The 71,730-nt window shown below is 40.8% G+C and overlaps 5 protein-coding genes and 1 non-coding gene across 9 annotated transcripts in view; 4 read left to right on the top strand and 2 right to left on the bottom strand.

Annotated features, from left to right (window-relative positions):
• The window catches only part of LOC144713565 (uncharacterized), a 3,199-nt gene extending 339 nt beyond the window's left edge, over positions 1 to 2,860 (bottom strand). Inside the window, exons 1-5 of one of the 4 annotated variants that reach the window (XR_013584096.1) lie at positions 2,013 to 2,860; positions 1,925 to 1,946; positions 1,781 to 1,864; positions 1,660 to 1,706; positions 249 to 472 (exon numbers count right to left, since the gene is read on the bottom strand). Coding sequence is in view for 2 of the 4 variants with exons in the window: in XM_078588171.1 (XP_078444297.1) it covers positions 689 to 878; positions 1,660 to 1,706; positions 1,781 to 1,864; positions 1,925 to 1,946; positions 2,013 to 2,161 (492 nt within the window). In the remaining 2 variants the exon portion in view is untranslated. Of the gene's footprint in view, positions 1 to 58; positions 473 to 637; positions 879 to 1,659; positions 1,707 to 1,780; positions 1,865 to 1,924; positions 1,947 to 2,012 lie in introns of those variants that run through there. The other 3 variants (XR_013584097.1, XM_078588172.1, XM_078588171.1) reach the window with 3 other exon arrangements.
• Positions 2,861 to 28,945: 26,085 nt separating this feature from the next.
• On the top strand, positions 28,946 to 32,854 carry LOC144713837 (CAAX amino terminal protease family protein). Its single transcript, XM_078588551.1, has 10 exons — positions 28,946 to 29,222; positions 29,289 to 29,380; positions 29,468 to 29,575; positions 30,959 to 31,041; positions 31,113 to 31,246; positions 31,320 to 31,369; positions 31,796 to 31,888; positions 31,980 to 32,071; positions 32,443 to 32,549; positions 32,628 to 32,854. Exons 1-10 carry the CDS (start codon positions 28,974 to 28,976, stop codon positions 32,667 to 32,669), a joined length of 1,050 nt encoding a protein of 349 aa, XP_078444677.1. The 5' UTR covers positions 28,946 to 28,973; the 3' UTR covers positions 32,670 to 32,854.
• A 12,765-nt stretch (positions 32,855 to 45,619) lies between these two features.
• Positions 45,620 to 47,410, top strand: ZR3 (Zim17-type zinc finger protein). Its single transcript, XM_078588695.1, has 2 exons — positions 45,620 to 45,740; positions 46,734 to 47,410. The coding sequence occupies exons 1-2, from the start codon at positions 45,635 to 45,637 to the stop codon at positions 47,216 to 47,218; spliced, it is 591 nt and encodes a 196-aa protein (XP_078444821.1). The 5' UTR covers positions 45,620 to 45,634; the 3' UTR covers positions 47,219 to 47,410.
• A 1,685-nt stretch (positions 47,411 to 49,095) lies between these two features.
• TRNAL-CAG (transfer RNA leucine (anticodon CAG)) lies at positions 49,096 to 49,176 on the top strand. Its single transcript has one exon. It is a non-coding gene; the product is annotated as a tRNA-Leu (tRNA).
• A 3,649-nt stretch (positions 49,177 to 52,825) lies between these two features.
• Positions 52,826 to 55,475, bottom strand: OTP87 (pentatricopeptide (PPR) repeat-containing protein). The gene has a single exon (XM_078588115.1). The coding sequence runs from the start codon at positions 55,355 to 55,357 to the stop codon at positions 52,826 to 52,828; it is 2,532 nt and encodes an 843-aa protein (XP_078444241.1). The 5' UTR covers positions 55,358 to 55,475.
• Positions 55,476 to 69,048: 13,573 nt separating this feature from the next.
• The window catches only part of LOC144713494 (alpha/beta-Hydrolases superfamily protein), a 3,706-nt gene continuing 1,024 nt past the window's right edge, over positions 69,049 to 71,730 (top strand). The window contains exons 1-3 of the mRNA XM_078588090.1: positions 69,049 to 69,387; positions 70,573 to 70,891; positions 71,453 to 71,612. Coding sequence (XP_078444216.1) covers positions 69,166 to 69,387; positions 70,573 to 70,891; positions 71,453 to 71,612 — 701 coding nt within the window. The 5' untranslated portion in view covers positions 69,049 to 69,165. The remainder of the gene's footprint in view (positions 69,388 to 70,572; positions 70,892 to 71,452; positions 71,613 to 71,730) is intronic.

The following is a 71,730-nucleotide window of genomic DNA, read 5'->3' as shown; positions in this document are numbered from 1 at the left end:
ACATTTTTTAAACCAAGAGTTTGATAGAAGCCTCTGATCCAAGAGTTCACTGATCCAGTTTCTATTCGAAAATGTCCTTATTAATATCTGTATTGATTTCACCAAAATTCGCCACTACAACGTCCAGATATTATACCGAAAGAGTTCTCAAAAGCTCTTTCTGTCTTAATGAGGTTGTTCACGATACCTTCTCCATTTTAATGGGGTCTTGAAATCAATGGATACCGCTATAGAGTTTTGAACTTTACGGCAATGAGTGACGTGTGACAGTCCAGCACCAGCGCGTACCCGTTGCCAAACTGCCTTGGGTGGTTCATGATGATAACCTGCAAGGTGAAGCTCGCCACCTCCTTCGCCAGGTTGTCCTTCGAGTTTGATACCACGAGCCCACGCTTCAGGTCATTCACCACGATGTTGTCGCCGGGGAGTGAGCATTTGTAAACATATGCACCCCCTCCCCTCCCACCACGACCTTCACCTCCGCAAACGACCACTCAATATACATTAGTTTCGTGAATTAAACTATTTTATCCTCCATGTTCCTTATGATTCATGTTAGCCTGATACTTATTTGAGCAGAAATGATCTAAGTTCAAAGTTCGAGGGTAAAATGACAAAGAAGGTTGCGAGAAATATGCAAAAAAATTATATGTGATTTCTTTTATTAAGGGTGGAGAAATCTTCTTCCCTACAAAACCCAATAATCAAAAGCAAGCTGTTCCATTTTGGCTAACAATAGCACCTTCAGGTCCATTCCTTCCATAAAAATACATAATTTTTCAATCCGCGCAACTGCGGATAATTCCAATAAGAATCTCATGACATGAACTTCATGCCTAACTTTGGTCTCTTCCGTTGGAAAATGAACTGGTAAGCAGCTGTCAAAGGCACCAAAAACCGGTCAATATCAACCCTAACCTGCTGGTAAATTATTTGGGGACAGTAGATAACGCTCGGCGAAATTGGAGCAAAGTAGATAAATCAGCTAATTTGGATCAAAGCAGATAAATTGCAGGAAATTTTGATCAAAGTAGATAAATATCAGCGAACATTGATCAAAATACGTAAATCTCAGTGAATTTTGACCAAAGAGGAGAAATCAAAGCAAATTTTTGGGGAGAGTCGATAAATCTCAGTGATTTTGTATCCAAGTATACAAATCAGCCAATTTGGATCAAAGTAGATAAATGGCAGCAAATTTTGGTCAAAGTAGATAAATATTAGCAAATTTCGGTCAAAGAAGATAAATCTCAACGAATTTAGACCAAAGTAAATAAATCTCAACTAATTTTGATCAAAGTGGATAAATCCCAGTGAATTTTTTGGGGATAGTAGATAAGTCTCAGCGAATTTAGATGAAAGTAGATAACTCAACTAATTTGGATCAAAGCAAATAAATCGCAGCGAATTTGGATCAAAGTAGATAAATATCAGCAAATTTTGATCAAAATAGATAAATCTCAGGTAATTTAGACCAAGGTAGATAAATCTCAGCAAATTTGGATCAAAGTAGATGAATCCCAGCGAGTTAAGATCAAAGTAGATACGTCTCAGGGAATTTAGATCAAAGTAGATAAATTTAGGCGAATTTAGATCAAAGTAGAAAAATGTCAGCGAAATTTTATCAAAGCAGATAAATATCAGCAAATTTGATCATACCTGTAAGAGCCATCGAGAGCCAGGGCCCTCTTCGCGGCTGCTTTCATCTGCGTTCAAACCATGAGAAAATCTCAGTCTACATAGATGAATTCATAAACTATGAGATGGAGAGAAGGCAGACCTCGAAGGAAACGATGGCGATTCCTCTGAATTTGCCGCTCTCAGGGAAGATCATGCAGTCGAGCTCGGTCACAATCCCGCAGCCCTGGAAGAAGCTCCGTCAATTGTCTTCCGTCGAGTAGTACGGAATTCCCCAGACGTATACCTTCTTGCCCGGGTCTTCTTCTCTGCAGATTTCAATCGAATCAAACGACGGAAGAGAAGATTCATCCCTCTTCTTGCTCGATTCTCACCTCTCCTCGATCGTAGAAATCTCTTCCTCTGCTTTGCTCTTCGCGTTCTTCTTCTTCATGTTCTTCCTGTTCGTCATGTTCTTCTTCTTCGCGTCAGTCGCATTTCTTCCTCTTCTTGGAGATGTCGAGAGAGGCGGAAGCTTCTCCATTGTCGTTCTTCATCTTCTTCTTCTTTGCGGCTCTTCTAGAAAGCCGATTTTCTCGGCGATCATTCAAGATTAGAAGCTCTTCAGCTTCTGCAACTGCTGATCAACACCAATCAGCGTCCAGAAACGTCCAGAAGAGCTCGACCTCCGCCGGGCTTGGGCGGCGGTGGGGCGGGGCCGAGAAGGAAGAGGGGGCGCGGGCTGCGCGGCGGGGAGGGGGCGAGAAAGAAGAGGGGACGCGGGCGGCGGGGGAGGGGGGGGCGGCAGGGAGGAAGCGGGCGGCGGGGCGGCGGCGGGGAGGGGGCAAGGGAGCGGCGGCGGGTAGGCCGGGGGAGGAGGGCCGGCGGGCGGCGGGGGGGGGGCAAGGGAGGTCGAGGGAGGAGGCTCTCTCACTGTCTCTTCTCTCTCACTCTCTCCCTCTCTCTCTTCTCTCTCCTCTCTCCTCTCTCCCTCTCTCTCTTCTCTCATACTAATTTGTATGAGAGCCGGCGGAGGAAGGCGGAGGGCGGGGAGGCGGCGGAGAGGAGGGCGGGGTGGCGGCGGGAAGAGAGGCGTACGGGGCTCTCTCTCTCTCTCTCTCACTCTCTTCTCTCTCTCTCTCTCTCTCGCCTCTCACCCTCTTTCTCTCTCTTCTCTCTCAGCCAATCAGAGGCCAGAAGCGCACATGTATTTCTATTATAGTAGTATAGATAAAAGTATTTAACAGGGTAAACCAGGTGTATGCCAATTATGAAACTGCGTTTATTGCAAGGAGAGTCATTTGTCAAAAATCTGGAGCCAACCCCGATATTTTTATCAACATAATATTAAACAGGTTTGTGCGCCTTGTCTTCAACTTTTAGAATACCATAGTGTATATAATGTTCCTTTGACCTGGATGCTTTAGTTTCTATATTCAACATGAGCATTTTATGTCATGATGCTCACCACGCTTATCTGTCCGTGGATGATCCCATTAACTAAGAATCATTAAATAATAATATTTAAAAGTCATTTTGTCTTTTGTTTTAATGAAGTTACTGTGCCACTCTCAGAAGTTGTTGTTCGCTGAAGTCGAGGAGATTCTGCCAATAGAAGACAATGAATATTTTGAGACTTTCAGGTGCCAACAGAAACTGAGAAAGTGTTTGCGTTGATGACAAGGAGAGAAAAAATAGATTCCCAGATTGCTCCAACATCAAATATTGATATATGATGATCCAAAAGGCTGAGTGAAGTAATATTTTTAAGGGAGTTTCGTCTTCACCCTTCTTTTAACCTATATCATCTATTCTATAAATAGCGGTGGGGATTGTTGTCAAATTCATCAGTAAACTTGCTTCATACAATTATGGAATGATTGAAAGCTAGTGAGTTTCTGTGATCTATCAAGGTTGTTCTCGGTGTTTGAGGTGTGCAAGAAGGGGCATCAGGGAAGAAGGGGAGCTTACATGCTCTCGCAAATCATTATAATACTAGAGGAACATAAGGATATACTGTAAGTATCCTCACCTTACAGTGTTTCTTCTTGACATCATTATTAGCTTAGACCAATTTCACCATCAAGTCCCACCTTCACATCATATATGTATACTCTCTTATCATCTATTACCATTCTCACGTCACCGTCTTTTCATTATCTTACTCATCACTCACCTTGTATGACTCGCTCTTTACATTGCTCCTGTGCATTCTTCTCGTTATCATCATTTCATCCTCTCTCTCTCTCACTCTATCTTCTAAAATCATCTTTATCACTATCTACTGTAATCATTTTAATTATAGAATTAAATATCAATGTCTCACCTCGCATTTTTTCATTGCTCGACTTTGTATTATATATGCATTTCATCTTACTAATCACTATTTACAGAATAATATATCCTTAATTATTGTTCCATGTGGATATGATATGTACTCATCACTAGCTAAATTTATTAAAGCAAGTACAAGTTTATATGTTTATTAATTAGACTCAAAAACAACAATGATATATTTAAACCCTAATTTTTTAGCATATCAATGACTATGACCATTGTTGAACACAGTTCCCATGTGTTGTCTTCCTGAAGATGTTGCAAACGAGGTCGGTTAGGACATTAACAATCAAGAGAGAAAACGAGCCAGAGAAGGCGGAGAGGAAAAGTAGCATAGGTGCACAAGGTCGTTCACCCAAACAAATGTCTCATTATTCCATAGGGAGAGATCCCTTTATATAGATTACATATCAGGTTTGGATCTTAAAAACAGAACTTGTTTACAACAGTTGAGAATAATAGATGTTACAAGGGCATATAACTAAATATCTAATACAAGAGGGTTAAATTACAAAAGCCCTTAAGAAAAAATGTGGATTCTGAATTCTAACACTATCCCTCAAGTTGTGAATGTATGTTAGTCATTCCTAGCTTGAAAACACATTTCTTCATAAGAGGGCTATGTATCCCTTTTGTAAGGAGATCCGCACATTTTTCTACAGATTTGACATGAGAAGTACTCATGATTTTGCTTTCAAACTTCTCTTGGCTGAACAGTCGGTCTATGATGATGTGATTGGTGTGTGCATGATGAAGTGGATTATGAGCCCTAGTTATTGCAGACTAATGATCACACATGAGCATGATGTGCTTTCTCCAATCAATATGGATGCCTTCTAGTACTTTTTTGATCCATAATGCTTCGCAAATGCTGAGGGCCAAGGCTCAAACTTCTGTTTTTTCACTCTACCTCTAAACAACACCTTGCTTTTTGCTTTCCCATGAGATGAGATTCCACCAAGAAAGGCACAATAACTTGTCGTGGAATGTCAATCAATGATATTATCTGCATAATCAGCATCTTATAAACTTCAAGTTCAAACATAAGTATTAGATTTTAAAAATATGTAAAGGTTTTTTTGAACCCTTCAAATATCTCAGTATGTGATGAACAGCTCCATACTAGACATCCCTCGGATCCTGCATGAACTAACTAATTCGATTACATAGGAGATATCAGGTCGAGTGTGGGTTAGGTAGATAAGTTTACTAACCAGTCTTGTATATTGTTCTTGATCTATGAGTAGACTTTCCTATGCCAGTTCGAGTTTATGATTGGGGTCAACTTGTGTAAGGGCCAGTCTACACCCCAACAAGCCAGTTTCTTTTAATGGATATAATGTATATTTTAACTAAGAGAGCACAATGCCCTCTAGTGAGTAAGAAACCTCAATTACTACGAAGTATTTTGTCTGCCAAGTCTTTTATCTCAAATTCTTTGGAGATCCATTCATCAAGTTTCTGAATTTTTGTGGTGTATTACCTTGTCAAAATCATGTCATCTACATGTAAAATGAATATAGCAATGCCCTTGGGTGCATGTTCTGTAAACACTGTGTGGTTCCCATTATTTTTTAGATAATTCATCTATTTACAGTTCTGGTTAATTCACCAAACCAGGGTCTTAAAGACAATCTTACCTTTTAATTCCACACTCCACTTTATCTTCCCTTATTATGAGGATCTTGAATTTCAAATGAAGAAGTTCCAAAATTCAAATTCACCCATCAGGAAAAAAGAAAGTAATGACAATGAGAGAAAATAGGAAAAAATAGCACAGTATTTTACATCATGCCTAATGTATATATATTCTCTTTCTCTCTTTCTATACCTCATTCGGGATGTGCTCTAGCAGTGGCTAGCCAAAAGGAAAAGGCTCTCTAGGATCCTCGTTGTTCCACCTGGTTGAAGTATTTTGAAGTGTTCATCCTTGCATACAAAAAATGCCTGATCTTGGATAAAGATCCAAGTTTAGGAAGAGGCATTGGGTCTCAAGACATGATCATCAACACTTTACAAACCTAGATCTTAAACTTATTATCATCCGCACCATTTATCCTACCTTTCCTTCCTTTTACACCACTTTATCTCTATAGATACCCATTTTCTATAATGTTCTTTCTCTGGAACCCAAAAGTTTCACTCAAAATTTCATCAAAAACTATGCCCTTATATCTTTCTAAAAATTGCAATTTTATTTCAATCTTATTCAAATCTTGTTCTATTTTTAGTATATTTTTGGGGGTTCCCATCCTGTTTTCGTTATCTGAACTTAGCCAAATTTTGGCCAAGTCTGGGTCTCTAAGGAATCCCTTTAACCCTGAGCCTACTTTGGCAGGTCCGCCATAAATTAAATAAGAGAAAATCTATAAAATCATATTTTTTATTTTGATGTAATTTAGAATTAAAAATTATATAAATATAGTGTAAACTATTATTTATCCTTTTAAGTCATTCTTAAAATTAATATAATTTATAAAATTTATAAATTCCAACATATAATATTTCTCATTTCTAGAACTTAATAAATTTGTAATAGATCATATTTAACTATTGTTATCATCATTTATTTCCTTTCTGCTTATAAATAAATTCTACAACATACAAAGAATCTAAAAAATGTTTTTTTAACAGGCGAACTTATTTATTTCATTTCCAAGCCTAGAAAGAAATCTGAAATTGGATTATTTCTTCACAGGGGATCACAACCTTACTTAAATTTCATTGTTTATAGAGTATTAAGTGGAAATTCTTGATAAATATTTTTACTTAAGTCTTAATTATAACAACAACATAAATCCCTAAATTTGGACTTATGAAGGTCCATCCCTTTCCCTACAGGTTAGAGGATTCATACAGTAGTCATCTTGAGGAGAGGTGAAAAGTTTCTTCATAGTCAATCCCATATTGTAGCATATATCCTTTAGCTACAAGGTAATAACACGTCAATGAAGATTAACCTTGAAGTGCATTTTAATCAAATGCCTTAATATGTGTTTTGATGAATGTTTAAAGTAATGCATGCATCAATATGGGTTGTGATCAATAAAAATATGTTTTCAATCAACTAGTAGACTAATTTTAAGTGAAGATCAAATAGCCATCCATAGTTATATTAAAAGGCTTCTTAGTTTGACCATAGGGTGAACAAGTCAAATCATTAATTTAAGACTTGGACTATCTATGACATGAAGATAAACATATTTGGTATCACTAGAAATTAGAAAAAAAAGGAAATATTGTGATGTGGGATGCGGTGATGGGCCGCAACATCACAAGATTCCAATAAATATATTTAAAACATTTTGTTGTCCTCTTCTTCCATAGGTACATGTGTCATCTAGGGAATCAATGCTCACAGCAGATGAGGAGGTTCTGCCAATGAAAAATGAGGAATATTTCGAGACATTAACTGCCAACAGAAAACAAAGAAGTGTCAATATCAATGATGTGGAGAGAGAAAAAAGAAAGGCCAGGATTGATCCAACTTCAAAAGTTTGATACCTGACAATCCTTAAGTCTGATTGAGCTGAAATTTGGAGGGATGTGTTATCTTCACCCTGCCCTTCCATCCACATCCTCTGATCTGTAAATAGAATTCTGGATCCTTTTTCAAATTTATACTTAAAGTTTCTTCCTACTCATGTCGGCTGATTGAAAGATAGTGAGTTTCAAGATTTGTGGGAAGACACAACAGAGAAGTGGGGGAGCTTTCTTGCACTCACAAATCATCGTGATCCTATCAGACCGTATGGATCTACTGTTAGTATCCTCATCTTATGTTGTTCTTTCTCAACCTCAATGTTAGCTTAGATTGATTTCGTTATCATGTCTCGTCATCACATTGCTTTTGTACACTCCCTAGTCACATCTTAACACTTTCATGTTACTGTCTTGTCATTAACTTGCTTATCATATGACTCATGCTTACCTTGTTCCCATCACTCATTGCCTTATCGTCGCCTCATTCTCACACTCACTTGATCTCCTTAAATCATAATTTTTACCATCTAGTAACTATTATTATCATCTTAATTATAGTACTCGTTATAACTATTATTATTATCATCTCATTATGAATTTTCTCCCCAATCGATTCCATATTTTATGTGTATCTGATCTCACCACAATAATCATTATTTTAAGAACATTGAATCTTCGATCACCATTCCCTGTGGACAGGATCCATACTCATTACAAGTTATAATTAATATGTGAGTGCATATCCATGTTTTTATTGAGTAATCTCAAAAATACCAAGTACGAATTAAAATTCTAAAATTTGAGATTATCATGAGGTGAAATTTATATCATTTAATCTCTCCATTCTGTTGATATTTTATGGTGAAAATCCAATGGTAATCTACAAGTTTATTTCTTGAGGGTAATGGGACAAGGGTCCACGATTCATCCTTAGTTATGCCTTGCATTTTGGGTTTATTTCCAATTTCCAACTCGGGTCCTTAACCGCCCTTGAAACATTTGTTGGAATCTTAATGGACCCCACTTTAGAGATGTAAGCTTGATACTAAAATGAAAGGTTCTGTGGAGAATCAACGTGATGGAAGAGGATAAAGAGATTCTCCTTCCTCACCCATGAATTGATTTAGTAGAGCATTAGATTGGTTAGGTGACACTGGTGAAGAAGGGTCAACTAGAGGCACATTAAAGATACCAAGTTGATGTCTTTTCCTCATATAAAATTGTAGATATCTTGCCTTAGATCTCAGCTGTAGGTCGGGTGATTCCAAAGAAGATTGGGTTGGTCTTGGTTAATTAGGGGCACTTTGTAGTGAAGAAAGATTCCTATCCAAGCTACGCTCCCCCTAAATTGATGAGTCACCCTGATTTGGCCGCATGGAGATACTAATGATTAACCTATTGGATTGATCAATATTAGGCTTATATTCTAGAGTCTCACTGGTTAGCTTTGGTGAAATCTCTACAATTAGGTCTAGGCGATCTATAGAAGTATTGATCTTCATGGAATGTGACATCTTTTGTAACATAACATTTATTCTCGGGGGGATCATTTTACCATTAAACATTTTGTGTAAGTGAATAACCTAGAAATATACACGTCAATGCCCATGAATCAAGTTTCTTGTGCTTAAATAAGTGCACATATGCCATGCATTCAAGGACCCTGTGTGGTAATTATGAGTGTAATTGGGTAGTGGTAACATGTTGTCCAAGATCCTGAATGGGACCTACCCCATTCAGGACCTTACTAGGCCACGGGTTAATGAATTGAGTACCATTTAAAAAGGCTTCATCTTGTAAGAATTGTGGAACATTACTTTGAAACATTAGAGTCCTAGTATATTCAAGACGATGGTGATTTTTTCCTCTCGGCCACCCCATTCTGTTCAGATATGTTGACACATGGCATCTCTTGGATTATTCTCTAGGTGGAAAAAAAATATTTAAGGTTGTTATTTACATAATCCTTTGCATTGTCAGATCTAAAATGGCATCTTACTTTGTTAAAATGTAGTTTAAACATATGGAAACTATTGATCGCCCGTCCCGATACCGGTATTTGATGACGGTATCAGGATGGATGCTATATCGGATACTGGAAAGGGAATTTCCGATATCCTTTTTTTTCGATATCCGGATATCGGATATCGGTTGCTACAGTGACGATTTCCGATACGATATCGATTGCGATGTCGTCATCCACCTCCAACTCAGGTATAAGATAACCACATCGGTTTTTGATGTTGGATATCGAATTTCAATATCCAACATCTATAACATAATTTCATGTTTTTTTTATTTGAAATGGTTTGGTGCCTTTGCGAATGGCGGACGGTGTGGCGATCGGTGGACAGCGGATGCTGGCATCGGTGGAAGGCAAAAGGTGGTAAGTTATTCTTCCTGTTCTTCCCCTCTCCCACTCCCCATATTCCCTGTTATTCACAGTTCGAACACTTTTCTTTCTTCCCCTTCTTCACCCTGGAATTCACTACTTCTTGTTTTTCCGCTATTTCTCATCTTCTTATTCTTCTGCCAATTCTCGTCTTCTTCTTGTTCATTAAACTGTCAAATTTTCCAGTCTGATTGCATGCATTTGAAGAATTTGATTTCAAATTAAAGTATTTGTAGCTATAATTTTTTTTATCTTCCTCAATGCATTTAGCCTTTGCGAGTTTGCGTTCTAGTATTTCAATTAGTATTTTAATTTGTGTTCTAGTATTTTAGTTTTCCAACTAATTTTCTCTGTTGCTGCTGTATCTCTTTTTACTTCTACCTTCCTCTCCTCCTTTTTTAAAATTCTCTTCTTCTACCTTCTTCTTCTCCTCCTTTTTTTCAATTCTCCTCTTCGTTCCTCTTGCTCCATGCTCTTCTACTCTGTTTTAAATGAATATTCTTCCCCTCTCTACTCTTCTGCCCTCTTCTCCAAGCCTCTCTCTTGTCTCCAATCTCTTCCCTTCTTCTACTTCTTTCTTCTCATGATATGTTAAATTTTCTCCTTGTGAGCTTTCCAACTAATTTTTTCTGCTGCTGATGTATCTTTTTTTACTTCTACTTCCTCTCCTCCTTATTTTTTCAAATTCTGTTCTTCTACCTTCTTCTTCTCCTCCTTTTTTTCAATTCTCCTCTTCTTTCCTCTTGCTCTATGCTCTTCTACTCTCTTTAAGTGAATATTCTTCCCCTCTTCTACTCTTCTGCCCTCTTCTCCAAGCCTCTCTCTTGTTTCCAATCTCTTCCCTTCTTCTACTTCTTTCTTCTCATGATGTGTTTAAATTTTCTCCTTGTGAGTTTTCTAACTTCTTTTCTCTGTTGCTGCTGTATATTTTTTATAGTGTTCAATTTATTTATAGTGCTCAATTTCTTTATTGTGTTCAGTTTATTTATTGTGTTTTCTTCATTATATCTTATATTATATGTGTATATAGTTGCAAATTGCTATGTCTTCTTTAGAGTTTTACGCATAGTGCATCAACATGCGTTGACATATGAACCAATCTTTGATAACCGAATTAGGCTTCTCAGAACCATGAAACCACCTAGAGGCAGTGCCCCGCTCCAAGATAGCTCTGGGGCAGGAGCCAACTGTCCTAAAGCTACGAATGTGAGACCATCTCGTACCGTACAAAGTCACCCTCGTTTGAACTGTTAAGTCATTATCGACTATTTCAAACACAATGGTGATGGGTACTACGCATGCTTACTATGATGTGAGAAGAACCCATACAGTAAGAGAAAAGTGATCAAGAGGCAAGCCGACAAGAGCACCAATGTATTTTGGAGACATTTCTAAGCTTGTCAGCCTGCTCGTCATGCAGAGCTAAAGGGCTTGATGGTGGTCGACCATGATTAGCTGGGTATAACGGAGGCAATGCATGACCAACAACAGGGAGAGCCAAACCGACGTGGAATGTCATTGCACAATTTATCTGTTTGACAGATTCACCGTGGAGTATTGTTCATTATGTCCCATTCAAGGAGATGTGATGCTACGTAACACAATTGGACTTGGATACCCCAGTGCCAAGGTCGTGAAACAATGGACGATCTAAATGTATGGACACATGAAGGACGAGGTGAAGAAGTTGTGGGAGAACGTGGACAAAGTGTCGCTCAATGTAGACGTGCGGACTGCAGAGAATGGTACTAGACTTCTAGGCATAACCGTTCATCAAGTGGATGAGAAATGGGTGTACAGAGAGCAAGTACTTGTCGTTCGAGGGATCGTCAGCAAGCACGATGGGGACACCATGGCATCCATCATTCTCTAGGTCCTACAAGAATTTTGCCTGCAACCAAAGGCCATCATTCAACATCGAACTTATCTTTGTAATTAAACATGTGATTTTATACGTGACTTGTGTTAATGCAGGTTTACGCTGTGAATACTGGCAACGCCTCTGCAAATAAGAGGATGTTGTTAGTGATTGCAAAGAAGATAAAGAGCATCAACCGGACGTTTCACACCAGAAGGCACGTCCCATGTGTTCCAGACATTCTGAACATTATCGTCCAAGTGGCAATTAAAAGCTTCGACATTCCTTCGGCCCACGTAGAAGAGCTTGATGAAGGCAATGTGAGAAGGACAACAGACCAGTACGACAGCGACGAGGACAACGTGTATGGAGATAAATACTCACAATTTGAAGACAATGAAAGAATTTTGTCCCATCCTTTGGTGGTTTGTTGTATCCACTGATCATGTTTGCAAGATAGTGACGCCCAGCATTTGTGATGTATTATTTCTCATAAACAACATCATGCGCCACATTGATGAGTTGGTCCATAAAATCGAAGAGGTCACTTTCTTCACCTGCATACGGTGGTTGCATGAAGGAGATCATTCTAACATGGCACAAGCATGTAAGGCGATGCAACGCAAGCTAACGTAGTATGCAGAAATCTTATGGGCGGATGATGCAATCACTGGCGCAGCATTGTTGGACCCATTCCACAGAGAGTCAATGCTCCGTGAGGGCATTAGAGAGGCAACCATTGCATATGTACGATCTGTGTTACCATGTGGATCGCCGTGGCATGCAGCGGGTGGGCACTTTGAAACGGAGCACCAAAAAGGTAGAGAGTTGGACTCTTGGCTACACAGCACTAGGCGAAAAGTCCAACCGGCACATGTGTCAATGAGGTCGACATTGGACGAGTTCAACCAATACCTAATAGAGGTCGTGCCTAATGAGGGAGTGTTCACACAACTATCTTAGTGGGCCAGGAGGGGCGAAACGTTTACCCTTACTTACCTCCATTACAAGGGAGCTATTGTCCTTCTGTGTAGCAAGCGCTCCTACTGAGCGCATGTTCTCGACAGGCAATGCTATTGTCACGTAAAAGAGAGCATGTTTGTCACCAATAAGCATCAAAACACTCATTACTGTGAAGTGTTGGCTGCGTGCGGATTCGGATGGCGAGGATGGCCAGGATGGTGTAGTCGCATCTGCTCGAGGTACACATCACTTACATTGACTACCTTAAAATGCATGATTTACATAATCATCATGTTTTATTTGTTCTCTTTCGCTATGCAGGTGATGACCAAGTAAGAACAAACCGTTGACAGAGCCGTGGGAAAATTCAAAGGGACGGGCGTATTTTGACGGTCAAGCATTACAGAAGTAGTCAAGTTTGTTGCACAATTCTTTTGTTAAACATTTTCACATTTTCCTATAAAATTGTAGATTTTTCCAACATTAAAAATTTACAACTACCCAATGTAGATACTGCAAAAATAAATAATACATAAATTTAAAATTTTCACTTAATTCACTTATATAAATATTGGGTATTTAAAGCATGTTTAAGACCAAGATAGTATGGGCATCTTTTTTAAAAACATTGTCATCACTTTCCTATAAAATTCTAGATTTTTTTAACATTAAAAATTAACAATTACCCAATGTAGATCCTACAAAATTAATAATATAACTTTTTTAAAATTTGCACTTAATTTTCTAATATAAATATTGGGTATTTAAACCATGTTTAAGATCAAGATAGTATGGGCATCTTTTGTTAAACATTTTCAACACTTTCTTAAAAAAAATTACATTTTTCCAACAATAAAAATTTACAATTACTAAATGTAGATACTGAAAAAAAAATAATATAACTTTTTAAAATTTTCTCTTAATTCACTAAAATAATTATGGACCCAGCTACACGGGCAACCGGTTGCCCCAAGGGAATCTTGGGCAACCGGGACACGTGGAAAAAAAACCACGCGTCTTGCAAGGATTGGGCATGGAAGCCTGGGAACCCCCAAATACGCTCTCTCTGGAAGTTTTTGGGGGTTCCCGGGCAACCCGTAATCCCCTCTCTCTCTCTCTAACTTTACACTCTCTCTATCTCTCTCTTCCCGGCGATCCTCCGGCGATACTCTGGCGAGGCGGTCGCCCAAGATTAAGAAGCAGCAGCACTTGGACGAGCTGGTGAAGGAGGCCGGCTCGCTCGAGGAGGAGAACCGGTGAGTCACGGCGCGAGCCGATGGGTGCGCTTGCCGAGCCGCCGGGCTCGAGCGGGAGAACGCCGAGCTGTGCCAACGGCTCGAGGAGTTGGCTCTGAGGCTGCGCCAGTTGAACTGGGTTCTGCGCGCGGTTCAGGAACTCTACGGCGAAGTCATGGACATCGTAGAAATGCCCGACCCTCTGCTTAAGCCGTGGCAGCTGCCTTGCACTTCTCAGCCTATCGCCGCGTCTTCTCGTCTATTGCCGCGGTTGCCCGCTCGTGTATTATCTCGTTCCTCGTCTGTTTGATCTTGTTTATGCGCTGGATGATAATGGGTTTCGATGATGGACGAGGAATTCTGGATTTTTTTTATTCTGCTTGGGGGTTCCCGGGCTTCCACGCCCAATCCTTGCAATCCTTCCCGGTTGCTCCTCCTTCTTCTTAAACTGTTAGAGATGCTCATAGAAGTTGACAGTCTTCAATCCTTCCTAGTTGCTCCTCTTCTCCTTCTTCTTAAACTGTTAGAGATGCTCATAGAAGTTGAAAGCTTCAAGAATTCTTGAAGGGAAACTTGAAAATATTACACGGGTAGCCTAGTAGCCATGTCTCGGCGTTGATGGTCGGGGCGGCGATTATATGCGCTAACGGGGCTTTCCCTTCAAGATATAGAGAGAATCGCCGGAGAATCGCCGGAGGATCGCCAGTGGATCACCGGGAAGAGAGAGATAGAGAGAGAGAGAGAGAGAGAGAGAGTAAAGTTAGAGAGAGAGAGGGGGGATTACGAGTTGCCCCGGAACCCCCAAAAACTTCCAGAGAGAGCGTATTTGGGGGTTCCCGGGCTTCCACGCCCAATCCTTGCAAGACACGTGGTTTTTTTTCCACGTGTCCCAGTTGCCCAAGATTCCTTTGGGGCAACCGGTTGCCCATGTAGCAGGGTCCAATAAATATTGGGTATTTAAACCATGTTTAGGATCAAGATAGTATGGGCATCTTTTGATAAACATTTTCACCACTTTCCTATAAAATTCTAGATTTTTCCAACAATAAAAATTTACAATTACCCAATGCAGATACTGCAAAATTATTAATATGACTTTTAAAAATTTTCACTTAATTCACTAAAATAAATATTGGGTATTTAAACCATGTTTAAGATCAAGATAGTATGGGCATTTTTTGATAAACATTTTCACCACTTTCCTATAAACTTCTAGATTTTTCCAACAATAAAAAATTTACAATTACCCAATGTAGATAGTGCAAAATTAATAATATAACTCTTTTAAAATTTACACTTAATTTGCTAATAAAGATATTGGGTATTTAAACCATGTATAAGATCAAGATAGTATGGGCATCTTTTGTTAAACATTTTCACAACTTTCTTATAAAATTCTAGATTTTTCCAACAATAAAAATTTTACAATTACCCAATGTAGATACTGAAAATTAATAATATAACTCTTTTAAAATTTGCACTTAATTTGCTAATAAAAATATTGGGTATTTAAACCATGTTTAAGATCGAGATAGTATGGGCATCTTTTGTTAAACATTTTCACCACATTCTTATAAAATTCTATGTTTTTCCAACATAAAAATTTTTGATGGCGCACGCCATCAAGGATCATCGTCCGCGCCGCCTGCCACCATCATCAACCACTGGGTGAAAATATGCTCGTTATCGCATTTTCATACGCATCGTTTTAGTCATGTTTTGTGTTTTCCCGTTCTCATCGTCCTGTTTTCGTTGCACTGCTGATAACTTGAAAATTAACATGATTAATTAATGAATTTTACATTGTATTTATGTGTTTCAATGACTACATTTGAACATTATCATATTAAAATAAAGATAACTCATTTACCCTTTCATTTTATTATTATTGCTGATTTTTTATCATTTATCACATGGAATTTAACCTCATTTTAGTGAAGAAATATTTTTGCAGGGCCTTAAATATTTGGATAAAGGTTGGTAAGGGCTTTTTGAATTTTTCTGGAATTTTTACAAATTTTTATATAATTGTTTTACCATTATATAGCCAAGAAATCATTTTTATATATTTAAATAATACATATTAGGCATTTTATAATGTATTTATATATATATATATATATTAAAGGGCATCCACGTCATTCGGCCGAAATTAGGGCGAATGAGTGGATGATTATTATCAAATAATAAGGAGAGAGAAAAAATGATTGAATATATATATAAGGCCACCGACATGCACGTGCATTAAGCAGCGTGCATGCAGCGTCGAGTTGCCGCGTGCATTTAATGCACGCAGCAACCGACATGCACGTGCATGCCTATATTATTATTTTTAAAATAAGTCATTAGCACGTGCATTTAATGCAGCGCTAACCGATTTATTTTTTTAAATGAAATCAAGGCTTTGCGGTGTCGATTCGCCGCGTGCAGTAAATGCATGCGGAAATCGACGCCGCATTTTTTTTTTAAAAAAAAAGAGAGCGGTAAGCTTACCTCGATTCTTTATTATTATTTTTAGATTAACGCAGTCAAACATTGCGGCTTGAGTTGTCGTTTTTTATTATTATTATTTTATTTTATTTTTAAAAAAGAAAACAGTGCTGACGGGTGACGTGGCATGTCTCTAGCCATTTAAATATAGGAATGACTTTTTCAATGATTGGGCCTGCGGGCGCGGACAACTATGTGTCAGAGCGCGATCCGAGAAAGCGGAAAACGATAAGGAATGCGTCAGCCAATCATAAAAATTGATTTTTTTGGCTTAATAAAATGATCCAACGGCCTACATTAAGCTGCAGTAAAACGGCGATATCTTGAGATATAGAGGTCGGATTGGGCTGAAATTTTGAGGGCATGTTTGTCTTTTTCCCCTCTACAATCCAGTTGGTTGGATCTTTAAATAGAGGTCTGGAAAAGGGTGAAAGTTACTTTTGGAGGCTCTCCCCAAGCATTTGGCCAGGAAGGACACTGGAGGGGCTCTTGAAGTCGACAGATCTTGCTTCTGCACTCAAATTTGTAAGTCTCTGATTTGTATTTCAATCATCTTCTTGAACGATTCTAAAACGCCAAGGCATGGGCGAAATGTACATGCCCTAGAAGTTTGTTTTGAATGAAATTAGCACTTCATTTGGATTCTGATTCAAGATCTGATTTTTTATCCTTAATTCTAAATCAATTTAGAACATTTCTGCATCATTATATTTTTAATTTAGGGTCGGAGTTCAACTTTTGCCCAAATTCTTCACTTTCTCTCTCTAGGTTAATTTGTCTACTTTCTCTCTCTAGATTTCGATTTTATTGTTCAGGAATTTAATTTAATATATTAAAAACCTAAAAATAAAAGTTGATTTGAAAATTCATCCATCTTGAAGTCCAATTTAAAAATCCCTTTCTTGATTATTTAATTCCAAATTTTAATTCATAAAAATTGTCTTAAAATTTTATAATAATTGGGAAATTAATAATCTGAATTAATCTGATTTTAAAATTGAAATATTCCTATCTTGAGCTTTCTGACCGAAATATTTAAAATCAAAATTAAGCCTTACTTGATTTTGATTAATTAAAAACATTATTAAGCATAATTAAGATTTATTCGTTGCAAAATTAATTCATCTTTGAATTAATTAATTGAAATTGGATAAAATTCTGACTAGCTGCTTCCTTGTGGTTTGACCCCTTACTTGCTCTATATTCCATATTTAGTGGTTAAGGGAAATTAAAAATTTTATGTGCATTTTTAGGCTTATCAACTGCGACGCATCTCGTCTACGCCACGTGTCTATGCCGTCATGTTGGAGGTGGGTCCTTAGCAATTCGGACCCCTCCTCCCTCATTTCCCCTTTGTTTCATCTTATGTTTTCATTTTCTTTATTTTGTAATGGGGGAGCCCGTTATATAAGGCCCCCCCCTTTTGTTGACCCACTTAAGGGCCCATTTCCTCCCCCTTTATATGGGAAGAGGGGGGCGCCCTAAGAGGTAGACTTGGAAGAATCGTGAATTGTATTGTTTGTTCTTTATGGTCCCACCCCTCTCATTCAGAGAAAGAAGAGAGGGGGAGAAGGAGAAGAGGAGATCGAGAGGAGGTCGAGGGGAGGGCATGCTCATTCGCCTGACCCTTTCCTCCCCCTCCAAGTCGCAGGGTTTGCTGATCCTCCCACTCGGGAGACACGGGTACCCAACACCCGTCAATTGTGGCCATGAGTGCAAGTGGGCTGCGTTTCCATCGACCGTCAACTGTTCCTTCGTCACATGCACGGTATGGGGCATGGGACATGAAGGCGGGTCCCTTAGTTTGATTCTGAGGTATTCCCCCAGACGGAGTTCCTCCTGGGAGGGTTGTCTACTAGCCGCAACGCTCCTCGGATGCACGACCGCCGATCTGTGTGGCAGATCAAATACCGACCGACGGATCAACGGACCGCCCGTTGACAGGTGTGCATCCAAGCCTCATGATAACACCCTAATTTCGGTCTTTATTTCATGTTATTACCATGATTTATGCATTTAAAAGGCTTAAATTTGGGTTGTTATCAAATATTTACACAAAAATAATGCTTCCAAGTAATTTCTGATTTTTCCCTAATTTTCTGTTAATTATATGAATTTTTAAGGATTTATTGAAGCTCGAAATAATTATTTTTGGATGAAAATGGCACATTCAAAAGTTTATTTTGACATTTATCAACATGGGAATTAATCAGGGAATTTTCTAGAATTTTCTAGAATTTTCTAGAATTTTTTACGAATTTTTAGGAATTTTCTGGGATTTATTTCAAGAAGAAATGCATTTATTCTATGAAAAAAGGGCATATTTATAAGAGAAAAAAATGTATTTATGCAATTTCTAGACTTTTTGGGGCCTTTTTGCAACGTTTCGTTGCAAAAAGACCCTGAAAACAGCTCTCGGTCGCCACGGCAGGCGTAAAGATCCTATTTAAAATCATTCAGGGTTTTATTGCAATTTTTAATATATATTTTTAATGTTTTAGGAGAAATCGGAGGAGAGAGAGTGCGCCAGGGGCATATACGCAATTACTTTTGGGCGGCGTCCAAAAGCAATTCCAGGCTTTTTAAGGACTTTTCTGCAAAAAGGAGGATTCAAAATGCGCCAGCCAATGAGAGAGCGACACGTCATTGCGTGTTTAAAAACGAAACTAATAAATAAATCAATTTTAAATCCAATGGATTAAATTGGTTTAAAATTGATTTATTAATAACTTTTGATCCTGAAGTCCGATTGAGATGATTTTTTTATGGATTTGTTCGTCTTGATCCTCTTTCTATTTGTATGGTTAGATCATTCAGATCTAGCCTACATTGATAGATAAATATTAAGTACTAAACGGGGTAAAATGGTGATTTTACCTATAACCTAAGTATAAAAGCTAAATTTTGAGAGGGGGAGCTCATTCTGGAGGGTGCTTCATCACAGCTGCAAGACAGAGAGGAGTCCCAGCCGGGATCAACAGTTTTGGTATTTTTTCTTTCATTGTATTCAAACTTTTGTGCATTTTGAATGAAATAGGTTAAGTTGTTTGTTTCTTCATCTCCATTCTAATCTGAACTTCTAAATCGCTTGGCTTGAGCGGCATGTACAAGCCCTGATTAGGATTGAGAGGAGAAATTGAGGAATTTTACCTGGGCATTCAATTGCATTACAAAAGAAAATTATAAAAAAATTTAGTTTTAATTTTTAGAAGTCTCAATTTACCCCATTTTAGTTCTGAATTATCAATCTGAAAAATCAACCCAACTCATTTTAAGAACCCTCTTTCAACCTCTCTAAATGATTTCTTGGATCCTTTAATTAGGATCAAAGAAGGAAATTTAGAGCTCTTAATTCTTCTAATATTCCCATCTCTCCTACCCCCCTCTCTAAATTCTCACCTAATTAGGGTGACTTGATCCTCATTGAAGATCAAATTCACTCTAATTAGGATCTAAAACACCAAAAATTAAATCAAATTGAAATTCCTACTTGCCTCCCTTGGACGACACTCATACTTATCACTATACATATTAAGTAGAGTTTTATAAATTTTATTGCATAAGCCAAAAATTCACAACGACAAGGGCTAAAAATTTGCGTAATTTTCACCCCTATTTTCGGCTTATCACCTCACATTCGCCGGTTGCTTGTGTCCCTCCAACCTCTAGTGGAACGACGGAGGATACACAGACCCCTCTCGGTGCTGAGGAAAATTTTCGCGCGGGGCCCGAGGTCCTTCTAATGGGATCTGAACATGGCCAGTGCGGAGTCGTGGACCAATTGAGGAGTCGTTGACACCACCCCACCCCCACCACAGCTTTAGGGAGTCTCCTGCGGGGGAGGCCTTCCCTCTAGACTTCTTGTTGAGGAAGCACCCCCGAGCGACTACGGCCTCCACTAGCTTCCACCAGGTGAGGCGACACTCACATGTCAGGCACAGGCATTGGCCGCTTGGGTCACTTGATCCACTGCCCTTGGTCCCCCCCCCCCACCAACTACTCGACTCAAGTCTCCTCTGGTTCGACCAGGCATTGGCACCACAGACAGGTGGTAATCTACCTACCGAGCGTTCTACTGCATGGGGATCCCCCTTGCTGTCGTTCGGCTCACCTCTGTTGCCGGTCTTGCTCGCGGTGCTACCTTAAGAGTTGCGCCGGCCCAGCCTCAGCTGTTGGCTTGGGTCGCTACCGTCGCCGTCTTAATCTCCTTGGCTCCGCTCCCCCTCAACTACTCCGTCACCCGTCGCCAGTCGAGCTGCCATTAGCTCTTTGGCGCTTCTCCGCCACACCCGCTCTGACCACCGTCAACTATCAACGGATTCTGCACCACGAGCCACGCACTGACGAGGTACGCCGTCCTCTCCCGTCGCTCATTTAATTATTCCTTGTAGTACATTTTCGTCTTGATTCCAATGCGTTTGGGCTAGGTAGGTGAGAGAGGAAATTGAGAGAACTACGACATACTTGAGCATCCTACCAGTATGGATGAGTCAGTCCATTACGTGCGAGCCCTACGGATTGATTCTGTTTGGCCGTAGACGCCTTCGTCACTCCGACGAGGTTCGAGAGGCCACCGTCTCTATCACCCACTGACCCCGTCCAAGCTCAGAGCTCGGCGCCTCCCTTGAGTCAGAGCCTGCACGTACGACACGTGGGACGCATCTTCATCACGTCATAGTTACATTTACCCATTAGGGTTTCTCCGGGCGACACCGTCAATGTTTGATACCACTATCTCTTATCGGTATCGAGCCATCATACTCGGTGTCCTAGACGACGTTCGACATCAAATTTACATTTGCCCAATGTATATACTACAAAATTAATAATAATAAAATTTTGCACTTAATTTTTTAATATAAAATACTGGTTATTAAATCCATATTTAAGATAGAGATAGTAGGGGCATCTTTGGTAAAACATTTTTACCACTTTCCAAAAAATTCTAGATTTTTCGAACAATAAAAATTCACATTTACCCAATGTAGATACATTCAAAATTAGTAATATTACTTTTTAAATTTTGCGCTTAATAGACTAATATAAACATTGGGTATTTAAACCACGTTTAAGATCTAGATAGTATGGGCATCATTTGTTAAACATTTTCACCACTTTCCTATAAAATTCTAGATTTTTCCAATATAAAAAATTTACATTTACCCAATAAAGATACTACAAAAATAAATAATACAAAAATTTTTAAATTTCACTTAATTCATTGATATAAATAATGGGTATTTAAACCATGTTTAAGATCAAGATAGTATGGGCATCTTTTGTTAAACATTTTCAACACTTTTCTAACAAAATCTTGATTTTTCCAATATGAAAAATTTTCAATTACCCAATGTGCATACTAAAAAATTAATAGTACAAACATTTAAAATTTGCACTTAAATTTTTAATATAAAATATTGGTTATTTAATTTATTTTTAAGATAGAGATAGTATGGGCATCTTTGGTAAAACATTTTTACCACTTTCCTAAAAAATTCTAGATTTTTCCATAATTAAAAATTTACAATTACCAAATGTAGGTACAAAAAAATTAGTAATATAAATTTTTAAAATTTTCAGTTAATTTTCTACTAAAAATAATGGGTATTTAAACCATGTTTAAGATTAAGAAAGTATGGGAATCTTTTGTTAAACATTTTCACCACTTTCCTGTAAAATTCTAGAGTTTCCAACATTAAAAATTTACAATTACCCAATGCAGATACTGCAAAATTAATAATACGAAATTTGAAAATTTTCACTTAATAGACTAATAAAAATATTGGGTATTTAAACCCTGTTTAAGATCAAGATAGTATGTGCATCTTTTGTTTAAAAGTTTTGCCACTTACCTATAAAATTCTAGATTTTTCCAACATTAATAATATTGCAACTTTTAAAAATTATTAAAATAACTTTTTCAAATTTTCACTTAATTCACTTATATAAATGTTGGCTATATTGTATGAATGTATTTGAATCATGTTTAAGGTCAACTTAGTGTGGGCATTAATTTCAGAATTTTCAAGATTTTCCTAAAAATTTGTAGATTTATCAACAATAGGAAAATATTTTAATATTCCTTAGTCCCCATAAAAAAATTAGATTACACGTTGCACGATTATGCATCCAAATAAATTATTTTTTTAGGGGCTTAATGAATAAATTGTGATTTTCATAGAATTTTCCTACTTGAATATTTAATGGTACAATTTTCAACATAGTTTTCAACATTCACAAAAAGTGTCTTCATTTTATCAGGGATTTATTGGTGGATAAGTAGATATCTTCCACATACATGATATAACTTTACTAAAAATAAGCTTTTAGTTTAATTTCTAATTTCAAGGAAAATATTTTAAATATTCTTTAGTCCCCATAAAAAATTAGGTTACCCGTTGCACGATTATGAATCTAAATAAATTATTTATAGGGGCTGAATGAATCAATTTTGATTTTCATATAGTTTTCGTATCAATTTTGGAGAATATTAGTCTGAGGGGCATTTCTCTAATAAAATCACAAGCAGCATTCGTTTGTGAGCACAACTTAATACAGGAGTTTATATAAAATGGCTGGACCGGATTTAAACCTTAAAAAAATCTTAGAAATCTTCCATGTGGGATTGCAACGGTTTTGGAAAAATATTCGGATATTGGTTATCGATATCCAGATATCGAAACCAATATCCGATATCCGAGATATGTTTCGTATGTAGATCACCGGTATCCGTCACCGATGTATGTCCACACCTCAAAGACAGATGTCAACCGATATCCGATATCCGATATCCGATATCAGACATCGTCCCAGTTTTATTGCCGATATCAGATATCGGTTGTCCGATATCAGATGTCTGAAGGATATTGGTTGGACAAATGCTAATGGAAATATGTCACGACAATTTGGGTTAATTCTGCCATGCGGGTCATCATGTATACATACATCATTATTAAGGGGTTGAGGATGGGCCCTAGATGTCCCTATGAATTAACATGGAAGGGATAGGGAACGATGAAAATTTCAAGAGTAACTAGCGCGTGTATGCTTAGCTGTCACAAAGCAACTTTATAGTAAAAAATGTTGCTATATGAGATAGTGTAGGTCATATCGTTCTTCAGCAAGGAGTCTAGACTGCCATCTTGTCATCTTATTCACCAGAAACGACCCATTCCTTATGCGTAAGGGAGTTCTGTAATTGACTAAGAGAAATGAGGCTAGCAGATAAACATGGTACATGAGGTACGTTTTCATATTTCCTAATTCTAGAAACAGGTACGGTACATATGCACGCAATAGGAACTAAGTTCCCATTATATATAGGGACACTCTTATACAAAGGAAAAAAGGTTTATAATTACTGAAGAATGTTTGTGGGGTGGTGTATGCTTGGTGGCACCTAAATCTAGGATCCATTGACCGTTGTTAGCCCCAGGAGATATGGACTTAAAACATGTAAAAGGTAAGAGGTTTAGTTGATTATGCTTTGATATATGAATAGATGAGATAAAATGATTAGTAGAGGCCTTACCAGATGGTGCTTCAAATGAAATGGGGATGGAGGTAGTTTTCAAATTTTGTTGATGATGTTCTAATTCCCATTCTAATTTTTCTGCTTCTTTGGTCGGTGTAGTTGAGGATGATCCTGTTACAAAAGGACCAGCTGAGTTATCTTGCACTGAAGTTTCGAGCAAGTCTCTCAAATATGTCTAGGTTTCTGGTGATAAGAATGCCATATTTTGGCCTTGGAGACATCCATTAGGTTGATGATTCCCACAATTGTCCTAATAAGCTCTAGAAGAGCTAGATTGTTTAGATGAAGTCTGGGTTAGAGATGAATCATTTCAGCTCATGGACTAGGACCTGATAAATTGTGGTCCTCGTGTCGAGATCATGTCACCTAACAATTTTAGGCAAACCACCTCAAGTAGATCCATTTTGACTGCTTTTGTAAGGGTGGGAGTGATCTCTTTGTTCAAAAGCACTGCCTTCAGGCTAATAAATTATGAGTTGAGCCCTACAAAGAACGTGTGTACTACGCTCCGAGCTAGAGGCATATTTGACTATACTCATGTCCCCTTGGTTCAGAATAATAGACTTCAGTACTAGGTATGTAATGTGTGATTGATTATTTATATAGATTGCATTTGATGGATTTGCTCCCACAAATCCTTGACTGTGGAATGCCTTGGAAGATGATAGCCTACAGTTGGGTCAATTATATTCAACAACTTATTTTTTAATCTGTGCATCTGCTTCTAACCAGATTTTTATGTGAGGATTAGATAGGCTTAGAGGGACATCAGAAAGATGCCTAAGCTTATGTGGTCCAAATTATATCATCTTGGCATAATCAGCTCTTTCTAGAAGGTTTGGGCCTTTTAAATTATACAGCTCTGGAATTTTAGGTAGATCAAAAAAAATTCTATATTCGGCTGAATAGGTGACTGGTATGGGAACATTATAGATAGGTTGAAGGCCATTTAAAAAATGCAAGTAGGTAAGCACCCACACAAACTGAAATAAAATTCAAGGAATATATGTTCCAAATGTCAGATAAATTTTTCTATCTGTAATGAATCTATCTGAGTTTTTATCTAGATATTTGAACAGAGGTAGATCCACTTCACATGGGGTAATGACTCTATCTAGGAGTCCTTCCCAATAAAATAAGAATATGGGGTTTATGGATCTATCCAGGAGCACATCCCACACAATAAAGGGGGTTATGTCTCTACCAGGAGCTCTCCCTCAAGAAAGAAAAAAACAAAAGTCACAGGGTTCTAGATGGAGCCACAATTATCATTTGCTTACCCTAGAGAGATAGGAGAGGTAGCACCTGGGAAAGGCTTTGACACCATGTTTTTTAACACACTTCTCTTGTATTGTGTTCCTGCAGATGTTGCAAATGAGGTCGATTAGGACATCAACAATCAACAGAGAAAACGAGCCATGGAAGAGGGCGATGAAAAAGAGCATAGGTGCACAAGGTCGTTCCGCCAAAAAAAGGCCTCATTATTCAAAAGGGAGAGAACAATTTTATATAGATCACATATCAGGTTTGGATCTTAAAACGGAACCCATATAAAAAGGTAAGAAATTGATGTTATAAAGATATGTAACTAAATATTCAGAACGAGATGGTTAATTTTATTGAACATGCCATAAAATAACTTTAACATAGAAACAAAATTAAAATATTATAATGGGAATGTGAAAGTGCCAATGACGATAACCTACTTCAAATAAAACATCAACTTAGATGAATAAAATTATGCTTTTATACTTGTTTTTTATGACTTTTTTTATATTTTCTCTTGGATTATTCTATGTTTAAAGATAAAATGAGAAATTTATGATTTATCTACCTAAGCTCTATTTTTATATATTTTTATTGATTTTTTAGACTAGGCCCACTTGACTCCTTAGAGTCAAATGGATTATTCACGTCTTGGAGTTTGATTTGAAATGCAAGACTTAGGTAAATAAAATGGTCAATTTAGGGTAAAAATGGGAGGAATGGAGATCTCTAAGAAATCTCTTCTCCCCTAAATTTTAAAATAATCTTGACTAGTTTTCCTTCATTTCATTAATTTTCCTCTTTATAACATTGTTAAAAATCCATGAAATATAAAATTACCCAAAAAAAATTTGGAGAAGATATTCAAATTGCAATTTACTCTCTCATTACCTTCTCCTTGTGGATTTGACCCTTAACTTCTAATATTGAAAATTTTATAAATATTGTTGCACACATCAGTGCCTTAAAATGATTTATCGTACTCAAATTGTGGTTTATCACTGCATGTTCAAATAAAATCTTAAATAAAATTTATTTAAAACTCTGCTCGTCACGTTCATGACTGATTTTTCCATTTAGTAACATGATAATAATATGTGAATTTTATTTGTTAGAAAAAAAGTCTCTAAGCCAATGTTTTTTTTTCTTTTTTTTTTAAGTTTATTTGATTGCCTCTTCATGAACAGGAAGCGTCTAAGCTAGGGAACAACAAATGCCACCTATAAGGTCATTTTTCAAGGTGACGAATCCATGATGGATGACACAATTTGATGGAGGACCATCCAGTCGACCACGTCTAGACTCATCATCAGCCACATCACAGAGCCTGAGCCGACATTAAGGACTCGAGTTTTTTGCTACTAGGTTTGAGGAATCAGCCTTCGCTTCGCTTTATTTCATATTCGTGTCTTCTTTGGTTTTTTGGAGACCCTTCCTTTGAGTGTCATTTTGGTCTTATCTTATCATCTCCTTTGACTATAGGGAGGTCCCTTCCTGCATGCCTACGGGCCTCCCCCATATGTGTTTTTATCTTTGTGTGTTTTTGTTTACAACTTTTAGGGGGGGGGAGCCCATGTTTGGCTTCTCCCCTAAAGGACCTTTTAGGGGAGAAGCCCACATAGATTCTGCCACTAAAGGGGCCCATTAGGGCACCCATAAGTCCCCCCCTCTCTTTTACTATAAAAGAAGAAGGGGAGGGCTTACGATGGTAGGACTTGTTTTTTAAAGAAAAAAGAACGTGTTGTTTTCCTATGTGGGTTCTTCCCTGTTGGGTTCGGTGCCTTGGTTCGTCCATGGAAAACATGTTTCCATGGATACAGAAGCGTGTCGATCGATTCATAATCAATCTTTAAAATCAACATTGAATGTAACTTTTTAGGGAACTTATTCCACCCTTGACATGCTCACTTTGATATCGTTCCAAAGTCGTTCACGCGTCCGGCCTCTACAAGTATCCACGCGATCACTCGGCACTTGGATCTCCACCTCTTCTTCTTCAACTCTCCTTGGAGACTCTCCCCTTGGTTGAGTCGCGATGTAGAGAAGAATGAAGAAAGGGAGGGGTTCTCAATTTGGCTGGCCTGGGTGCTTGAAATGATAGCCCTTTCCCTCTCTATATTTCACTTAAGGTTTTTCTAAAAAACCCTACAAAGTAAAATATATCCACAAATGCCATATGACCTTGTGTGTGTGATCCTCTAGGCCCATGTATCATTCTAGTTAATAACTTTAGTGGCTCAATAACATTTAGTGACCAACCTTATCAATTAACTATATCAACATATAGATTAATTAAATAAGAATCGATTTAACCCACTCAATAGGTTAAGTTTCTAGCCTATGGGATGCCAAGCTACACCTTGTGCTCTAGAAGATATCAAGTAGTCTCAAACTTTCTCGTGGCACCTTTACCCTCATCGGTTACCGTCTATGTATAATACATCCTTGCGCAAGACTCTCGAATGACTTAGGTATAGTTGATCGTCAAACCCTAATCTGTCATTCGATAGTACTGATGTGTATGGGGGATCATTGGGGAACTCCTTTTCCATTATCCTCACTACCGTGTGCAGGGATTTGTTGCATCGTCTTCCTTGAGTCAATCTCCTCTTATACCGAGGGTGAATGGTCCCACCTAGACCATTCAATCACCTCCATGAGCTTCTTATACACCTGAGCTATGACGTGTTTGAATCCCATGATTACAGGCTCGTAAGCCATAGTCAAAATGTAGTCGTCCACCCATGAGATGTCCTTGGTGTCTCAAGTCAGTGGATCACTTATACAACCACAACTTGAATCAACCTGATTGACGTTTAGGTATAATACCATTCAGGGATTTGTACGGATCAACTCAGTGAGCTCTTTCTCTAAAGTGCACCTACTATTTGTCCTTACTAATGCCACACTAATAGCCACAAGATCAGCTATACTTATTATATAAGAAAGGATTAGCTAGTGTTATTCTATCCGGATAATTTGATTTCCGTCTCGATTATCCATCGAATAGGAATATTTGTAATACATGTTTAAAAACTAGTGATCACTGACTTATGATCTCATCATAATTCTCGAAGTCATTGCACGTATTCATGGACTTCATTATAAACATCACACAGAGTAATAAGGAACGCAAATATTTTAAACATGGTAGTATATTGGCTTGACGGCCACATAATATCAATCAATCTTTCATTTGGACTAAAGTCAATCACCCTTTTTCTACAATCCCATTGTTTGACAATGACACTCAAAGATTTCATGAGCTAGCGGCTTAGTTAGTGGGTTTGCTATGTTGTTGGTTGTGCTGAAAATGTTGTCTAGTGACGGGACGAGGATGCAACGAGCGCTCTAGTGACAGGGAAGGAAAACATGCTGGGTAATTACACAATCCTAAGATTTGTGACAGGACAGGAGACTTGAAAAACTCCACATCACATTCTTGCCCATCACTGCTCGTCACCTCCATGCCATGACATTCAAGAGGTACTGTTCCCTACCTCGAGTTAACCTTCATCATACCAACCGTTTGGCCATCTTCCTAGACTGACCCACTACCCCTCAGCACCAACCTCACAGTGTCTGATTTGATGCGCTAATTTCATCTCCATCTTTATTAAATAATATATATAAATATACGGTCACAAGATATAGTAATATTTAATGAGGTAAACGAAGTATATGCCAATTATGAAATAAGGTCATTTGTAAAAAATCAGGAGCCAATTATATGACATTTTTATCTACATAAAGAAAGTCCTCACCTTATCTGTCTTCCTGTTCCTTCTCTTCAGTGGCATGGCCTACCTCGTCGTCGTGGGCTGCCGGGCGGCGCCGCCATTGACATGGGCAACAGCGCCGCCGTGCAGGGTCGCTCTCCGGCGGCGGGAAGAACTTATCTTGCTGGGTTCTACTTTGAAGGGAGCTTCGATCTTTACCAGGGGGTCGTTTCTGAGACAGAGATCAACGGCAGAGCTACAATTTGATCGCCCCGTCGAGAGAAGAGAGCTCCGCCGATTCGTTTGCTGTAGCACCGCCGGTGATGAGGTGAGAAATGTGGAAACTTGGCCGGAATCCTAGTTTTGAATGCGATTTCCTTTCTGGGTTTTGTAGGAATCTGAGGTGGGTTGGCCGATCTTTGATCGGTGGGATGTGCCGTGGAAGTGGCAGACCGTCGTCCTCACCATGGTTGCTAGTGGGCTGAGGTCGTCGTCGTTTTGCTATTGCTGAATTCTTCGGTTTGTTTTCTCCCTGCGATTTGTTGTCTCTCTTGCTGAAAAATCTTCAGGCAGTTTTGTTTTGGTAGGTCTTTCTGAGGCGCTCGTATTGCCCTATTTGGGGATCCAAGGAGCGAGCCTCAGCATGGACGAGAAAGCCGAGGTCCTCTTCCTCGGCCAGCTGTAAGATATCTCTCTCTGCAAATCGCTCTCGCTCTCCCTCTGTCTCTGCAAATATACATCGCTCTCTGCATTTATCTCTCTCTGAGCAAACATCTCTCTCTATCTCTGAAAATCTCTCCCTCCCCTCTCTCTCCCTTTCCTTGCAAATCATTCCCTCCCCTCTCTCCCTTTCTCTGTGCACATCTCTCTCTCCCTCCATCCCTCTCTCTACTACTCTATCTCACTCTCTCTCCCTTCCTCCCGCCCTCTCTCTGCTACTCTATCTGTCTCTCTCTCTCTCCCTTCATCCCCCTCTCTCTGTATGCTACTCTATCTCTCTCTTCTTCCATTCATCCCCCTCTCTCTCTATGCTACTCTATCTCTCTCTCCCTCCCTCCATCCCTCTCTCTGCTACTCTATCTCTCTCTCCCTCCCTGCCTCCCTCTCTCTCTGCTACTCTATCTCTCTCTCTCTCTCCCTTCACCCCCCTCTCCCTATGTGCTACTCTCTATCTATCTATCTATCTATCTCTCCCTTCGCCCCGCCTTTTCTCTCTCTGCCCCTCTATCTGTCTCTCTATCTCTCCCTTCCCCTCTCTCTCTGCCACTCTATCCCTCTCCCTCCAAATCTCTCTCTCTCTCTGCAACTCTATCTTTCTATCTATCTATCTCTCTCCCTCCAAATCTCTCTCTCTCTCTGCAACTCTATCTTTCTATCTATCTATCTCTCTCCCTCCAAATCTCTCTGCTGCTCTATCTATCTTTCTCTTCCTCCAAATCTCTCTCTCTCTCTCTGGTACTCGATCTATCTCTCTCTCCTGCAAATCTCTCTCTGCTACTCGATCAATCTCTCTCTCCTGAAAATCTCTCCCTCTGGTACTCTATCTATCTCTCTCGCAAATCTCTCTCTCTGGTACTCTATCTATCTCTCTCTCCTGCAAATCTCTCTCTGCTACTCGATCAATCTCTCTCTCCTGAAAATCTCTCCTACTTCTATCTCTCTCTCTCTCTCTCTCTCTCTCTCTCTATCTATCTATCTCTCTCTCCTGCAAATCTCTCTCTGCTACTCGATCAATCTCTCTCCTGCAAATCTCTCTCTCTGTGCTACTCTATCTATCTCTCTCTCCCTCCAAATCTCTCTATCTCTCTCTCTCTCTCCATTCCTCCCTTTCTCTCCTCTACTCTTTATCTCTCTCACCATTCTTCCCTCTCTCTCTCTCCGCTACTCTTATCTGTCTCACCATTCCTCCCTCTCTCTCTCTCTGCTATTCTTATCTCTCTCACCATTCCTCCCTCTCTCTCTCTCTGCTACTCTTATCTCTCTCTGCCTGTCTCTTTCTCTCTCGCTCTGAAAATCTCTCTCATTGGTCTCTAGATGACATCACATTCGCCTGGTTTTCTGCAGGTTGGCTACGGCAGTGGTGCTGGGTGTAGTCTTCGGCATCACCAGTTCCTTCCGACCCTTCCCCAACGATGTCTTCCGCTACGGTACATTGCAACAGTTGAAAGATTGGATCTTCATGTGGGAAGATGACAACCCATTTTGTTCTGTCTGTCAGACGTGAGGGAGCCCTTGAAACTCCGTGACGGTTGGCTTCTGTGGGCGGCCATCGGCTTTACCGGCGCAGTTGCCGCCATCGCCCTGACCGGGGTAGCCTCCTCTTTGTTCACTGGGGACAATCCCCAGAGAGATGTAGGCTCTCTCTCTCTCTTTCCTTAACCCCCTCTCTCTAGCTTTCTTCATCTCACTTTCTCTGTTGTGGCAGACCGACGCGCTTGTGCAGCTGCTGCCACTGATTGGCTCCTCGTCTGCCAGGTGCTCATTTCAATGCTAATGATGATGATACTCAAAACTCATGCTATGCATGGTTGTGTGCATGGGAACACCATGCATGTTAAATGACCTGAGATGCCAAGATGTATTCAAGAAGAGGAAGTAGAGAAGAAGAAGAATGGGCATCTCGCTATCCTAACTCATAAAGCCATTCAGGCTGAAACAGTGAATAGAGAAAGAGAGAGGGGGGAATCAGAGGATGGACAGGGCTCATTTGAATGCTAATGATGATGATAATCAAAACTCATGTTATGCATGGTGGTATGCATGGGAACACCAAGCATACCATATCAATGACAGCCCATAAATCGTGTGCAGGGGAACATGACTTATATTGCATCTTCACGTGCTGCATTTACTTTGTAGTGCTCTTTTGAATGATTATATATAGTACATCTTCATGCACAGCACCGCCTTCCTGGTGGGAATAACAGGTGTTCTTGCGCCACTGCTGGAGGAGACTGTCTTCCGAGGGTTCCTGATGGCATCACTGACTAAATGGTACCACAAACCCCTATTGTGTTAGCACAAACACATTCGAGATGAAATTTTTATCAGCACCCATCATCATTTCCATCGCTCTGGCTTGCAGGTTTCCCACACCGGTGGCAGCGCTTGCGAGTGCTGCAGCATTTGCATTGGCCCATCTCACCCCAGGGGAGTTCCCACAGCTGTTCGTGCTGGGTGAGTCTTCTCCTCCCATGTTTTGATTATGGTTCGTCGCCTAGGATGATGATGAGAGGACAATGACGAGTCATTATTGTCCCCATCATTGGTCTGTGCCTAGGATTATGATGATTAGAGCACGATGACAGGTCATCAGTGTCCTCATTTTTGCCTGCGGCTATGATGATGATGACTGCTTCTCGTCGTCATCGTTCATACACAGCTGGGATGACGATAACAATATGTCATTGTCATTGTCATTCTAACTGCAGATGAATGAAGATGATGTTCTGTGTGGATGACGATGATAAATTCTTCATAATCCTCTGACCCCTAGTTCTGAGTTACCTCCCATGGATATTCTCTCTTTTTTCACCCGCTATTTTCAGGCTCTATTCTTGGATTATCTTACGCCCAGACTAGAAATCTCCTCACACCCATCGCCATTCACTCTCTCTGGAACTCTGGCGTGATCATCTTGTTGACATTCTTGCAAGTGGGTTCTTCTGTTCCTTCTTCCAATGCCTTTTCTCCTCTTGTGCCTTTTTTGATTTTGCATGGTCACTCTGTGCAGCTGCAAGGCTACGACATCAAACAGCTGGTGCAAGGCCCTTGATCATAACGACGATTAATAACTGTGCAAATTCCCTTATGATAATTGTGATTCAAATCATAGAGTTTTATTTTAGTTTGTAACCCATTATAATTTTTTTTGGCATTCGATTTTGGCTCTATTCTGGCCAAGATTTGTAGCAAGGAATCAGAGTTTGATATTGGAAATGACGCCCCCAAGTTGATCAACATGATGGATTGATGGGTCGTATGCCTATTCATCTCAGGATGAAAAGTGTCTCGCTGGATTAAGGATAGTGATAATAATGATGGTGATATGGGTGGTGCACTGTCAATCAGCAATTACTTATTCACGTGAAAGTTAGGCGTCTGATTTCTGACATCTTTAATCCAAGAATTTTTCACCGGAGGATAGTCATTTAAATAAGGGGATTGATGATGATGATGAAGAGGTGGTGTTGGTGGTACACTTTCAAATAGTTAATCGTCATTCTGATATGATATCTAGATATTATTACACTATTTGCCAGTCCAGTATTGTTTCAAAGGCCTTTTATCAGCCCACGGAGACCCATGCTAATGACATAGCACCGGTATAAATACATAGATGCAACATCTTCATGGTGGCAAGAAATCATTGTGAGTCTTCCCTCCTCATTTTCATCGTTGGTCTTCCCTTATTATCTCTCCCTGTCCCTCTCTGTCTCTGCATCTCTTTCTCTCCTGCGATAACACTCAATCAATTGGAGTTGAACATTCATTTGTGAAGTATCAAGAACTCTGCCAACATTGATCCAGGATGCAGAAGGGAACATCCAAGGGTGTCACTAAAGCTGTGATGGAGTCGGATACCTGCATATTGGATGTCTGTGACCAAGTCGATCGAGATTGAGGAAACATAAATCGTAAATTGGATACCTTGTCACAATCTCAACAATATTTCTCATCCTGACAATCAGCATCTGTTCGCTCCAAAGCACAACCTTTACTACCCAAGATTGGATCAGCAGAGAAGTCAGAGTTGACCATCGGCAGCAAAGCTCCATCACTAAAAGTTGTTGAAAGTCAAGAAGGATGCCCCTACTGCCTTCTCTGTTGCCTGGGCTGCCACCGCAACCATATTGCTATCTCCACCATCTCACTTATGTTTGCCGACACCATCATGTTTGGTTCAAATAGGAATGGGTGAAGCTACCTCTCTCGCATTATAGTCATTGTTGTTGTGGAAGAAGCAATATGGGAAAGGCCCCAATAACCCTCAAGTAATTGATGCTTTTTTAGGCCACATGACATTTAATAAGTGGGCACACCCAACTAAAAGAATTTGGGCCAATCCAAACAACACGTGAGGTCCAAACATGATCATTTGTTCGTCCGGCTAGAGAATCCTTGTCTAGGGTAAAAGAAAGCCAACCATTACAGGGCTTTTTGGGTACAGCAAGTGGGCCAGCCCATCTGGATCCATATATATTGAAATCTTATGATCAGGTGGCCCGACCAAAACTGTTACCCCTTTATTTTATAGAATCCAATAGGGGGGGAAGGATTTTTTCCCTACCCACCTGATGTTGTGCCCAGAACTTCTTAAAGACTCCAAGAGGCTTAGCTCTCGACCAACCTTTGGTGCGCATCACCAGCCTTAAGAAGGTACCATTAGGGGGGCTTAATTCGTCGACTAAGGGAACCGTTGATAGTTCTAGCTAGAGAAATTTGTCATCTTATGTTGTGCCCAATGCTAATGGGGAGGGAGAGTGCGAGCTTGGCCGTCACCACAATCAGAATTTTCAAGAGGCAATAGCCCACTCAAATCTCATACTTGTTACATAGCACCTTATGCCTTGACAAGCTTCCATAAAGGTGGCCTAGAACACCAACCTTCATGGTCCATTCTACATAATCTTGCTAGTAGAGATATCCCCCACTAATCACGACCGACACTATCGCTCCCAGTAGGCATACCAATACCACCACCGTCACTCTCACTCAATGTCTCAACCAACCCAACGGCGTATATGCTACCACCATATTCAGCACATGTAATAACCCACCCATCACAATATTGAGGGCAGCAATTGACCCAACCATCGCACCACCATGGACAGGCTTCATAGGTGGACATACATTGCTAGTGCCCGATCCAACACTATAGGGCATGGCTAGAGAGATGGCTTGCCAGCACCTAAGGGAGGCTGAACTCAAGGGCAAAGGGGTTCCGCTCAGGCAGAAATTATCTAGAGATCTTTATCAACCTCTACTTTAGAGTAAGTGATTTTTAAACGACTCTATAAGAACCCTAACATGTGAAATGGCTGAACTGTAAAGGATCTGACATAGAGGCATTGCCAAGAGCTGATCCATTATGGATAGGATCCAGCAAAAAAATATCATCTATATCACTTTGGCCCAGCACAAGACATGGGTCACTGTAGTCATCGTGTGGCCAATCATCAACTACAAACACAACAAAGAAGAGATATATGTAAACATGAGGTACGACCACCTTGTGTGATGCCTAAGCACGACAATGAAGTACAAGGGGGTATATTGAAGACAAGGACATCTAGATTTCAGAAAACGGATTGACCAGTTAGGAGTGCGGTTGTCATATCCTTGCCTTTCACATTAAAATATTCCCACACGCTTAGAGGGGGGCAGGGAATTTGGGTACAAAAAGTTGAGCATTACTTTTGATCATTTCTAGCAGACGATCAAGAAGGTCTCTGGGTTGTGTCATCCAATCTCAATGATAAGGTGTTAGTTTTTAGCCAATGTAGCTTTTGTTCTTGTCTTGCTCCCCTGCTTCTCCAGAATATCATAGAATATAGAGCTCAAAAGCACACTTCAAGAATGTAACTAGCTTACTCTACTGGAGCTCCCTTGGCTTATATACTTGCCAGGTTGTACATCCAGTGGGGCCCACAACAAGAAGACTCCAAAAATAGAAAGAATACCTAACAAGGGATATATTCTAAATACCTTGGCTGACACTCCTCCTCAAGCTGGTAGGTAGATATTCTTCATTCCCAGCTTGGAATAAAGCCGATGAAATAGATTGCCTGGAATACTCTTGGTAAGTATATCTGCAACCTGTTCATCTGAAGGAATATAATTCATAGAAATCACATTCGAATCAATCTTCTCTTAGATAAAATGTCTATCAATTTCAACATGTTTTGTTATGTCATGTTGAACTGGTTTATGAACTATATCAATGGCAGATCTGCTGTCAGAATGAAGTATTGTAGAACAATCTTGAGATATATTAAGATGAAGGAGAATATTTCGGATCCATAGAGTCTCACAAATTCCCTTTGCCACTGCTCTGAATTATGCTTTTGCACTTGATCTTCCTACTACTTTTTGCTTCTTGCTGCGCCAAGTAATCAGACTCCCTCCAAGAAACATACAATATCCTGTTGTTGATCTACAATCTAACACAGATCCACCATAGTCTGCATCTGTGTACGCTTCCAATATCAATTTCTTTCCTTTCTGAAACACTAGCCCATGTCCAGCTGTTCCCTTGAGATATGCAAGTATTTTAAATGCTGCCTGCAAATGAGGTTCCCATGGACTGTGCATGAACCGACTGAGAAGTCCTACTGCAAAGCAATATCTGGTCGAGAATGATTGAGATATATGAGTTTGCCAATCAACCTTTGATATTGTCCTCGATCAACTAGTGGTGATTCTTCACATGGTCCTAGTTTCAAGTTTGGATCCATAGGTACTGGTGACGGTTTACAATTGCTCATACCCATCTCTTTCAATATGTCTAGGACGTATTTCCTCTGAGAAATAAAAATGCCATCAGGAGAATAAGCAATTTCTATTCCCAGAAAATACCTCAACAATCCCAAAGATTTGATATCAAATATTTGTGCAAGTTTTTTACTTAGGATGGAAATCTCTTCATCGTCACTACCAGTAACAATGATATCATCCACATAGACAAGTAATACAGCTACGTTTCCATCCGGGCTTGTCTTAACAAAAAGAGTGTGATCTCCATTACTTGGGCAGTAGCACATGTCTTTCATTGCCTGAGAGAACTTCCCAAACCGAGCTCTTGGAGATTGCTTCAATCCATATAGTGCCTTTTTTTAATTTGCATACTTGGCTCTTACGTATATATGGATAATATCCAGGAGGGATTTCCATATACACTTCCTCGTTCAGATCTCCATGTAAAAAGGCATTTTTCACATCATACTGGAATAATTTCCAATTTAGATTTGTTGCTACAGGAGCAAATGTTTCTCTGTAATCAATTTCATACGACTGATTGTAGCCCTTTGCAACAAGTCGAGCTTTGTATCTTTCTAATGTACTATATGACTTATATTTTATGGTGTGGACCCATCTGCATCCCACTTTCTTCTTTCCTAAGGATAACGTAACAATTTCCCACGTGCCATTTTTGAGTAATGCATCCATTTCATCACCCATGGCTTGTTTCCAGTTTTTATTCTGCATAGCTTCCTCGACTGTCTTGGGTGTGAATATTGTATCAAGTTTGCTGATGAGTGCTTGATATTCAGCAGATAGTTATGTGTATCCTATAAAGTGTGACATAGGATATCTTGCAAATTGTGTGCAACTCCTTTTTCCTTTTCTTAACGCAATTGGCCAGCCTGAGTCATCCCCTAAATATGCTTGTTGTTGTTGAACTTCAGGTGTTTCTCCTGATTCCTGATTTTCCTCTCCATTTTCACCATTATCTTCAACAGCTTCATCATTTTCTTCTTGTTGTATTGAATTCAGGCTCCCATTTTCGAAAATAGATGTTATGCTTGTGGGCACTTTTATGTGAGTGTTATTTGTATCCTCTGGAGGCAAACATAAGGGGAAATTCAAATTCTCTTGCTACTTGGACTGGTTGTTCAGCTGTACCACCCAGAGATAAAAAATACTTTTCAGATTCATTAAAGATTACATCTAGTGATACGAACATCCTCTTGGACAGAGGGTGATAACATTTATAACCCTTTTGAGTAGATGTATATCCAACAAATACACATTTTAGAGCCTTGGGACTGAGTTTGTCAATTGGATGACGTATATGGACAAAAACTGTGCAGCCAAACTGTCTAGGTTTTAGTCCAGTTTTCAGTCTTACAGCAGGAAAGAATTTGGTCATAAGATCAACAGAGCTCTCATATCCGAGTACTTTGGATGGTAACCGATTGATCAAATGAACAGCAGTCAATAGGGCCTCTCCCCACAGATATTTAGGTACTCCCTGATGGATAAGTAAAACCCTGGTTGTGTCTAGAACATAACCAATTTTTCTTTCAGCTATACAATTCTGTTGCGGCATATATACACATGACAACTCGTGAACAATACCATGTGTTTGAAAATAAGATCTCAGTGTTGCATTAAAGTAATCTCGTGCATTATCAGATCTAATCCTCTTCACTTGTACACCAAACTGAGTCAGTGCCATGGTGATAAAATGTTTGACAATGTCCGTTATTTCTTGCTTACTCTTAAGAAGATATGTCCACGTCAATCGAGTACACTCATCAACAATTATAATGAACCATCGAGCACCATTTAATGATGATACAAAACACGGTCCCCACACATCAGTATGTATGAGATCAAATGGGTTTGCACTCCGCTCACTCTTCCCTTTAAACGACAACCTCTTGTGTTTAGTATACTGACATGCATCACATATAAGTCTGGAAGGATCCACATTATGAAAAAAAACTGGGAACAGTCATCCCAAGAGTTCAAACGATGGATGACCCAAACGCGAATATCAAGCTTCCTGGAGCTTGATTTCCAGTTTCTAAATAAGAGAGTATGATGGTTCTGCTATGGAGATGATTGAGTTGGGTTAAAGAGCTGGAACGAGTTTAAAGAACTATATTATTACTTCAACTTAAAGCCACACTTGACTTATGCTCGTTTGTTTTGCATATGTCAGTTCGACACTATAGATGAGATTCTACAAGAGTGCATCGGGATGGCAGGATACATCCCCTACCTATCAGAAGCCTCTATTATGAATGTCATCATGAAAACGTGGAAACCATGTATCAGGAAGGTGAGTCGGATGATGCCTCAGACTACATAAATATTACAAGATGATCAAGACATGGGACAAGCCACCCTTTCAAGAATGACATTCAAGCCACCCTTTCAAGCTTAAGGGGGACTCGAATGTAGTTCCATTTGTGATAGAGGCTGGATGGAGCCTATCGGTATGGCGCACAGTCATATGTCTGAACTTCATGGTGGATGAGTTTGCAACCTGTAAAACCTCATGGCATAGCTTATAGTGCAACAATAAGTTCACACTGGACACCATTGTCAAAAAGATCTTCACATCCACATTGTCACTTGCAAATACGATGATGGTGCAGGATTCAGACAAAGACGCGGAAACTTCATCAAAGGAGGACACGTCATGTACCACAAACCAAGCAGAATTTGTAGTGTTTCCTCTCAAAGCAGCCATGGGTATGTCATCAAGGCACTCTCTAAGGCCCTAGGTATGTGATCAACACCAAAACTATAGATAACTTTATGTAAATTGATATTGTACAAGAATAACAATTTAAAACAATGACAGGAAACTTGTAAAATACTTGACTGGAAGACATAACCATCAAAGGAGATGGTCAATGCTATGCAGTTTGAGTCTTCAAGCATACATTACCATGACATTTTTTTACCAGCACAGGACTTATTTCATCAAAAGTCATCCTAGGGCTCGAGTGGCTTAGCACCTTGGACTGGAAAAATATTGATCAGAGCATCCTCTTGTTCTGGTTTTGAGCAAATGACATATGACAGACCTTGGAGGGAGAGTCGTGCAAGAGTCCCTTGTATCGCGAACTGGAAACTTGAAACATAAGAAGCCCTCTTAATAGTTGTGTTTGTAAATGTTGTATTCACTTATATTACTCAATAGCTCAAAATTAGGCTTTAAAGTCATAATATAAACATGTATTAACATGACTAAATCTAGCTAATGATGAGTACGAATCGTCTACATAGGGAATGGTAATTAAGGATTTTATATTACTTTAGTGATTAACAGGGGAGGTTTTTGGGAGTTCATAAGGCAAAGGGGCCCTAGGAGGAGGGACGAGGGAGGTCGAGCGTTGACAGTGCTCTAGGCGATATGGCTACACCAAAATGAGGTAGTATTTAGGGGGGGCAAGGTGTCCAAGGACGGGCTAGCCCACAAGGTCGAGGGCCTCATGGCATCCTGGTTCGCTAGAGGGTAATCAGTTAAGAGAGAGGTTGGCTAGGTGGTGAGGAGAGTTTAACTATCTCCACATGTAACTCCGGGTGGTTACCACTGTGTCGGGTGACCACCTTAAATCACTTTTCAAAAAAAAATTACTTTAGTGATTAAGGATATGAGGGGGATACATAAAACTTGTGGGAAAATGAAATGAGGAGGTCATAATTATTAATACAATTAAGGAGATTAATAAAAATTATACTAGACACAAGATTGTGATATGACTAAGATACTTAGAATGAGCAAGATGGAGGATGAACTGATGACAATCACGTAAGGAGATGTTTGTAAAAATATGCAGTATGTGATGATAGAAAAATGTATGTCAGTGGGATGAAAGTAAGATGATGAAGATATTGTCATGTGAAAAGCATAAGACATAATAGAAATGTGGAAATATGTGATGTAATGTTGATAATATTATGGATTTAAGCTAACGATAATGATAAAATAAAAAACTTAATGTGATGATACTTAACATAGATCCTTACGTTTCACGAGCAATAAATTTTTTTTTTAGTGTAGGTAAGCTCCCCCTATTATCGTTGTCTCTCCTCAAACACCCATAACACTAAGAATGATATTTTTACAAAGACTTGTACCTCAATTTATAGATCTTTATGGCTTGGATGGAATAATATGAGAAAGAGAAATATACCCTCAAAACATCATTTTATCGGCCTTTTGGATGACCAGATATCAAGCCTTGAAGCTGGAGCAATCCTAATCATTCATTTGGTAAAATATTCTCTTCTATTATTAGTGTCATTGTCAATTCATGATTTTATACTAATGGTTTTTTAATCATGATATATTACCCTTCTAATTAATAAAATACTAGAAGAAAAGTGAAATTTAATCCAAAATAATTCTAGTTATCAGGGAAAATATTTATCCTAATGAACCTAATTCATCCAGATTTATAGTATAATTTTGGGAATCTTCTAGCATTTTCTAGTGAGAAATATGAATTTACTCTAATTAGCACCTTAGCTAGGGCTCAGACATCACTAAGTAGCTGTGGATGGTGATGGGCATGAATGAAGTATAGGAGATGAAAGAAATACTACCATTGATTGTGATGCAGATGGCATTGGATATGTGTCAGCTAGTTGTGATACAGATTTAGTGTCATTGGTGGGGATAAAGATGGAGGCAGATATGAGCTGGCAAGCGCTAGGGTCGATGATGGCATACATGATAATGAGTTTGAAAAGATGAAGATCACACTAACTTCATTTTTAGTTGCCGAATGGGTCAACTAGTACCTCTTTCTTCATATATCTTGATCAGATATTTGTTCCTTCAATAATTTCACCTCAGAAAATGAGAACATGTCCACACAAGTTTTTGAATGAGAAAATCACTATACTAATTGTAATTATAAAAATCTGGCGGTGCCTTTTTATGAGGGGTATATTAATAAATCTAAGAAGTTGGACGGATAGAGGGTGTAAATATGGAAGTACCCTCAAAATTTTAGCCAAAACTCCTAGATTGTTATATGTCCTCTTTTGAAGTTAGAGAAGTGATAACCATTGATATTTTCTCTCCCGTCATTGCAGGTTGTCAATGTGGTGTGGAATCATCAGATTTTGCAAGAAATATAAATTATAATGTGTTAAAATTAATACGTCATTGCTCTTCTCACATGTATCCTCAAATTCTGAACAAAATATCCCGATGATTGTCTTTATCTATAATGATTCTAGTAACTTACCTATCGGCGATAAAGATTTAGACTCCCCCCTTGTTTGTGTAATAAATCTGATCAATATTTCAAAAAATCTTCAGAATCATTTCTGACAGTACAGAAAAGTCCAATCTCATAGAGCCTTATATACCTGAGAAAACAAACAAGAATAAAATGAAGTGAGGCACATTAGATTCACTCTTTGCCTCTTGTACCGCATGTTAGAGCACAATTATTATGAAAAATGCATTTTTTCTATTGGGTACATGCTTTATGAGGTTAAAAGTAATTAAAAAAATTACCTTGAAGAAGGAATTTGAATCATTGGTTGCACCAATCAATTTCTGTAACCAATGATTGGATTGAGCCACATGACAGAAATGAATAAATGAATAGATCAATAAAATCAAATTCAGGGTTGAAATTGTGTCATTGTTGATTTTAGTTTAATCAATAAAATTTATAAAAATACTCACAAAATAATTCTACCTAGTGGATATGGATCGTATCCACAGGAAATGTATCTTGGGGCTTTGAGCATCATGCAATAAAATATTATTATGTATAATTTATCACATCTTAAAGGGAATATGGGTGTGATGTGGCGGCACATCAGAGCGCACAATGTTGATGTGTTTCTAGTAAAAGCCAATTAAAAAAGTACATGTGTGTACCACGTGCCTCATGACATGTCAGTCAGACTATCATTCTTTACTATTCAAAATATTTAAAAAGTGATTTGTTTAATATTTTCCTGCCTCGGTCCACGTATGGATTTATTGGATGAAAAATATCTCCATTTTCTCATAAAAATTTCACAGTATTTAATGCCATTATGGCATCACTAATTATGACGTCATGAGAATTTTGTTTGAATGATTGGCTAATGCCAATCAGTAACAAGTTTTAATAACTGGCTGATGCCAATCATTAACAGAAATCATCTGATGTTCTCCGTTCGATGAATCAAATAGAGACACGTGCCACGGACTAACTATTAACTAATATAATGTAATAATTCAAAAAAATAATGTAATAATTTGTATAAAACTAAATATGAAGCCCAAAAAACAATTAAATATATTTTATGACTTAGAAAATTTATATCTTTATGACTGTAATGTCTAAAATTCAGCAAAAATTATATTCTGACACAAAAAACTATTTAATTTCAGAATATGATGTCACAAAAATACCTAAAATTATTTGAAATTTGAAAAATGCAAAATATCATTCTAGAAATGATTTTATTTAATTTATGCTTGATAAAATGCACATATAGCCAATTTATTTCTTATAAACATGTAAATATTTTCATATTCCTCTATCGATAATGTGTGTTATTTTTTTCTGACGTTAACGCCCAAATTTTTTGTGATTTTATGCTAATTACCATAAAATCGCTAAAATTCATAATTTTTTCCTAAGGATGTGATGATTTGTTTATACTTGAATAAACTCAGTTATGGAAATTAAAATACAAATAAGCACATAAAATTAATAGAAGTACCATTAAAATAACATTTATTGGTGATAATTATCATGTGGCATGACAAGATTTTTTTAATCATTGTGTACCGCATGACATTTTTTAGGATAGCATGATCATTTTAGAAAATAAAACATGCAATCCTTTTGTGATGTAGCCATAATGAACTTTTTACTTTTTACTTTTCTCCGCCAATCAAGTGACATCATAACACTTGGTTGTTATTTTTTGATTTTCAACTTCAAATAATGCTTATAAAATAAAATGTTTTTCTTGGTCTCTACACCTGAATTTATGGTGATTTTAATCATGTATTTTTCTATTGGTCCATGTTACTTTCCATATTAAAAAATTGTGTCAGTTAATCATGGTTCCTTATGGCTTAAATAATTGGCTACCCTAATCATTGCCAAAACCCATGATTCCTTACTTTGGGATTGAATTGAATGGTGTAAATGGCGTGGCATGAACTTATGACCAAAAATATTAAACCAAATATGCCATACAATTATATAAAATATATACTCTGACGTATAAAATTTATATCTTTGAACCAGTCTTGTACAGGTTCGTTTTGGTTTTTTTAGGACATTCTGATATTTACTAAGTCTGAAGAGAACTATGACCACTTAAGAAAAGTCTTGAAATTTCTCTAAGAGCATAGCCTACAAGTCAATTAGAAGAAATATTTACACCGTTTAAGGCATTTTGGGTTCTCACCCTTTAATTCTATGCTTGAAAACTCTTTTCATGCAACAAAAGATGTGAATCCATTTATAATTGATCTATAAAACTGTATATAATTAGATTACATTGTGGGGAACTTGTTCCTCCTTTGAATTGCTTCTTGGGAGAGTGTCCTCAACCCGTTCACATGAACGACCTCTAGATGTATCCATACCATTGATTACATTGTGGGAAACTTGTTCCTATATTTATACTTATTAAAGACACTTTTCATAAAAGCCCTTATAAATTTAATTAACTATAGCAACCAACCTCCATTAATATCACGTGTGTGACCCTCCTGACTCACATTAATTGGCCCAACAACATTGATCAACTTAATTAATTAAGTTTATTGATACACATTAATCAATCAAGGAGTGATATATCCCAATTGATATATTAAGTTTTCAGCCCTAGGGTGCCAAGCTACGTACCATGCTCCAAAAGATATTAAGTATTTAGTGAATTCTATCATTAAAACTTTGCCTTTAGCAGTTATCGAGTATGTATAATCCCTTGTCCACATGTAGACTTTCGAATGACTTGGGGCATGTTCAATTGTCAAAACATAATCCTTCATTTATTCAGTACTAAGGCAAAATGGGGATCATTAGATACCGAATTTTCCAACCCTGGTCTGGGATTTAATGTATCTTCTTCCTCGAGTAAATCTCCTCCTATCTTGAAGGCGAATGGTTCCGTCTTGACCACTCAATCATCTTCGTGTACTTATTGCTATATCTGAGCTAAGATATGTTTAAATTCATGATTGGATAGTCATACATCTTAGTCAAAACATAATCATTCACGCGCAATATGTCCTTGGTGTCTCAATTAATTGTTTCTATGACTGTAACCTGAATTAACCTGATTGACGTGTAGTTATTATTCAATGATTTATACGTATAAATTTGGTGAACTCATTCTCTAAAGATAACCCACCATTTATCCTTAGTTTCTCTACACTATGGATAAATATACAATTTTAATGAAGGTCGTGATAGTGTGATTAAGTACCTTCAATAGATTGCTTAGGCATCACGTTGTTTTTGGAGGATTTAAATCCAAAAACTTTATTTGGAGAAAATTCATTATATTTAAGATAGTGATGATGATGATGATGCAGATGGTGGCAGAGGTACTTTCAAAGGGTTATTTGGCATTTCACATGCTAGGTTTGAGATTGTGCTTGGAAGGTTTTAATCCAAAAAAATTAAATATTCGGGGGGAAATCATTTAACTATGATGATGACGCTCATGAGAGTGATTGCATACTTTCATTAGTCAATGTTTTATTTCATAAGAAAATTGGGCTCCAAATTTTTTGGAAGGATTTTATTCAAATATATTAATATAGTTGGGGACAAGTCGTTTAAGAGTGATGAGGAAGAAGATGATGATGATATTATGATGAAGAGAATGAATTTGCTAATAACAATGATAATAATGACGAAGGAGGTGGTAATGGTGTAGCTTCAACTGCTAATTTGCCATCTTACAAGGAAGCTTTGTTTCAAAATGTGTTGGGAGGATACTAATTCAACAAATTTATACACAAGGGGAAGGGTCATTTCTAAAAGTTATATAGTTTCCAGATGGGTTCCCCATGCAACTTTAATATGTTGATGAGATAAGACTGATAATCTCAATAGTCATTATTTCAATGGGATATTTTAACATATAACAAAAAATACAGTTCATAAATCATAACTCTAGAAGTTGAAATTGGGTTGGGCCGGTGAATTTGAGCCCGATAACTGGTCTTCTTGCGAGTATAAATACCCCGGCCTAGTTATACTACATTTCTCCGCTGCAGTAGAGGAGCGGGCGATGGCTGCCGGCGGGAGAACAACTCTGCGAATGCTTCGATTTGCGCTTGCTCGTTGGGGCTCTGATCGACGACATCTCGAGCGTGTGATTTCAGAAAATGACAGAGGTATTTTCCCACTCAGTCGTTGATTTTTTTTTTTTTTTTGAATTATCACCCAGTCGTTGATTCTAGTTTCCAGGGATTTTGGAATTGTGGGGATATTATTGGGTTTCTGTTTACAGTTTTGCTTCTCAATGTTGACGAAAATTGATTGAATAATGATACAGTACGGATTTCTCTTTGGTTATCTACTCGAAATTGATTTCTCCGTTGACTTAGATTTGCTTCCCGATGAATTTTAATCAAAATTTAGTCTTGTGGGGTTGTCAATGCACCGCGATGATGAAATATTCATATTGTAGTTATTCTAGGCTCGATTAGCTTTGCTTGTAATGAATTTGACGTAATTTTTCATCTCGTAGAGATTTTGAGAAGGTTCAAAATGAATGATGCTAATCAACGATGAAACGTCAAGAAATGAAGTAAAGCTAATTGAGCCATGGATTTCTATAGAAAACCTAAAATCAAGGGGGGAAATAAATGAATGATGCTGATCAACGATGAAACGTCAAGAAATGAAGTAAAGCTAATTGAGCCATGGATTTCGATATTAAACCTAAAAGAAAAGGGGAAATAAATGAATGGTGCAAATCAATGATGAAACGTCAAGAAATGAAAGAAAAGTCATGAAGATTATTTCAATTTTAAATGTCTCAGTCAGAAAAATCAAAAGTTCCATCTGTGTATCCAAGCTCATAAAGGCACTCCAGTGCCTCTCTCTTTTCATTGTACTATCATTCATCTGAATCATCATTGAAATTAAATCAGAAATGAAATAAAAACCATGAAGATTATTTCAATTTTATACATCTCAGTCAGAAAAATTAAAAGTTCCATCTGTGTATCCAAGCTCATAAAGGCTCTCCAGTGCCTCTCTCTTTTCATTGTACTATCATTCATCTGAATCCTCATTGAAATCAAATCAGAAATCTGCCCATGTTGGGTTGTAATTTATATCCAGTCAAGATGAGACTGTTCTTTCTCTCTGATCGGTTTCAGGGCTAGCATGGTGTGTCAGGACTCTAAGTGCAGCAAGAGAAATGCAGACAAATTCTCAATTAAGTGCTGCTCCAGAACAAAGACCTGAAACTCTTAAACCATCCCAACCAAGTGGCTCTGGAGATCAGGCTGAGGTGGCCATTCATCCCCATCCAGAAGTTGAGGAAGCATCAAGCATAAATTATTCCGCTGTGTCAAATCTTAAAGTCTCCAGCAGGCACAATCTCGCCATGATCTTCACCTGCAAGGTCTGTGAGACGAGATCCGTAAAGACCGCATGTCGCGAGTCGTATGAGAAGGGGATTGTGGTGGCTCGATGCGATGGCTGCAATAACCTCCATTTGATAGCTGATAGGCTCGGCTGGTTTGGTAAACCGGGTAGTGTGGAGGAGTTCTTAGCTGCCCGAGGAGAGGAGGTCAAGAAAGGGTCTGCAGATACGCTCAACCTCACCCTTGAAGATCTTGCCGGATTGAAGTCACTCTGAAATCAACAGGTTAGTCTAGAATTACATTGATGTCAATAGACAGTTATAAACTTATGAACAGGTTAGCGTTATGTCACTTTATTTGCCCAAATAGTAGAAGGAAGATTTACGCATACAGTACTACAGCGGAAGTGCTAGATTTTGAATGAATGTCTTTTATCAAAATTCCTTTCTTAGAATGTTTGACAATCACACCTATTTGTTGATTCGTGTTCTGTCATTTTATCTGCCCAAATAGATTGAAAGAAGATTTACGGATACAAAACTACAGCGAAAGCGCTCAATTTTGGATGCGCATCTTTTATCAGAATTCCTTTCCTAGAAAGTATAACAAACACACCTCTTTGTTGATTAAATTTCTGTGGAAATAATTATATTTATGGGATATGATGGATATGATGCATTTCACATCCATGCATTGCATACAAAGTAGCCCAAATCCCTTTTTACGTTACCCTTAAGTCATGTATTCTCTTGATTTTTATTAAATGTAAAGATTAGGTGAATTAATTAAGAATTCAATCAGAGTAATGTATCAAGCCTGTATCCAAAGCCTGGCTAAAATAATATCATTTGAATTTTGAAATATCAAATGAGTCGTAATGGACTAATAGTTTATTATCATTATTCAGAATCTCAGATTTTTAGGTGGCACTGAGAATCCTGAAGAACGATAAATTAATCCCATAAAGATAACAATGATATGATTAAAAGAAATATATATGTGTGCATATAAAAGTAAAACAGGGATCTAAGGTAGTAGAATGCAGCCCACATGCAACAAGAGCTATGTTAAAAAGCATATATTGAAGATACTAAGTGCAAAAAAAAAGATACTAAGTGCAAAAAAAAAGATACTAAGTGCAAGTATTTTTATTAATTCATCGTTAACCTTATTGCAATGATTTGATGGTCTGCAACTAGTTTGAAGAGCGGATGTCATCACAGCTGACAATATCAATGATGATTTATCAAGCCATGACTAACCTAATAGAATCCCCATTTTTGGGTGACAGAGAAATATCGTTGGATGAACATCAAGAAATTTATAAAAACGAACATCAAGAAAATATTTAAAAGCAGAATAAAAATAAGAAATAAATTTGTATATAATAAGTATACAAAATGCATAAAGTACATAAGTAGGAGTTTGAAAAGAATAAAGCAATGATATTTAGGACATATAGGATTTCGTAGAAAACCAACAAATCATGAAAATGAATCCTCTCACGTTATCTCATGTCTCTCTACGTCTCGGTTCGTCTCAGCTCGGTGCTCAGCTCGGTTCGTCTCGTCTCGTCTCAGCTCGGTGCTCAGCTCGGTTCGTCTCGTCTCGTCTCAGGTCGGTGCTCAGCTCGGTTCGTCTCGTCTCGTCTCAGGTCGGTGCTCAGCTCGGTTCGTCTCGTCTCGTCTCAGCTCGGTGCTCAGCTCGGTTCGTCTCGTCTCGTCTCAGGTCGGTGCTCAGCTCGGTTCGTCTCGTCTCGTCTCAGCTCGGTGCTCAGCTCGGTTCGTCTCGTCTCGTCTCAGGTCGGTTCAGCTCGGTTCGGTTCGTCTCGTCTCAGCTCGGTGCTCAGCTCGGTTCGTCTCGTCTCGTCTCAGGTCGGTGCTCAGCTCGGTTCGTCTCGTCTCGTCTCAGCTCGGTGCTCAGCTCGGTTCGTCTCGTCTCGTCTCAGCTCGGTGCTCAGCTCGGTTCGTCTCGTCTCGTCTCAGGTCGGTGCTCAGCTCGGTTCGTCTCGTCTCGTCTCAGGTCGGTGCTCAGCTCGGTTCGTCTCGTCTCGTCTCAGGTCGGTGCTCAGCTCGGTTCGTCTCGTCTTGTCTCGTCTTGTCTCGTCCCAGCCACTTTTTATAAATTGTAAATTTAGAGTCACTTCAATCACGTCAAGATGGCCGAGTTGGTCTAAGGCGCCAGTTTCAGGTACTGGTCCGAAAGGGCATGGGTTCGAATCCCATTCTTGACAAATCCTTTTTTCTTCAATCTCCGAGGATAATATAAAAATATTAATGCGGAGTCTCTTATGGGAAAAATATATTCTTTTATTTTTTGTCTCGATAACTATCCATTACCTTGTAAATTGAGGAGCAATACCCGCCGGACAAAAGGAATGCATAAATTGGCATAAAATATTTTGCTTTGAAGTTAGAACATTATTTTTCCTTAATTCCGGACCAAGTTAGTAAAGGTCAATCGCTTCTTAAAATCAACACTAACGATTAATGGGTCAATCCCCTAGTTAAAATAAACACTCTTGCTCCCCTGGTTTCCATTATTTAGGAGTTGCATATTAGCTCAGTGTACATCTTAGTCAGCCCACATCTTACTTTACTTGGAGCTCAGATCCTGAATTTATAATGATAAAGCTTACTTCTTTATCCTCCATGAACGTACCCATGCACTGTCGTTGGGCATCAGGAATGATTAATGTGCAAGGACATCCTATATTATCTCCATCTTTTCTAATTGTAATTGTTGATAATTGGGTCCCCATGTATAATTGAGTGTGTCATAACTTGGACATTTGCAAGACCCAAAACTTGTTAAGTTGCCTAGTTCATTGGGCTTCCAACCACAAGTGTTGATATGTTATTCACTAACCATTAAATAAAGTCAGATATGCATGTTACTAGACAAACTTAAATATTGATTTTTCTTGATTCATTCCAAGCACAAGAGAGAAGAAGGCCAAAAAAAATTAACCCTCACCTATTAATTTCGGTTTTATTTTGATTCTCAGGTGCAATTAAAACAGCTAGTTTCAACTTTATTCAAGACAACGATACGGGTTTTAACATAAACCCCTGTCTGCTTAAAAAAAGGTTGGTATAAAGGCCAAAAAAAAAAGAAACGGAAAATTCAAGAAATATTTGCTCAGCTCAGTCCAAAACCTCCACCCCGGATCCTTGCCCACTCTGGCCGTCAATGTAATGACATCTTCTTGGTTAACCATCAAACAAAGTGAGTTACTCATGTTACAAGACAAAGTCAAAAAAATTAAAATTTCTTGAGAGAAGGACAAAACCAGTCCACAAATTCACCCTCAACTTTTAATTTAGTTGTTTCTTTAATTCACAAGTAAGGTCAAAACTGCTACTTTCCACTTTAATACACTCTTCCTCCATGCTAAAGAAAGGGAGACCCCAAGTATAGTGCATGTATGCGGATGGGGTGTAGCAAGTAGGGAATGGCACGCCCGGGAATGATGCCCGGACATGATAGGATGGATGACGATCTGTGACAGATGGTGATGTGACGAAAGTTTCATCACGTCACCGTCCTGTTACACATTTGAGGATTTCTGAAAAATCCGTCACGCTTGTGTCACCATCATGGTTTGCGGTGTCCCCGTCATGTCCCAGTCACCGGACGACGTCACTGTCGTGTGTGACAGAAAAAACAACCATGCAGAGGAGAGAGAATTAGAGGGGCATATCTCCAATTATCTTTGGGCGGCATCCTTTTGCGCTCGTGAATTAATACAGGGACTTTTCTACAAAATGCCAAGAAATCAAGTTACCAACACCATGTGACGAAATCTCAGCCGTCAAAAAGCTTAAATCTAATATTTTTAAGCTTTTTTGGTCATTTTTAAAAATCCGTCACGGCCATCACTCGATGATGGCTATCCTGTCATGTTACTCATCCCAGGCGCCCTGTCATCGTCACATCCAGTTCATCATCCGTCACTGTCACATCATCCGTCATCGTCACTGTCACGCCCAGGTTGTCCGAGGCCCCTAATTTCATCACCGTCACATCATCCGTCATGTTGTCGTCACTTTGACGTGTGACGTGAGGGATGACGGCTGCCATTCCATATGTAGTAGGTAGGGAAGGACACGGTCTGACTGAAAATCGATCAGACCGAACCGTCGGTCAGCCTTTTTAGGGCTGATCGAACCTTCCAGTCCGGGGCCGGTTCGCACATCGAACCGGACCGAAGACCGTTCCCCTCTCTCTCTCTCACACCTGCTCCCTCTCCCTCTCCCCCTCTCTCCCTCTGTTCTATCTCCCATTCTCTCTCCCTCTCTCTTTTTCATCCTCTCTCCCTCTCTCTTTTTCGTCCTCTCCCTCTCTTTTTCGTCCTCTCCCTCTCTTTTTCGTCCTCTCTCCCTCTCCCCCCTCGTTCTCTCTCTCTGTCGTCCTCTTTCCCTCTCTTCTGCACATTCTATCTCCCCCTCTCTCTCTCATCCCCTCTTCGTCTCTCCCTCTCCCCCGCTTGTTCTCTCTCACTCTCTTTCTCTCCCTCTGTTCCGGTTTTTCACTCTCCCTCTCGTTCGCTCTCCCTCCCTCTCTTTTCCCCTATGTCCCCTTCTCACTCTCTCCCTCTCGTTTTCTTTCCCTCTATTCGTCTCCCTATCGCGTTATCTCCCTCTCTTTCTCTCGCCCTCTCTCCCGCTCTCTCTCCTCTCTTCCTCTCTCTCTCTCTCCCTCTGTTCCGGTCTTACTCTCTCTCTCTCATTCGCTCTCCATTCCTCGCTCCCTCTTTCCATTGCTCCGTTTCTCACTCTCCCCACTCATTTTCTTTTCCTCTATCCCTCCCTCTATCTCGTTCTCGCCTTCTCTTCCGATATCCCTCTCCTCCTCTCTCTATCTCGTTCTCTCCCTCTCTCTCTCACCCTCTCTCCCGCTCTCCCTCTCTTCTCTCTCTAGCTCTCTCACCCGCTCTCCCTCTCCTCCTGTCTGTCTTTCTCTCTCTCTCTCCCGCTCTCCCTCTCCTCCACTTTCCCTCTCTCTCTTGTCCTTTCTTCCTCTCTCTCTCTCTCACCCCCTCTCTCCCGCTCCCTCTCCTCCTCTCTTCCTCTCTCTATCGCCCTCTCTCCCTCTTCCCCCCTCTCTCTCAAACTCTCTCCTGCTCTCCCTATCCTCTCTCCCTCTCTCTCAAGCCCTCTCTTTCTCGCTCCCGCTCTCTGTCCCCCCCCTATCTCTCCCTCTCTCTGTCACCCTCTCTCCTGCTCTCACTTTCCGCCTCTCTCCCTCGAGTCCTCTCTCTCGCTGCCCTCTCTCACTCTCTCATTCCCTCACACACACTCTCTCGCTCTCGCATGCTCCTTCTCCCTCTCTCCCCCTCACTTCCCTCTCTGACTCTCCCCCACTCGTTCCCCCTCTGTCCATCTCTCACTCTCTTCCTCTTTCTCTCTCGTACTCTCCTTCTTACCCGCTCCCTCTCTCCTTCTGTCACTCTCTCCCTCTCCCACTCAGTCTCGCCCTCCCCCTCTCTCCCTCTCGCACTCTCTCTCTCAGAGTCTCGCCCTCTCACTCTCTCCCTATGGTGTTCTGTCTGCCTTTGAACTATCTCAATATCACTCTCCCTCTCTCATTCTCACACTCCTTTACTGTCCGGCTCTCACTCTCTCATTATTCAACACTGCTTCAGCACTAAAGGTAACATTAGATGCAGTGAGCCAACCAAGTCAACTTAACATTGACTAGTCAACATGACCGACTGAATACCAGACCGGACCGAGACCGTATAGGTTTAGGTTTTTGGTAAAACCAGACAGAGACGGGACTGTCCTTCCCTAGTAGTAGGAAGGGATCTCTAAAAATTGGCACTATACCCTCCAAGAAGAGAAAAGACGGAGAAAATTGAACACGTAAATGGGCTCATCTCAGGCCAAAACGCTCCAGCCGGGGTCCTTAGCGGCCCCGGCCAGCCTCATGCGGGTTCTGACACGCTGCGCCGCCGCCCAGTCGCCGGACTCCGCCGCCATCGCCGCCATGGCCACGTAAGCGCCGCCGTCGCGGCGGTCGAGCTGGATCACCTTCTCCGCCGCCGCCCTCCCCATCTCCGCCGCCCCGTGCGCCCTGCACGCCGCCATCAGCGCCGCCCACTCCGCCGCCCCAGCCACCGCCCCCGCCGCCGCCACCACCTCCGCCGCCTCCGCCAGCCGCCCCGCCCGCCCCAACAAGTCCACCACCCCCGCCCGCTGCTCCGCCGCCGCCGCCGCCCCCATCTCCGCCCACGCCGCCAGCCCCTCCTCCACCCGCCCCCCCCTCGCGCACGCCGCCAGCACGCTCCCGTACGTCATCCCGTCCGGCGTCCCTCCCGCCGCCTTCATCTCCCCCAACGCCGCCGCCGCCTCCGCCGCCATCCCGTTCTTCGCGTACCCCTCGATCAGAGCCGTCCACGCCACGTCATCCGCCTCCCGCGCCTCCGCGAAGGCCCGCCGCGCGCGCGTCGCGCTGCCGCAGCTCGCGTACAGGTCCACCAGCGCGGTCGCCACCGCCACGTCGCCGACGGCTCCGCTCTTCACCGCGTGCGCGTGCACCGCCGCGCCCGCCGCCTCCGCCGCCAGCTCCGCCGCCGCCGAGATCGCCGCCGAGCACCCGAAGCAGTCCCCGGCGGCGCCGCCGCCCACCATGGCCCTGAACGTCGCCAGCGCCTCCCGCGCCAGCCCGTTTCTTGCCAAACCCCCCACCATCACGGCCCAGACCGAGCTCTCCTTCTCCGAGCCAGCCATGGCGAAAGCTCGGGCGGCTCGGCGAGGAAGAAGATGGTTGAAGTAGAGGGAGAGCAGGGAGGAGAGGACTTGGGGCTGAGCGTGGAGGCCGAGCCGGAGGGCCTTCCCGTGGGCTTCTCGTCCCGGGACCAGAGACGACCGGCTCGGGCTCGAGCACGCGGTCAAGAGGTGCGAGAGCGCGGTCGGGTCCAGCGCGTCCGAGCCCATGGCCCGGAACAGCGCCAGGGCTCGGTCGGGCAGCCCGTGCTGGCTCAGCCCCGCCAGCATCGACGTCCAGGCCACCTCGTCCTTGTCGGCGATCTCGCCGAAGAGGGCCTCCGCCTCGGCCAGGCTGCCGCTCTTGGAGTAGGCCGTGAAGACGGCGCTGCTCACGCGGACGAACCCCGCGAGCCCGGTTTTGACGCAGAGCGCGTGCGCCTGCGCCGCCGCGGACGGCGGCGGCGCCGCCAGCGCGCCGCAGCAGCAGACCTCGTCGGGGAGGAGACCGGCTCGGAGCATGTCACGGAGAGCTCGGAAGGCGCTCTCATGGCGGGCCTTCCCCCGCGCGGAGATGATCGCCGCCCAGCTCGCCGGGCCGCGGACGCCGGCGGAGAATAGCTTCTCGGCGGTGGGCACGGCGGCAGACTTGGCGTAGGCGGTGATCAAGGCGGACTCCGCCGCGGGGCGGGATAAAAACCCGGACTTGGCGAGGAAGGAGTGGAGCTGGGCGAGCGGCGCCGCCATGGCGGCGCCGTGGCAGGCGGCGAGGACGGCGGTGACGGTGAAAACGTTGACCTCCGCCGCCGAGGCGGGGTCCGCTCGCATGGCACGGAAGATCTCCACCGCACGCCGGGGCTCCTCCGCCGAGATCAACGTCGTCCAGGCGACCACGTTGCGCGCGGGCATGTCCCGGAACTGGGCGTAGGCGGCGGCGGCGCCGCCGCACTTGGCGTAGAGGTCCAGCGTCGCGCCGCCGACCACGACGTCGGCGGCGAAGCCGGCTTTGATGGACCGCGCGTGGACGGCCCGGCCCAGGCCGAGCTCCCCGGCGCCGGCGCACGCGGCGAGGACCGCCGACAGCGTGAACTCATTCGCCGCGGCGGCGCCGCCGGCCCGGTTGAGGTAGAGCGAGAGCGCGAGGCGGTGGTCGCCGGTCCGGGCGGCGCCGGCGATGGCGGCGTTCCAGACGGCGACGTCGGGCGGCGACTCGGAGAAGAGCGCGACGGCGTCGCGGAGGCGGCGGAGCTTGGAGAGGACGGCGATGAGCCCGGTGGCGACGTGGGGGCTGCGGGAGAAGGCGGTCTTGACGGCGAGGGCGTGGAGTTGGAGGGCGAAGGCGGCGGCGCCGCCGGCCGCGGCGGCGGAGAGGGCGACGGCGAAGGTGATTTCGGTGGGTTGGGCGGAGGCGGCGGCGCGCATGAGGGAGAAGGCGCGGAGGGAGTCGTGGAAGCGGCGGAGGCGGTTGAGGGCGGAGAGGCGGAGATTCCAGGAGATGGAGTTTGGGTGGGGGATTTGGTCGAGCAGGTGGAGGGCGTGGCGGAGATGGCCGGACTTGGCGTAGGCGTCGGCGGCGCAGTTGGCGGCGAAGGGGTCGGAGGGAGAGGCGGGGTCGCGGTTTCTGAGGAGCCGCGCGTGGAGGGCTCGCGGGTCGGCGGCGGCGGAGCGGCGGCGCGCGGCGGCGGCGAGGGAGGCGGGGGCCATGGGCGCTGGCCGCCGCTGCGGGCATCGATTCGAAGCAGAGTCCTCTACGGCATTCCTCTTTCTCTCTCACCAACAGGGCAAGGAAAACAAGACAATTGATAAACTTCTCAACAGACAAGTTTGGGGAGGTACAGATAGATACCCTTTTGTTATTACAAAATCAAAGAGAAAACTCTAGTTATGTAGGTTGTTATATTTGTATTTGTATTTGTATTACAATGCTTCAGATTTTTAGGTTTACCTTAGATTTGTTGTTGGATGCTTGTTTTTTGTTATATTTGTATTCATAGTGTGTTTGGGTTTGAATTTATATTTGTATTTTTGTATTTGCAGTCATATTTGTTTAAGGGTTTTAGTATTTATGATAATATCTCCATTAAGAGTAGTAATTCAAACTCCCAGAGGGCCTGTTGAAAGAGTAGTAATTCAAGTTTGTGATGGGGGACCATCGCGACAACACCAACACGGGACGAGCCCAACTGCACTGAGCCGCTCGTGCTGATGCTCACAACCCCGACTTCAAGTATTCGGCTTGAAGTGGTTCGTGAATTTCAAATGTTATTTCATTGTTATTTCGTTGTATTCTTAATTTCGTCAAACTATTGGACCGGCCATTATGTTTTGGGCCTCATCCGTTAAAGTCCCTTCGTCGTTGTAATGTTTGTCAAGGGGGGACTTCGTCTCGCGACGGTTTCTCCCCCTATGATCAACCACTTGGCACCCATCCTCCCTTTATAAGGGGATGGCATGCCCAAGTGAAGTAGGATTTGACAAATTGAAATTTGAAAGTTTGTTCTTGTGTTTTCTTTAGAGAGTATATAACAGTTAGATCTGTAGAGAGTGGAGAACGTGATTCCATCATCAACATCTTCGCCGTCACACGTCGAGATCACTACGTGGGGCGTCTCGCCATCGATTGGTCTACTCCACGCCCTGGTTTCTTGAGATCCCTTCAGGAACCTTGGTTTCTTGATTTGTTTCTTCGTACAAGAACTTCAAGAATTGCATGTTTCAGGCGACATTCTTGACGATATGCACGACGCCGCCGCTGCTGCAGTAGTCGCCACTTCCGCCAACATCGTCGTTGTCGTAGCTGCCGCTACTACCACTGACATCGCCGCTGCCGCCGTGCAGCCGCCGTCGCCGCTGCCCCAGTTCCCCTGTTGGAACCCCTCTGCGGCTGACCCACTAGTGCCCGTGCCCACGCCCGTTTGTTTGCCAGCACGTCCGTCCATGTGCACGCCGACGCGTTCCCCTGCGCACTCCCCTGTACCACCCACACGCGCAGCCCATCTGTGCGGTCGCCCGCGCGCACACACACGCACCCGTCTGCTCGTGCACCCGCACACCACCAGCGCGCGGGCGCTAGCGCGCCTGCCAGCGCGCCCGCCTGCATGCTCTCCCGGTGCCACCCCCACGTCGCCTGTTGATTGGTCCAAACTAGAGGTTGAAATTGATCTTAAGTCGTTTGTAAGGATAGTTAAGTACCAATCAACAATTTAATTTCCTTACTAGTAATATTTTACTAAAGGTCGATCCCTCAGGGAGCTAGGTAACTAGTTAGAATGAATTTCAATTAGTATTTCAAGTTCAAGATTTGCATAAACCCTGTTTTGGAACATTTTTAGTGATTAAGCAGGTTTATGTTCAATAATATAAATGATATGAATTTTACCAAGTGTGAAAAAATTTCCGTAGGAAGCTTAGACCGAGAATGATTTTTGAGAATTTTTCAGAATTTTTTATCGTCTCTAGAGAGCGATAAAAAATTCTGAATTTAATTGAGTGAGAAAAGGAGAGGGGGAGAGAAATAGCGCACAAATTTTGGCGCTTCCGCCGCTGTTTGTGCGCTGGGCTTCACCGCTCCACCGCTGGTCGCGCGCGCGGAGGTCCTTTCACGTGCGGTGGACCAAAACAACGATATCTGGAGTTCCAGATATTGGTTTGACACGTGCGAGTAGGTGTTGGAAATCTTGAGACGTTGGCTATCTGGCTAAAGATAGCCAAGAAGCTTAAGAGAATTCTAAAAGGAGATAGGGTAAAAATAAGCACGTAACCTTTTTGTCACACCCCAAAGGGCCCAAGGTTGTTGCTCCAACTCCCTGCCAACTGGCTTCAAGATCCTGGACGCTTCTAGAAGACTCCTTGCACCTTCTGAATGAAGGTGGACCCAGGAACAAGCTCAAGAAAGAAATAAAGTGAACAAAACAATACTGAATTCTTGGATGCCCTCAAGGAGGGTGAGGGGGGCCCTTTTATAGGGGTACATGTGTATGTTTCAACCATTCTTGGTGGTTGGATTATGGATGAACGTCCAGGATTGAGTTCTTGAGGCCTCAATCCAGGTGATCAGACCCCAACCAACCCGATTCTTCCCCTCCAGGTCGAATTTGGAGGGAAAAGAACAGGTTAGTTAGAGTTAGTTACAAGTCATCTCTAGCCCTTGGATTTGGGCTGGAATGGATGGGTGGATGGGTTCCACCTCATGGATCTTGGGTTGGATCTCGACCTTGGGCTCTCCTCCAACCAGGATCTGCCATCTGGAGTCACCCTCATGTGTCTTGATCAACCTGGAAGCCTCCAAGGACGTTCTAGAAGGTCTCCTTCAAGCTCCTTTATACCAAGCCTATCAATTGAGACAACTCCGCTGGTTAGCATGCATCTTTTTCTTGATTGCTCCTTTTGACTTGAAATTTTGTCCCAAGCCTCAAGACTCCTGTCTTGACTTCCCTAGAAATTTTTTTAATTTTATGACCATCAAAAGTCAACCTTGACCTGAAGAGTCAACACACTAGGGAAATCGTTAGATTCATATCCCACTTGACTCATTGAGTCAAGTCCTCAAATCCTCTTAAAAGTATCCCTCAAATATCCCTCAAATCCTCTTAAAAGTAAATCCCAAACTGTGTAACTTGTGTAATGCATGTCAAAGCATTGATGGAAACATCAATTAAGTAAAAAATATATGCTTTTTAATAATTGGGAAAGTGAAAAGGCATGGTCTCATTACTATACAAAATAAGCATTATTTGGCAATATTGCACTTACTTTTAGGAGATTTAAGATGAATAATGCATGGAAATGAATACCCTTATTTGAGTTTATCACCTGCGCGTCTGTCCACGCGCCCGCCGCTCTTCCCTTGCACGGTTGTTCACGCGCCCCCGCCCATGCGTCTGCGCGAGCATGCTCCCACTTGTCCGCCCCCGTGCCCATCTTCGCACCGACCCGCACGACCTGCCTGCGTGTCCTTATGCACACCAGGCGCCCGTGTGCCCCGACTAATCCCAAACGACATCAATAATTCTCTATCGAGGAAGCCCGATATTTGACCTCGTCTACAGCCAGGTTCCTTCTCGACTTCCCCTTTTCATGCCAGTATTATTACCTTTTGCAGTGCCATCTTCCCCTATCAGTTCCTCTGTCACGTTCAATTGAACACAACATTGAATAGGATAGCCACCTTTGTCGAGAGGTAGGTTTTCTTGAGGTAGGCGATTAGGTTACTGATAACGAAAGTGTGAACATCCTTGAGCCATTAAACGCTCCTTTCATCCTAGGTGTTCTAGTGATTTTAAGGGTCACTGGGAGTCTGCCGTGATTACGTTTCTTTCAATATTTTATTGGATCGTTCACCTAGTTCGTCGTTGTTTCCTATTGCTCATCAATGAATTATTTTTAAATACTTACTTGCATAACATTTGACGTTCACGATTTTCTCATTTTACTGTGTTGTAATACGAGCCGTTGATCCCGAAAAAAGCGTATTACATCAGTTTGAAAGAGAAAACTTTAGTTTTGTAGGTTGTTATATTTGTATCGGTATTTCAATGCTTCAGATTTTTAAGTGTATTTTAGATTTGTATTTGGATGCCTGTTTTTTGTTATATTTGTATCCATCGGTCTGTTTGGGTTTGAATTTGTATTTATATTTGTACTTTCAGTCATATTTGTGTTTAAGGGTTTTAGTATGTATGATAATATCTCCATTAAGAGTAGTAAGTCAACCGACGCGTCATGGCCTAGCTACCTAGAGGACCTGTATCACTTTTCAAACATCCCGCGTTCAGTACCCAATAGTCATAAACCTAAATCTAAAATTTGGTTTGGTCTTGAGTTCGGTCAAAGATTTGGTTTTAGGTGGATAAAACCTAAAACTTTGGTTAGGAGCATCATAGAAAATCAAATTCAAATGAAGTTCAAATACAAAGAGCACATAATACTTTCCTAGAGAGGTGATAGGAGAACAAAACAAGGGAGGCATCGGTGATGGTGGCAGAAGAAACATCATCTGTGGTGGCAGTACTATTGACAATGGAGACAAAGTAAAATATATTTTTCTCCTTGAACATAGCTTGCTTAAGCTTGTGAATCTTGTGGTTCATACTGAAACCAGTAATCAACTTTCACTTAGCTAGTGAAAAACAAACTGATTGTACTACTTTGGATCAGTTTTACCAAAAAATTTTAAAAGATGGTGAACCTTTGACCATGGGACTAGGGACCAGGCACCCTAGATGATACAATGTGGGTGAAACTTTTCCATCAATGCATGACTAGGCCATGTTTTGGACTTCATGGATGTCGAATGAAGGGAGAGAGAGTTAAGGATAGACATCAAGTGTTCAGACTGATAATAAATTCGACTCACATTGTTATTTCATGTATTCTCCAGCCACAAGTCCTGTTAGGGTATGCATAATCCAAAAAAAAATACCACACAACCTAATGTTGTATTGTGCATTTGCCACATATACATACTGGCTTTTTAGAAAGCAGGCATGGGCATGTCTGAATTACTTGACATGTGATGAAATCAAATTTAGGGTGTTAAGTTGTCATTTGCATTTGAGTTAATCAATCATAATTTATAAGCCTTTACTCGCCAATAATTTGGCTAGTAGTGATGAGCAAGGGACGTCTCTAGAGGGTACATATATTAGGGTTTAAATACTCTTTAAGCGATGATTCAAGAGGGATGAGAGGAGAAATGCATATGAGGTGGTGAGAGGATGATAATAAATATTTAATAAGGATGATCTGAATAACAATATGAGTAATAAGTAGGAGGATGTAGATAGATCAAATTAAAGTGAGAGAGTGAGATAGATGAAGACGTAAAGTGATGATGGATGTGGAAGATGAATAAGAAAATACGATGAAGAAATGGGTGAATGGATGTGAGTGGATGTAGATGGATGATGGTGAAATAGAATGGTGAAAGAAGAAATGATAAAATCTAACTAATGGATGTGATGGAAGAATATATAAATGGTTGTGAGATGGAGAAGAGGATGACAGACTATATGATTTAGGGTTTTTATATTAGAGGAAGGTGACGAGGTCAAGGTCCAGATTGAGAATAGAGGTGTTTGTGGTAGGGTGAGATGATGGAAGATATGGATGAGAGTGAGATGATGGAAATGAGGATGTAGATATAACTAAAGGGATGTGAAGGAGAGAAACCAATGCAAGGCAAGAGACTAACCTTAGATCCCTATGTTCACTGGGGATCATGGTGTTTTTTTTATGCAGATCAGCCTCTCCACTTCTCTGTTGATCTTCCCAAATCACTCAAAATACCAAGAACACCTTGATGGACCTTCAAAACACCCACTCTCTTTCAATCAACCTCTATAGGAGGAAGTGAATTCAAAGATAGTTTTTATACAAATCCAAGGCTCTATTTATAGATATAACTACATGGATGGAAGTAGGGGGAAAAGGAAGCTCTGCTCAAAATTTCAGCCCAAAACTCCTTCTAGATTGTCACATATTGTGATTTGAATTTGGATCATTCTCACCCCTCTGATTTTCTCTTTCCTCCCATTTCGGAAAATTCAAAGAGCCATTAAATAATTTTGATAGATATTAATTCAAAAAAATATTAGAAATACATGTTTTAACTTCAAAAAATGATATATCATCAAATATAATGCCAAAAAAATTAGTAAAAATTATATTCCAACTAAAAAGCATATGTTCTTTCAGAATCTGATGGTATAAAACCAGTAAAAGTTCTTAAAAATTTATAAAATTCAAATTACCATTCAAAAAATAGATTTAATCATTTTAGGCTTGATAACACACATATATAATCAATTTAATGCAAATAAACATGTAAATATGCTTATAAAACATACTAAATTGCGTGGAATCAAGTTGTGACAAAAAATAGATATTAATTTATAAAAATATTAGATATATATATATATATATTGACATCAAAAAATGATATAGCATTGAATATAATGCCAAAAAAGTTCAGGAAAAATTATATTCTAACTCAAAAACTTATCTTCTTCCAGAGTCTGATGGCATAAAACCAATAGAAATATTTAAAATTTTATAAAATTCAACGTATCATTGGAAAAATAGATTTAATAATTTTGTGCTTGATAGCATGCATATAAAATAAATTTAATTCAAATAAACATGTAAATATGTCACAAAACCTACTAAAGTTCATGTGATCAACTTGGGACTCGTATTTCTCTAATTAGGGCTAGTGGCTAACTTACTGTTGGAATCTATGGCCCTGATTTGGATAAAAATTAAGGGATTCCTGCAATAGAAAACTTTGAATGAGATTCATAATGACATTTAAAAAATATTGATCAAATCACATGTGCTCATATCAGATTCATACTTTCTCGATTCCTCCAATGAGACATGTTAAGTTGCTCAAGTGTGTGATCCTTAGCATATCAAATCGCATGATTTTCCTTGATGAGCTCTGTTCATGCTCCAACATCATAAATATGTCATCCCGATTGCATTGAGAGTGGAGAGGAGCCAAAGGAAGACATAAGAAGAAGGGGAAGAGCTCTGGAAAATTGTAACTTTGGAGAATTTTGTTCATGGCTTAAAGACTATTGATCTCCGTATTATGACCTCATCATAATTCAGTAAGTCAGATAATGTATTCATAAACTTCATGATCAACATTACATGTGCACTATAATGAATACATTGTATTATTGAACAATGTTGAACGATACGTGAATCATGTGATTGGCTTGTTGACTAGATATATTTCTATATCTTATAACTCATGGGACACTTTCAAAGAGTATATCAAATCAAATTTAAAAGGGTAAATCAAAGTGACGTAACATAAACCAACAAAAGCCAATAAAGAAAGGGGTATTGATGAGAATAACAGAGATATACCAGGATAGAGTGGGTGAAAGGGAGATTAAAGTGAATGATAGAGATTTGGAGAGAGAATGAGAATGAGAGGTTAATAGAGATAATGTTGGAAGCTCAAGGTGCTTCCATTGCATCAAATAGGATAGGTGGGGATGATTGACTTTTATGCGATAAATATCAACAAGTTATCTCATTTTCATAAACATTAATCTATAACATAAGTACTGCATAATATTATCAATAACGTCATCAATATCATATCTCTATGATTTTACACTATTGTTAGTGTCCAGTAATTACGTTAGAGGTATATGAATACAAAAAAAACATTGCATAAAAATCAAGAGTTTTGTAGGATATGTTACTTTTAGGATTGCCTTAAGATGATCTTGGTATAAATATTGACAAATGAAACTATGAATTGGGGTTCTTGAACTAGAACTCTCTCTCACTTGAAAATTATTATCTGATATATTATTTAATATTTTGAGTTTTAACTATTTTTTAAAAAAATTCTGTTATTGTGCCTGAAATTTAGTTTTAGCTATAAAGTGAGGTAGTTGAAAATTTTAAGGTCAAGATTAAGAAATATTAATTTATTCAACTTTCAATTAAAATTTCCAGTTTTTTAATTATTTTCCAAAGCCCACTTGAAACTTGTTGTCATTAAACCATAATTGTTTTTTATGTAAACTGGATCAAGTATTCCAATAATGTCATAATGATCGCTCCAATATTATTATTTTATTTAATGTATTACATTTTTCTTTACCATTACACACCAGAAACGTTAGCCATTTTCATTATTGTAATCACTATCATTCTTATTTTCTTAGAGGATATATAATTGTGACGACGATAAAAAATTTCTTTGCAGACAGTGATGTGGGAACACTATTGCCTATTAAAGTTAGACAAAAAACGTGGCCTTTGATATCATGAAGAAAATATATTAAATGTGGATGACAAATAGATGACCCAATATGATTTATAATAATATAAAATGTTTGAAATGGTTTATTCAAAGTATAATGAAACATAATTCAAATGAGATCGAAACATATATCTCCATTACTTTAACTATATATCTATCTCAGTGTATATTGCTATCTCTCCGATGGCAATTGTGGCAAGGGTTGTAGCAGATAGCAGCGGCTGGAAACAATGTCGATTGCAGAAAACACGCAGCAAGAGGCAACAAAAGTTTTGACCCTAAATTTTGGTGACCAATGAGGGAAAATTTCCCTATTTTTAGGAGCCAAAGGGTCAACTGGTTACATTTCTATCTACTTTGCAGTCCACTTTTTCTGGACTGTGGATTCAATGAAATGGATGACATATATGATAGATGATGACACACATGATTTACCTTCAGCATGAATGACTGGTTATCATGGGTGATGATATGGACTGATACATTCAACACCAAATTGATGACAGAAAAAATACACCTACCGCCAACATGTAAATTTCCAAGTCAATGAGAGGAAACCAAAATTAAAAAGGAAGATGAAAATGTTCAATTAATTGAAAATTTAGAACCCCTTCGATAATTTTAATAATTATTCTAGTCCGGTAGGAGCAGATGCTTGATTGTCTCACATACCAACAAGGGAATACTGCTCAATGCCAAGATTAGTTAATTAGTCAATCCTATTTTGCCATCTCATTTTAAAGATATTATTTTATGTTTCTCATTGAAACATGTTATTAGCAGTAACACTAATTATAATTTGATATTTCACTACTGCTTTAAGATGATTTTAAGAAAAATCACCACAAAGGCCATTGCAACTGTAAGTAACTTTGTTATTGCCTCAAGTAATCCTTTGAAGGCAGTGGGAGTGGATGCATGATTGTCACACTTAGGAATATAGTATTGATTGAATTCCAAAAAATTGATTACTATTTTCAAGTGATTTAACTAACAGGGGAGGGGAGAAGGGGCAGGGAGTTGGGAGCATCTAACAAAAGCATGGAAAGGGAGCTTAGACAGGGGCATTGGGGGGAGGAGATCATGGGAGCTACGTATTATATAAAAAATAATTTGTGGTAACCATGTAAATATTTTATATAGCTGGTCCTTGGTAAAGTCTGCCTTCCTATCTGAATTAGTACATGCTGGCAAGTCCACCTGTAAATGATGGACTGTCGGTCCCAGTTCGGTCTGGTGCGACTGGTCTTTGGTCCAAAATTGTACGACCCTAACTGAGCATGTATTTTTTTATCCTTCTGTTGCATATTGATATCTTTCCCTGCAGACCCTATAAACTTGGCCTATTCTTTGTATTACATATCTTTGGTTGCCAACCATGTAATCAATATTCATTTTATAAATAGATTTAATTAACTTTGGCATTATATTAGAGTTAGTAGATTTAAGTCCATTGCGATCATGTTTAAAAGACTCAACCAAGTTTATAACTTGATGAAATAATCTCCAAAGTATCTAATAGAAAGGTAGATTTTTGGCGAAAAAAATCGTCATCATCTCAAACTAAAATTGAGATCTTTGTTGGAATCAAGTTAATGATTTATGTATTTTTAAGATAATAAAAAGTTAGCAATGGTTTTGTTTGATCAGAGACTATTGTGAAGTAGCACTTAACCCCTACGAAATAAATAGACTAGCATCAAATACTAATTTATTCACCCATATCATTTTTGCTCGTGATGTAACACGACGTGCCGGGATCGAGCGGCTCATGTTACACCATAAGGGGAGGACTGCTAATCAGTAGAGCGGCGGAGCAGGGCGCCCACGTCGACAAGGATGGTGGGGTGGGCTTTGGCTATGGCTGTTCTTCCTACGGCGGCTTGTACTTCGCGGTGGTGAACTGGCGGCGGCAGGTCGTCTGGCGGACATCTCCCTTGAAGGTACTCTAGGAGACCGTAGTGGCAGGCATTGGACGGTGCAAAGGTGCACCGGCACAGGGCGGCTGTAACGGGGTATGCATTGGACTTCAGCGACAATGATGTTAGGCGTTGCTACGATGACGTTGGTTGTGAGTGACGACTAAAGCCAGCTATTGGTGGACGAAGGCAGGCATCGGCGGCGACGACAGTGGCTGTTTTTATTGCGGCGCCATGTACTTCGCGTCGGTGAACTGGTGGCGACGGGTCATCAGATGAGCGCCTCTCTCTTGGCAACTCTTAAAATAGAAGGCGCGACTAGGCGTGGATGCGGTACGGGCAGGCGTGGCAGCACCGGTAGGTGTGGCCGCGCAAATAGGGGCGGCTGCGTGGGTAGGCATTGCGGCGCGGGTAGGTGTGGCAACAAGGGTAGGCGGCAACATAGGTAGGTGCGACAACGAGCTCGATGGTGAGAACGGTGGCTAGTGTGGTGGTTGATGGATACTATGTGGTCGTCAAGCCAATTACACTACCATGTTTATTTATGTTCATTTAATAAAATATTTATGTTCATTAGTATTCTGTGTGATGTTTATAATGAAGTCCGTGAATACGTGCAATGACTTTGTGAATTATGATGAGATCATAATACAATGATCACTAGTCTTTAAACATGTATTCTAAATATTCCTATTCGATGGATAGTCGAGACGGACATCAAATTATCTGGATAGAATATCACTATCCAGATAATTTTGTGATCCTAGTTATACGATAAGTATAGCTGATCCTATAGCAATTAGTGTGGTGACACTAAGGACGGATAGTGGGTGCTCTCCGGAGAAAGCACCCACTGAATTGATCAAATGAATCCTTGAATGGTATTATACCTAAACATCAATCAGGTTGATTCAAGTCACGATTGTATAAGTGATCTAGTGACCTTAGACACCATGGACATCTCATAAGTGGGCGACTATGTTTTGACTATGACTTACGAGCCTCTAATCATGAGATTCAAATAAGTTATAGATCAGATGTAGTAAGAAGCTTACGGAGATGATTGAGTGGTCAAGATAGGATCATCCCTCCTCGGTATAAGAGGAGATTGACTCGAGAAAGACGATGCAGAAAAATCCCTGGCCAGGGTAGTGATGATATTGAAGAAGGCATTCTCTAACGATCCCCGTCACGCATCAGTACTAATGGAATGATGGATTAGGGTTTGACGATAAACCATACCCTAAGTCATTCGAGAGTCTCGCGCAGATGATGGATTATACATATACGGTAACCGATGACGGTAAAGGTTCCATGAGAAAGTTCGAGACTACTCAGTATCTTCTAGAGCAATAGGTGTAGCTTGGCACCCCATGGGCTAGAAACTTAATCTATCGATTGGGTTAAATTGTTCCTTATTTAATTAATCTATTTGTTGATATAGTTAATTAAAAAGGTTAGTCAATAAATGTTATTGGGCCATTAAAGTTATTAACTAGAACGATACATGGGCCTAGAGGGTCACACACACAAGGTCATAAGGGCATTGGTGGATATATTTTACTTTGGAGGGTTTTTGAGAAAAACCTGAAGTGAAATATAAAGAGGGAAAGGGTCTCATTTGAAGCTCCCATGCTAGCCTGATTTGAGGGCCTCTTCCCTTCGCTACTCTCTTCTCCACTCATCCAAGGAAGAGTGTCTTCATGGTGAGGAGATCTTCAAGATTTTCAAGAAGAGTTGAAGAAGAAGATGTGAAGATCTAAGCTTCGAGTGATCGCTTGGATACTTTTAGAGGCGGGACGCGTGAATGGCTTCAGAAAAATCTAGGAGCGACAAAGTCAAGGGTGGAACAAGTTCCTCAAAAGGTACTTTAAATGTTTAGTTTTAAAGACCAATTGTGAATCGATCGACACGTTTCCGCATCCATGGAAACGTATTTTCAATGAACGAACCAAGGCACCAAAACCCAATAGTGGCGAGCGCTGGCAGGCTGCAATTGTGGCTGATGCTGCTGCTGCAGCTGTGGCTACGGCTGGGGCTACGGTTGCTGGTGCAGCTGTGGCTGAGGCTGCAATTGTTGTTACGCTTGTGGGTGCGGCTTCTGTTACGGCCACGGTTTGTGGGTGCGGCGCCCTGCCTCTGCAGCCTGCCACTGCAGTTGTCGCGGCCACAGCTTGCGGCTACGACCTCGATTGGCTGTGGCCGTGGTTTGCGGCCACGACCAGGTGCAATGACTCTTCTATTTTTATTTCCAAATACTACAATGACTCTTTTATGTCATGTGCTAGTTAGCTCACTTATCATTCCACATAATGATATATTGAATTATACTTTATGACGTACAACATTCAAGCCAAGAAAATGTTTGCCTGGCCAAGTTTAAAAACCATTTAATCAAATTACAACTTATCACATGCACTAATCGATAATTAGCAGTCGGTACTCCCTGCATCACATGAGCAGTATGGGGCATTATTTAGTGAAATACAATAGAAACATAAGGAGAATATGCTAATTTCGACTCCTATTTTTAATGTTTCTTAAAAACATAAGAAGAATAATTCAGATCACAATTTTGTAGTTCTGTTAAAGTGAGACCTACTGCCTGCAGAATTTTAAACGTATAAAAGATGCTTGATATTGCTCTTATCAACAAACGTATAAATATATTCAATGAAGATTAAAGGTCGAAGTTCGATACATTCTTGCGGATGGATTAATTGGATAGAGATGGACGGCTCAAGAGGGAGGCTATCAAAAGAGTTCCCTGGATGGAGAGGAGAATGGGAATGCTCAGGGAAGGATCCGAATGGAGGGGGTAGGTATCGACAAGAGATGAGCTGCCCTGAAGACGCGGTGAAGGAGAGACTATCACGAGGACGGGGATCGCAGAGGGAAATACGGGACATTGGACATAGATTATAGATGGGACACAAAGATTGATTAACAGAACTTTCATGCTGTGCTATTTAAAGGAAACATGGAAGGGGAGGAGGATAGATGGCCTTAATGGTCAAAAGACTGCTCAAAGAAAGCCAGGGATTATAGTGCATGGATGCGACGTGATGGCAATTTCGTCCGTGGACGAAAATATCTTCCCGTTCAGGACTTCGGAAGATTGACGAGGCAAAGAATCGTCTGGCTGTCCCCGGACGGGACAATTGCTTTTTCCATGTACGAAACAACCGTCACGTCTAGGGCCTTGGACGGGGGACGGGACGGTTTCTGCATCATGTGGGGGTACAGTATGCGCCTGACAGGCCTATCTACCCGACGCATGTGCTGCGCCTCTTTTCAATTTCTGAGTGGTCTAATGCTGACACAATCCCTGTTTCGTCCCGGGACGAGAATTTCTTATACGGGATGGGACACGGATGGAAAAAATGGGATGGAATGAACCCTGGACGGGACGATTTAGACGAAAATAACAGAGTTGTGACGGGCCCATCATCCACGACCCGGACGATCTGGAACTATAGTACTCAGGGATCGAATCAAAGTCTAAATGACAGTGTTGTGACAAACGATTGGCATTAATTTAATCGAATGTTTTGTTGAATTTTTTAGTGGTCGTCTAAATCGTCTCCCGAGATGAGTGGGTCGGCCCGTTCTTGGAGGCCCGCGGCATTAATTTAATCGAATGTTTTGTAGAATTTTTGTTCTTCCCGACGAAATTTCCGGCGTCGGAAAGTCGCGATTTGCGAGCGAGGAGGATCACAAAAAAGAGGTCAAATCTGCGTGGAAATGGAGCTGTGCAGATCTCCCGGTCTGGATCTTGGCTTCGAGCTCGAGCGTCTGCGGATATGGCGTCCTTGGCGTTCTCGATCTCTTCTCGAGCTTCTCCGGCCGTGCACGGCGGCGGCGCCGCCGGTCGCGCCTTCCTCCGCTTCCGATCCGCGGTTCCCTCTCTCGGAAGAATCCGGAATTCGGGAAGGAGGTTGGCGATTCGATGCCAATCTTCGCCCCTGGATTCGTCTCCGGAAAGAGGCGCCGCGGTTCTCGAAAAGCGCTCCGTCGACGCCAAGGTTAGGGTTTCCCCACCGGTGAATTGATTGAATTCTCTCTGGACCAATTCGCAGATCGATTAACTTCTCATTTGGTTCAGTGATGGATTGATTCATCGATATACTAGTTTCATCCTCTCTTGAGATGAAATCATCGATCGATTCCCTTCTCTTAAAATCAACTGATCGGTGGATTGAGTTCTCTTGAGATTAACTGGTCTACTTGACTACTTTTCTTTCGATTCATTGATCGGTCGATCGAGCTATCTTAGGATTGTTTTTTTGAGCGACTGATTGATCGGTAAATGTGCTCGATCGTTTGATCAGCCGATTGCTATCGGTTGACTCCTCAGATTGCTTGGAGATAGATTGATTGAGCTGTGTATCTTGAAATTAGAGGGATTTTAGAAGGATAGAGTCGCGCCGCCGGTTGATTTTTTCCTGTAGAGATTTAATCGTCGATCGATTGATTCTCTTAAGATTAACTGGTGGATCGATTGAATGCTCTTAATGTTAAATGATAGATCGATCGATCGATTGAGTAATTTCATCTTCTTTTGAGATCAAAATCATCGATCGATTTCCTTCTCATTGATTGATGTGGATTGAAATCTCTTACGATTAGCTGGTCTTTCGGATGATTCGGATGACTTACTCTTAAGATTAACTGATTGATCGTTTGAGCTCCCTTATTTGGGCGACTGATTAATTGACGGACTGATTGATTGCTTCTTTTGGAAAATCAATGTGCTCGATCGATTGATCTACTGATTGTTATCGGTTTACTCCTCTGAATCTTAGTTGATAGATTGATTGATTTGGGAATCTTGGTGAATCGATTGACGTCTCTTAAGATTAAATGATCGATCGATTGAGATCTCTTAATTTTCCTTCGAGCCAATGATTGATAAATAGACTGATTGACTGCCTTATTTTTTTTTAAAAAGTGCTGGATCGATTGATTTACTGACTATTGTCACTTGACCCTTCTTAATATTAGGTTGTAGATTGATTATTTGGGAATCTTGGTGGATTGATAGACTTCTCTTAAGATTAATTTATTGATCAATCAATCGTATGAATTTTTTTTCAGCGATTGATTGCTATTTAAAAAAATTAGTGTGATCGATCGGCTGATCAGTTGATTGTTATCGGTTGAATTATCTGAATAGTAAGTGATACATTAATTGAATTGGGGGATTTCAGAAGGGGAAGTGGGCATGGAAGTATGAAGATCAGATCGTGAATGTGTACTACGAGGAACACGGGGGCGAGGTGGTCGAGAACACAAGGACCATTCTGATGATACCAACTATCTCTGATGTGAGCACGGTCGAGGAATGGAGGGAGGTGGCCTCTGCCATCGTCTCCTGCAGAGGAGGCCGTGCCACTTGGCGCTCCATCATAGTCGACTGGCCTGGCCTTGGCTACTCCGACCGTCCCTCCCTAAACTACACAGCAGATGTCATGGAAAACTTCCTCGTCTCCTTCCTCACCTCACCGACCAGTCCCCTCTCCAATTCAGGTTAATCTTATATTGCTTGATCCTTACATATTTACATTATTCATGCACAAACTTAATTGTTGAAGAACAACATCTTGCTTAAAAAATGAAAAAGTAGCACTGTTGCCATGAGCTATAGGTTTTATCACAGTTGAGAATTTCTAGAGTTGAACATGGTATCAGAGCCAGGTGGCAAGTCAAATCCCAGAAGCAAAATACAACATGCATGAGCCATAAATAGGCCAGCGACAGTAGTTTTGGGGAAGGGTTGAAGAACAAAACCCGCTTAAAGATGAAAAAAATAGAGCCCTTGCTTTAAGCTATAGATTTTAGCACAGTTGGTCAGCTCTTGAATCTAACATAGTATTGCAGCCGGATGGAAGATTCAAATCCCAGAAGCAACACAGTGCACACTCGGGCTATAAATATGCCAGCAGCTGGTGTTGTGGGCGAGTGTTGAAGAACAATGTCCTGCTTAAAGATGAAATGTAGCTTCCTGGCAATAAGCTATGGCTTGAATCCAACAATATTTTTTCCTAATTCTTTTTCCTTCCATGTTTGTCTTTATCTGAAATTGAGCAGGAGGAGAGTTGGTGATTGTTGGCGGAGGCCACGCAGCAACCATAGCCGTTAGAGCGGCAAAGAAGGGGTTGGTGAAGCCATCTGCGGTGGCTGCGGTTGCGCCCACCTGGGCAGGCCCTCTCCCCATCGTCTTCGGCCGGAGCTCAGACATGGAATCGAGGTAAGTTTCTCCGGGATGACATGTTTTTGTCTCTCTGGGACTTCATCTCCCTCTCTTTGTTCAAGCTAACCCACCTGTCTCCAATGTGCAATCTTTCTCTCCGCCAAGTCTACCTTTC

The sequence above is a fragment of the Wolffia australiana genome, chromosome 16 (assembly GCF_029677425.1).
Source record: "Wolffia australiana isolate 7733 chromosome 16, ASM2967742v1".
NCBI lineage: Eukaryota > Viridiplantae > Streptophyta > Magnoliopsida > Alismatales > Araceae > Wolffia > Wolffia australiana.
Note: the sequence above shows the minus strand (reverse complement) of the source record. Positions and strands in the feature narration are given on the sequence as shown.

Excerpts from the sequence above, each read along its gene's own strand:
- LOC144713837 (XM_078588551.1), top strand. The coding sequence starts at position 28,974 with ATGGCCTACCTCGTCGTCGTGGGCTGCCGGGCGGCGCCGCCATTGACA. Across the intron at positions 31,042-31,112 it reads CAACGATGTCTTCCGCTACG|ACGTGAGGGAGCCCTTGAAA; the intron begins GTACATTGCAAC and ends TCTGTCTGTCAG. Across the intron at positions 31,370-31,795 it reads ATTGGCTCCTCGTCTGCCAG|CACCGCCTTCCTGGTGGGAA; the intron begins GTGCTCATTTCA and ends CTTCATGCACAG.
- ZR3 (XM_078588695.1), top strand. The coding sequence starts at position 45,635 with ATGGCTGCCGGCGGGAGAACAACTCTGCGAATGCTTCGATTTGCGCTT. Across the intron at positions 45,741-46,733 it reads GATTTCAGAAAATGACAGAG|GGCTAGCATGGTGTGTCAGG; the intron begins GTATTTTCCCAC and ends GATCGGTTTCAG.
- OTP87 (XM_078588115.1), bottom strand. The coding sequence starts at position 55,357 with ATGGCCCCCGCCTCCCTCGCCGCCGCCGCGCGCCGCCGCTCCGCCGCC.